This window comes from Capsicum annuum, chromosome 9, assembly GCF_002878395.1.
Source record: "Capsicum annuum cultivar UCD-10X-F1 chromosome 9, UCD10Xv1.1, whole genome shotgun sequence".
Taxonomy (NCBI): Eukaryota; Viridiplantae; Streptophyta; class Magnoliopsida; order Solanales; family Solanaceae; genus Capsicum; species Capsicum annuum.
The window spans coordinates 65,050,077-65,122,165 of record NC_061119.1 but is presented as its reverse complement, the minus strand read 5'-3'; the positions used below and the strand labels follow the sequence as shown (position 1 = coordinate 65,122,165).

Sequence of the window (72,089 nt, the reverse complement as noted above, 5' to 3'; positions counted from 1 at the left end):
AGGACTGCAAAAAATAATCATACCTTTATCAATATTAAAGTATCAATATCCTAGTATTTAGTAATACAGTATCAGTTCCTCACTTATTAGTGATTCAAAGATCAATATCAGTAAACGCAGTCATTTAGTATCTCAGAACCGGTAAACTCATGTTGTCGGTATTCAGACTTAGTAGTCAGTATCACCATGAGTTTAGTAGCAGTTACTTATGTATGTATGTGTTATCACGTTCATATCAGTCGGCATTGTTCATACATGGAAACCCTTTGCATTTAGCCTACCTCACTCGTATACTCAATACTCTTAGTTGTACTGACGCATTCGCGCTATGGTGCTTTCTTTTATGTTACACTATAGGTTCAGATACACGATTTCCAAACTAGCAGTAGCAGTAGTATCTCATCTATCAGAGTTCCAATCATGAGTCCTCATCTCTTAAGGGCATGATCATTACTTATGTTATGGTTTATTTCAGTTCAGTTTTGCTAGTCGGAGTTAGTTGGGGACATGTCCCATCAACTCCCTATTTAGACAGTCATGTTAGAGGCTTTTCAGACTAGTATGCTCAAACTTTAGATAGTATTATAGTTGTTTTAGGTATTCTATACCCCACTCTTATGTTATGATTATTCCGTTTTGAACCTTATGGACTTACAGTATTATGTATTCCGTATTTATGTTCTATATTATGCAGTGTACAGGTACAGATATCAACCATGGGTTAGCTTGTGGTCCCTTGGGGTCATGGGCACCGTGTAGTGTTCCGTTTCAGCAAATCGGGGCATTACAGTTATGCTCCCAGATGGGCTTCAAAATAACCAATCTACCATACAGCTCCCTCATGAACCAATCTATAACGTCGATCATCCTACCCTCAACTCAAGCCTCAGAAGCCTCTAATGTAATCTAGACCCATGGACTGATCTGACAAAAAAGTATGGCCAACTAGGTCTAAGTCTATGTCTAGCAATCAGCCAACTCCTACTATCAATCCACCAACTGGTGTAAGAAATTATAAGGCACACTAACCAAACGTGCAACTGGCGGGTGAGGGGTCAAATTAGAAGCCAAATTTAGAGTTAAAGTACTCACATCCCTCTCACTGCCTCTAGTAGTCGTAGGCTCCACCCTCTGACTACCCGTATCAATGTAACCAACTAGTGTCTAACATGCTTGGCCAACGCAGAAGGCCTCTCAAAGTGGGTCGCACCTAAAGAAGTAGACTATAGTGCTCTATGTAGTGTTATAGGGTTGGCATCATCCTTAATCAAGCCAACGTTAGCCATGTGGTAACCTCCACCCAATGATCAATCTATGGAATACTTGGTACCCCTTCCTTATCACATAACCTCTGTATCAAGCTCGGGAAAAGAATAGCAATGAATTCTCAGAATGCTCGCTCATAAATCTCAGTGCGGATCCAACTCGCAAAATCAATACCATAACAAGCCATGAGGCTGGCAATCTATATGACTTTATGACAAGTGAGCACATTGTATGCAGAATTCGAACTCAAATAGTACCTCACTATAGTCCACCAAAAAATCATTTGAAAGTGTAGAGAAGCCTTCTTAATTTGTCTTTCCCTCTATCCAAGGGGCATCAATATCCAACTCAGCAATCTTTCAGGCTAGACATCTAGCCAAGTCTCTCTGATGCTCAATCTGCTTGGCATTTCTTATAGTACACCAAATTCTCATAAGTTTCAATTGATAGACAAAATCCACAGTGGTATCCTATCCTATAAACTTCATCCTTGACAAGAAATGGAAAATGGTCACCTCTGAAACATCAAAGCAAACACCTCTAAGTAGTGTATGTATCAGTAGATCATGGTACATCCCTCTCCCCTCAGTTTGGGGGTCAAATAGATAGATGCCACAAACAAGGAATAGAACTCCTGGACAATCTCCAAGTAATAAGATCTTGTAGGTTGAGCCATCCAACCAAGTCTATACCGCTCAAAAGCAGCCTACAGGTTTGGAGCACTTACTATATTAGCCAACTCAATATGGGTCTCCTCTATAATATTGCATTATGGTGTACCCTACTTAGTAATAGTATGATCTCTATCATAAATACACTGTATTCCCTCCACACACTATCTTGAAATAACTTGAGAAAGTAGGACTATAGAGATGTGTATGTACTTGGCTCCTAAGCAGTAGAAGCTGAAGTGACGGCAGCCTGAGTACCATAAGCTGAAGAAGAAACCTCCTAAGTACCCTGAACTTCTTCAACACCTTCATCAAACTTAGGTACATTTGAATCAAATGTAGACTCACTATCACCTAAACTGGATGTAGACTTTGACCCCTTCTCAGACTTTAGGCAAGCTGAATCCTCCTCTTGGCTAGAACTAGAACCTGACTCCTCTCCCTCATTAGACTTGGGAGAAATAGAAGTGTGTGGTGGTAAAGTCATAGCTGACTTCATCTGGGTCCCATTCAAGATGACATAAGCTATTAAAGTCTAGGGCTCTGACTATAATGGCTATGGTGATTTTGAGCTAAGATCCCAACTAAGTAGTAGCGGGTGCCAATTGAGAGCCTAGCTGAATAGATGCCCTAGTTGTATCCTGGTCCCTTATCTGCCGTAAAGCCAAGGGTGTACTTTCCGTACTTATAGGGCACTTCTATCTTAACTTAGATCTACTCCGCTCAGGAGACTCATATCTTAACTTGGACTGTACTCCCTCCTTTGGTGTATCCTTGGGTGCCATATTACCTATAAAAAGAGTTGTTAGGGATTGAAACATAATATGGAACAGGAAATAAGAAAAAAGTTGACTTTTTGACCAAGAGGCTACCTACGAACCCTACCTATGAGTTGTAGGTAGTACCTACGGGGTTGTAGATAACCTTGTAGGTAGCAAAAAAAGTCTTGAACTTTTGTGGTTTCAGAACTAACACCTATATGGATGCTTACATACTCGTATGTAAATTTTTTGGGTTCCAACTTAGGGAATATAAAATTTTCCCAAAATTTCCATCTGTGGTGACCCCCAACTGGAGATGAATGACGGGCCTATAGTATACTCATCATCTCAACTTTGGAAATACACCTTTGAATCACACCATTGTACACACCTTAAATAGCTAAGGCTTGTCCAAAAAAGAACTTTTGAACCTTATGTATAAATCATTTTCACTGCTAAAATGTCATGTCTTTTAGGATGAGGTCACTTGCCAAATAATTGGCAAAATTAGAAAACCAAGGGAATAAGTTTTGTGATGTTGCCAAGCTATGCTCATTTGGAAAAGTATCATTAATCTCAAGCTCGTCACCTAGTTTCAGCATTGCCTCTTTTTCTAGGCGAGATAAATGGTCTGCAACCTAATTTTTTGTACCTTTCTGGTCCTTAACCTTAAAATCAAACTCTTACAGTAATAGTACTCATCAAATCAATCTACGCTTAGTATCTTTCTTTGCCATAAGGTACCTTAGAGTTGCATTTTTTGTATGAACAATGACTTTATTACAAATCAAATAGGACCAAAACTTCTCAAAAGTAAATATCACTGTAAGCAACTCTTATTCAGTAACCATATAATTTTTCTGTGCAGGGTTAAGTGTTTTGCTGTCATAATAAATGGGATTAAGTAATCTTTTGGTATCTTTATCCAAGGACAGCTATTAGGGCCACACCACTAGTGTCACACATCACCTCAAATGGAAAGGTCTGATCCAGAGACACAATGATAGGAGTAGAAATCAACCTTTCTTTTAGGCACTCAAAAGCCTTAAAATAAGCATCATCAAAAACAAACTTCACCTTCTTCTCTAATAATTTGCACAATGGATTAGCAATCTTAGAAAATTCCTTAACAAACCACCTATAAAAATATACATGACCCAGGAAACTCTGAGTACCCCTCATAAAAATCAATGGAGGCAATTTTCAATCACCTCAATTTTAACCCTATTGACCTCTATCCCCTTCTTCAAAATTTTGTGCCCCAGAACTATCCCCTTTTTAACCATGAAGTGACACTTCTCTTAATTCAGCATTAAGTTGCACTCTTCATATTTGTAAAGTGCAATAGCTAAGTGATCCAAATAGTTCCATACTTTAGGTATCCTGAAATTCTACAAAACTAATGGCCTATTTAAACCTCTACAAAACTAAAATCAAGTTCTAAACCTGTGAATACAACAAATTTGGTGCAATAATAATTGACAAGATATTATTGGACCCCAGAACGTATAATGCAAATAAGTCAATTCCAAGATCAGTGGCTCCTCAATAGATAGCTAAGCTAGTGGGTTCACTTTATTCTTCAAATCAAAATCCAATTTCATTAGTGCATAAGAATAAGAACCTCTACCAACAAGATAACTCACCATCTAATCATACTCATTAATACTATCACTATCAAAATTCACGATAACTGATGCTAATACCTCAATGGTAAGTCTTTCCTCAATGAGTGTAACCAATGCATCTTCATCTACTATGTCTATCAGAAACACCACCCATTTATCTTTTGACTGCCTCATCATTAACAAATATTGAAAGTGATTTGTTCATCATTAAGCCTAAACTTTATCTGTCCTATATCCATGTCAACCAATGCCTTACTTATGGCTAGGAAAGGTCTTCCCAAGATAATAAAGACAACAAAATCTACCTTATAGACGAGAATCACAAAGTCAACAAAGTTTGAATGAAGCTATATTTACCAACACATCAGACAATATACCAACCAGCTTTCTCACAGTACAACCAGCCATTAATAGTCTCATAGATATCGGTGACCCCAACCCCAACTTCTTGTATACAACAAACAGCAGTAGATTAAGAGTAGCACCCAAATCACATACTGTTCGTGCAAAATTTAGGGACCCAATAGTGCAAGGAATAATGAAAATCTGGGATCCTCTTTCTTCTCAACTAAAGATTAAGAAGTAATAGCACTATAGTGGTGCACATTATCAGCAAGCTCAAAACTTACCATTCGTTTCTTAGTCACTAAATCTTTTATGAACTTTGCATAGCTAGGCATCTGCTCCAAAACTTTCATAAGAGATATATTCACAAACAATTCCTTCAATATTGACAAGAATTTATGATATTTCCCTTTTTTCTTTTTCTTCTACAACCTTTGAGAAAAATGTAGAAGAGGTCGTGGAATAGGCTTCAAGACTAGTTCGACCTCATTTTTCTTCCCTTTATCATTATCAGTTCATTTCTTTACTTTTATCTATTTCTCCAATGTCTCACCATTAGCCACCAAATTCTTAGTTTTACCTTTGGGTGCATCATCAACATCCACAATATTATTCTTCACCTTATTAACTAAAAGCATAGGTAGATCAATTATAGACTTACACCATTGAGTGGTGTTTGATAGGCAGTGACTATCATTCTTTAAATTTTGAATGGTATTTCTTGAAAGAGTGCCTGATTGATGTTGATTTAATATAGATGACATCTCCCTAAACTCTCGCTCAAGCTGTTTGATTGTAGTATCATGCAATTTTACTTTTTGGCTCAATCTTGATATGTCTGCCATAAACTCCTTAAGGCAACTCTTTTGGCTCTTTGAAATTATCCTTATAATATACAGACCACTCTTCTCCTTATAATTATCCTTTCTTCTCTAGTCTCCATCTCTACCTCTCTTCATGTCCCTATACCTATCTCTATAGTAGTTCTAACCTTAATTCTCTAATATCGAGTTCCAAGTGTCCTGATTATACCTTTGGCCCTAGGCTTAGAAATTTGCCATCTCTCTATCCACCTATTCTTCAAAATCATATTCTTTATGGCTTAGATATTTACCTTGAGCACCCAGAGGTTTTACTTTTTCTGCTCCCATGACTGTAAATTGCATAGTAAGTAATCCAATCTCAGTCGATTGTTGTGCTACCTTTTGAGCCACAATCTAATCTATGAATCTCTTCTTACTAGAAGCATAAATAGCATAAGTACCAGCTCCCCTATCTGCCTCCTGAATAAATCATCCTTGGTTGGCCTTAATGATTTGGTCTAATATCTCTACCGCTAACTCCCATCGCAAACTCATGAAAGCTCCACCTATGATAGTGTCTACCACAACCTTAGTATTAGAACTGAAGGCTCTATAGAATATCTCTAGTATATTCCTACCTCAAATTCTATAGTTTGGAATACTCATCAGATTCTTCTTGAATTGTAACCATGTCTCATACAATGCCTCTGAATGTAACTATCTGAATTTATAAATATCATCCTTCAACTGCAGCATAAAAATTAGTCCAAAAGTTGTTGTTTTAACTCATTCCAAGTGGTAATGGACCCATGATATAGTTCTCTTAACCATAAAGTCATCTTTCCTGTAAGAGAGAATGGGAAAAACCTTAGTCATAAGTCTTCTTGACTCACACTTAGTAGATTATACAAAATGCAAATCCCAAAAAAGTTCACAATGTGCACATTTGCATCTTCAATAGGAAAACCAACAAACACACCCTTCAAATTAAGCAACTGAATCATTTCACTCGTAATGTCAAATTTTATTTTTTAGGTCAACACTGGAGGAATGATAGCTTGTGTCTTAATTGGTTCAAAATACCCTAAATCTTTATCTGAATCATCAAAAACTGGCAAATACTGATAAGTAGGTGGAATTTGAACTTTATTCCTTCTATCTCAGTCCCTATCAAGTGTTGCTCAACGATCTTCTTCCTTTTGTTGTATATCCCTTTCCTTAGCATATTGGACTACTCTAATATCACATTTTCTTTAGCTATTAATTGAGTAGTGATTTGGTCAACAATTTCTTAAATACTATATAAAGGTGCCCGATTTAATATGGTTGGTTCATCATGAACCCTTTTATGTAGGGCTCCATGCTTATACTTTTCTTGTCTCTCCATCTTATGATTTTATCGTAAGGTTCGTTCAAGATCAGATCAAATAGAATCAGGGTATTTCCTTGACTCTGAGTACTAGGTATACATTGGTATATACCCTAGAAAAAGGTATAAAACCAAAAATGAACAACCTCAATAAACTCAAGCAATTAATTCGTAATCATATTCTTTGGCAATAGCGCCAAAACTTGATGTCGCCTAAATTACACCTCCTAAAAGGTATAACACAGTTACTTGTCAAATATAGACCTCAATAAAATTGGGGTAGATCCCATAGGGATTAGAATGAAAATCTACCAAAAACTTATTGATGTAGTTGGAATGTACAGAAAGTAAATGGGGGGTTTGTAAGAATAATAGTCATAGTAATAATGCTTAGCAAGTAGGGTTATTATCGATATGTGATGTTCATTAGGATCATTGATCTTGGGCATAGTTATACATCCAAGTGCCAACATTTATCCATATTTATACTTGTTCTAGGAGCTAAAACTTGTCAGTTATATTGTGTTTGAGCTAAAATTACAATCCTGAGCTAATGGATATGATTAATGTTCCAGGGCTTGATTATGATACAATTAGACATTCTTTGATGCATTAATGAGAAGATTTTGGGATATGGAATCACTATGAGTAACATGCAGAGCATGAACATGTTGGAACAAGGTTCGTAAAGCATGGCACAAAGCCCAAAATCAACACAATATATAAAGAGCTAGAAAGAAGGAAAATTTCAAGCCTTTGTACCATGGAGCTTAGACTTCGCGTTAAAATGCATGGCAAGCTGATGAATTAAAGTCCAATGGCAATTTCCAGTGAAGGTCTGTTATAGCCCAGTGCCACGAACCTTAGTGTCCATGATAGCCTTCATGGCATGAAGGCTGAATTATTTCAGAAGGTTCAATCCAGTGAAGGTCTGCGATAGCTCCGTGGCACGGACCTTAGTGTCAGCGATGAGCTCCATGGCATAAAGATGGGTAATTTTCATGTTATTTATCCAAAGTATAAAAAGGACACTTAATCATAATTGTAAACACCTTATTATATGAATATCAAAGGCAACTAAACAATTATAGGAGTTTTATTATGGTTCTTCCATTTTCATCTTCGAACATTGACTTTGGTATGATTAACTTTATTTCTTTGGTATTAATTTCAAACATGAGGGGCTAAACACCCTTGTTCTTAGGTTGAGTCCAAGAATATGATTATATTTCAATATTGTTAGAGTGGTTAACGTTGATTTATCACTTGGGTTGTTCTTATTCTTCTATTTCTACTATTTTAATGAATGGACACCTTTAGAATACATTTATAATCCCTTTGTGAACCAAGAAGGAGAATCATTGGGATGGATTAAAGAGTTTGAGGAGAAAGTTCATATTCTTCTGCATAATGAAGGATATGAAGTAGCAACTAGGATAGGAACATATCTAGAAGCCTTATTTGGTTCAATTGCAGGAAGATAAAGCATCTAATTGGATTATTGCATCCCTGCTCAGCGATATAGTTGCAATGCATATTTAGGTAGAAGATTAGAGGCTTGAAATATCATGATCATAATCTAAACCCTGTGAATCAATAACCCAATAATCAATAATACCATGATAAGGATAAAGATTTATATTATTGTTAAGAGTGCCTCAACCCTAGAATTCTCTCTCATATTGTTTACAACCTAGATTATGTTGGGATTGTCGCACTTTTTTATTTAATTAGTTGTTAAATAATTCATTATATTTTTTAACCCATTTTGAGACTCTGAAGCACTTGAATACATTATTGTCAAAACTAAAGTTTAGTAAATTACTTACCAAGTAGTCCTCATGGGTACGATATCCGATTCTTTGAGTCACTATATTACTTGTATGATCAATTCGGTTCCCCCTAACTTCTTAACTCCGTAGACTTAATGTGCTCATCAAACTATCTTGGTACCTTGCATGTAGAATCTAAACAATTATGTATCACCTAACCATTTCTCAACCTTAGTTTAGTGAATTTCACTCATCTCTTCTCGGTCTTAGAGTATCACATTACTAACCCTTATTTTGTATACTAGATTAACTATCTCCCATGAGTCTAAAGTTAATTAGATGAATATTGGTAGCTTCAAATTACTTTTTTAATATTTTTTCCTAATCTCAACCTCTCTCTAGAGTTAGTATCGAATACAGTCAAGTTCCTAAAATTTGCAACCGCCAAAAATTAATCACTACAAAAGAAATCACAATACTTGCAAGAACACCAATTTAGAATGAGTATGCACTTTGTTTGCTTTGTTAATCCATCAAGGTTATCAAAACCCTAGTTATCATGTTTAGCTACTCATGATTGTAAGAACACACATAGAATTCATAGATGAAACCATACGAAAATTTAAGAATGAAAACTAAAATCTAAAATTAATATCAATTCCTAAATACCAAGAATAATAATTACAAGATCAAGAATGTATCTCAAAACTCACAATAATGTAATAAGTGCATGCAGTGCATAAAATAATAATGGAACATCCAATTGGGTATTTATAGATACATCAAAAATCCTATTCTAAACAAAGTAGGAAATCAGGGTCAGCACGACCCTACGACCCTGCTTACAAGTCGTAGGTAGTACCTATGGGGCATAAGTAGGTTTGTAGGAATCAGAGGAGTCTTTAGGTCTTCAAAACCCTACCTAGAGGGGTACCTATAGGTAAATAGGTACTACCTACGCCTCATAGGTAGCCATCATAGGAATCAAAAGAAGTCTTCAACTTTCAGAATCTTGGGACTACAACCCAACTTATCAGCCCGTAGATACTATCTACGGCCCATAGGTAGGCTTGCAGGTGTCCTCTCTACTTTACTTCATCATTTTTTGCTCCTTCTCTACTCCGAACCTAGTTTTCCTGTAAAACCAACATAAAAGGACATCATATCTAACAAAAAAACCTTAGTACTTGTATAATTTCCTTATTTTAAGTATCAAAATTTCCATGAAACTATGGAACATTAGAAGACTTTTTATCACTAAAAATGTGGGAACCAAATTTTACCCCACAAGACTTCACACTCACCCACATTGCAATTTGGATTCGTCTACCCCAACTTTCAACTGAGTTTTATGATTAAAAAATTCTAGAAAGGGTAAGAATAAAACTTTTATCTCTGCTAAAAATCAATACATGCAAAACAACCACCTTACACGAAAGGTATGCATGAATTAGCATCCAAGTTTCCATGAATTACCTAGTTAAAAAATCAGAAACCATAAGAAATCATAAATAGGAGGTGGTTTATAAAGAGGAAACCTAGTACAGGCTATGGGTAAGTTTCCATGAATTACCTAGTTAAAAAATCAGAAACCATAAGAAATCATAAATAGGAGGTGGTTTATGGAGAGGAAACCTAGTACAGGCTATGGGTAGATTAGCCATACCCTACAAAAATACAACAATACACCAACCAAACATACTATAGAGCTAAAACCACCAACTTCAAAAGATAAAACATCTAGGAAACTGGCTAAGGAGATGTGGACAATAGTGATCTATAAGAGAATAAAGTCACAGAAAAAGGCCAAACCAGGAATTAACACACTACCAGGTAAGTCAAGAAATCAGGCCATCAAGTAGGAAAAACCTTTTACTCACTTTCAACTAAATTTCTCAACCTAAATGCCAATAAGAGCTGCACAAATAGTAAAATATCAAACCCCCTTCCCCAAATATTGATAATAGAAAAGAAAAGAAGAAAATTTCCTATAAAACTTTTTGAACTCTAAACTTGAAATCTATGGCATTTCTAGATCAAAGATTTAACCACTCCCAAGCGAGACAATTGGTTGTGCTACCTTCTCTACAAGGATAAAAACATTTTAACACCTTACTCTGCCATTGAGAGTTTAGATATCATAAAAGTCAATGAGGTAGGACCCTCTACCTGTCCCTCACAAAGATACTAAGGAATTTAAGATTACTTTTCTTTATTCAATGGAAAATACTAACATCGTCCGCCCTTTAACCCCTCCCCCCCCCCCCCCCCCCACATACATAAATATTCCATAATCAATAAGAATAATCATAACTCCCCTTCAGTTGACATAAACATGGAGGCCACATCCATTGACTCCCTGTTATATCTTGTTTAGATGATGATCAGCTGACAATAAGGAACCAAGTCCCTGGGTCTTCAAGAATTCACCACAACTGTCACATTTCTGCATAGTTTTGCCTATTAGTGTAACAAACTGTACAGGTGAGTTGTGTACTAATTTGGACACCTGGCCTAATCAAAATTCAACCCTAATCATTATCCTACTATAAATAGAAGAGAATACTTCTCAATTTAATGGTATTTACTATTTGATTATTGAAAGAAAAAAAATGATAAAAACTTAATATTGCTCATGTTCTAAGTTCTGTGTACTGAGAGAGTAATTGTTCTTGAGTCAAGTCTTGGTCTATAATTGAATTACTCATCTATAAAAGTAATGCTTTATTATGTATTTTAAGTGCTTAGGTAGAGTTACCTGAGTTGATATTGATTAGATTTAATCAATACTGAGTGGAGGTCTTGGTAGAGTTATCAAGGTAAGTTTGTAATAGAGTTATTACAACATAGTGGAGCTTAGACCTAAGCATCAATGGAGTCTATAATTTTAGTTTAATTATAGTGGATTGTTGAATGCTTGTGAGGGCAAACCATGGTTTTTCCTCCCTTGAGAAAGGAGGTTTCTATGTTAAACCATTATGTTCCTTACTTTTCTAAAAAGGTTTATTTCCTTACTGCTTTACTAATTTATTATCCATGTCTGACTGTAAGGGACCTGGTCCCTTATAAGGTGGTGCATCCCCCATGATTCATCAGTTTGTATCAAAGTAAGAACATTTTAAAAGGTTCACACCTAGAATAAGTTATTAATCATAGCTGCTTCACTTAATCTAGAAGAAGGGAAATCTACCACTAGACCACCCCACTTTGTATGAAACTTTTTCTATAAAGAAAGGAGAGATAATTCAAGATAAGCATACTAGATTCACTTCAATCATAAATGAGTTGCACTGCTTAGGAGATGTGATTCATTTGTATAAGCAAGAGAGAAAACTTCTAGGTGTTTTTCCCAAGTCCTGGGAAAACAAAGTGGATATTATTACTAAGGTAAGAAACCTGAGGACTATTTCTATGGATGAACTTATTGGTAATCTAAAGAATCATGAACTCAAGAAGCAACAGGGGAAAGAGAAGAAGGAAGCAAAAAGAGAAAAATCTCTGGCATTAAAGGTTGCAAAGTCTAAATCAAGTGAGAAAGGCACTAATGTTGCCTATTTGGAAAAAAGAATTGTTAGAGCAATGAGGAAAAATGGTTAATTTCAAAGAAGAGAAAGTATAAAAAAAATGATACAGTTAAAGTTTGTCTTAAGAAGCATTTCATCAAGGATTGTCCACTACACAAAATGGACTATCAGGATACCTAAAGTATGGAGCTATGTAACACCCCAATTTTTTGAATCGGAATGTTACACGATGCTTATGACCCTGAAGGACCACAAGCTAACCCATGACTGATATTTGTACCCGTACACTGCAATATATGATGTAATAATGCAGAAAAACATGAACAATAGGCCATAAGGTTCAACTGAATAAAATATCTGATAAACATAATATCCATATGGGTAGAAAATACCCAAAAACAACTAAAGTCTGAATCAAATCTGAACTAAATCTAAAAGCCTCTAAATACTGTCTGAGTAAGGATTTGAAGGAACATGTCTCTAACTAACTCCGTCTAGCAAAATTAAACTAAAATAATAAATGAAATAAAAAATATCATCCTTGAATGGATAAGGACTCACTGCAACTCTGCGACTGGAATGCTACTGTTGATCTGGAACACATGCCTCTGAACCTATGGTGTAATATAATAAAAAGCACCATAGTGCAAATGCGTCAGTACGTCTGAATATACTGAGTATATGAGTGAGGTAGGCTAAATACAAAGGGTTATATGCATGAAGAATGTTGACTAATATGAACGTGAGAATACATAAATGTATAAGCAACTATAACTGAACTCGTAGTGATACTGACTATTGAGTCTGAATACTGATGACATAACTTTACTGATACTGAGATACTGAATAGAAGAATGACTATATTTGATAGTTTGAATTATGAAGGACTGGTCTGATTGACTGTGTCTAATAGTCCTAAAACTAAATACTGATAACATAAGTTATGACTACTGACATAATTGATATAACTGATATAATTATGATGATCGACAAGACTGATGTAACTAATACTGAGCAACTATATTTAACAGTCTAAGTTCTGATGGAACTATCAGGGTTCTGTTCTATATGGAGTAATTGAATTTGAGATTAGTCCTATCTAGTGGGTGATCTTTAAATCTGATAATTCTGATACTGATTAACTATAGTTGAGATCAGTCCTGTCTAATGGGTGATCTTGAAATCTATTTATAATAGTAATGATTAATTGTCTCTAACAGTACTAAATCTGTACTACTGAACTGAGTTGACTGTATCTGACAGTCCTGAATCAGTAACTGAAACAGTGGGATGTATTCATCTAACCGACATGCCCCATGCTAAGCTGACTGGGGTCTAATATCTGCCCTGACTGGAAGGGTTTCCATACCGCACCACCAGTAAAGACAACTGCAGTGGAGTCAGTCCTAATCTAGCGGGTGACTCTTGGGATCAGTCCTATATATATAAATATGCTAACGGGTGACCCCTGAGTACGCCAACCCTATCTAACGAATGATATTTCGTACCTACACTGGCTACGTAGTTCTGGAACTTAGGGATTGCTTCTAAGGATCTTCGTCCCTTCTAGCGATTGAGTCCCCATCCCTAGGCTCACTCGGTGTTGAATCCTACTCCCATCTAAAAGACATTGAACTAGATAACTGAGTTAAACTGAATAACTGAATTAAACTGATTAGTTGAACTGATACTGATTTACTGAACTGCTACTAATGGCATTATTTAGCAGAGCTAAACTAAGTTTACTAAGTTCCCTTGATTGAAGGAATGTACTAAGTTCTGAGGACTGGCTGAGAGTAATAAAATTATTAAGATCACTAGGAATACTACTATTACTGAGATCACTGAGATTACTAAGTACTGAGTTTACTAAACTATTGAGACTGTTGAGATTTCTGAGTTTTCCTGAGTCACATAACTAACTGAATTCTATAGACCATGGCTTAACTGAGAGTATCGTGATAACATGACATGGAACTAGGCATACAGCTATATTATTTCGGGTACAAGTACCCCCAGTACTCGATGGAAGGAAACTGACACACATGACTGACTTGATCATAAGAATAGAGTCCATAATTCACAATATCATAAGTAGAGGATTTCATACTACACTTGGTTCTCAATATCTTATACATGGAAGGGGATGCGCACAATATGTATATACTCGCATTGCTTCAATATTATGCTCATTCCATATCACAATAATAACACACAACAATAACGTGGAGTTCATGTAAAATCATAAAGAATAGAACATGGGCTTGTCATTTAAGCACTATTAAGCCATAAAAACATGGATTCTATCATTCTTGGCATTTTATCAAACACCTTACATGCACAACTTTGGGCATAGGTGTACTTATCAATTTGACAATTTTAATCCATCTAAAATTCATGGGTTTCAACTAACCTACTCACATGCTTTATGAAAAACACATTAAGATACAACCTTGAATCCAAACAACAATCATCAACATGATTATAGCCATAACACAACAAGGAAATCACAATTTATAATTTAAAACATGATTCTTGAGCTCCATGGATGAAAGGGGCCCATAGATGAACACTACACATACCTTAAAGCTTGATCTTGAAAGAGATCTAATGTTTCTTGAAGGTTCTTGAAGAAATCCATAGGCTTGTTCTTGATTTTTCTTTACTAGGGTTTAACCCCTTTGGGAGAGAATGTTCTTGTTCTTGAGGAGATGATCTTGAGAGAAAACCCTAATCTTGTGGTTGAGAGTGTATGAGAGAGCTTATTGAGATGTTTAACTGAAGAAAATGAAAGATAATACTCTCCTTGAGGGTTATAAGTCGTGGGAAGTGAAGGAAAATTCCAAAATACCCTTGTAAAAATGTCCCTCAATTGCTAGAAAAATTAGCTGACGACATTCGTGACAAGCAGTCATACTGGTGATAGGTTGTCACAAATTGTCATCACAAAAAGGTAAAATCTTGGTTTTCTGGTTAAGGTTGACGACATTGGTGATAGGCCATCACGGGCGTGACGGCTTGTCATAAAATGTCTTTACAAGGGGTGAAAATCTGCCCAGGGCTGACGACATTGGTGATAGGCCATCATGGGCATGACATCTTATCACGAATGTCGTCACTCAGTTTCCCAGCCTAACATGCCGGAGTAAAATGGGCATAACTCCTTGCTCCGATATCAGATTTAGGCAAAATTGGTATAGTTGGAAAGATAATTCAACTATACATCTTTTGGTAGGTAATGAGCTCATAAATTCATAGTATAATAAGATATATGCTTATTCGAAGTTGACTATAGCAATATCCTTCCCAAGAGTTCAATCGGTAAGGAATATTTTGATTCGTCTGATAGCTGGGAGTTATTTGAAGACTTAATATACATATGACTTGCTCATAAAACTATAAAAGAACCATGATGTACTATAAATGAGCTTGAAATGTGGCACTAATATTGGTTTTGATTTTTTGGGGTATTACAATATCTTTCCCTTGGGAACATTCGTCCTCGAATAAGAATGACTGAGATGGAAGAAAAGATCAACTGAAGTACGTACAATACATACACTACTGAAACATGGTTTTAGGACTGACATGACAGATAAGTTGAATACATCATACTGAACATGCATATCTGATGCATGAGTAACTAATTCATGAATGCACGACTGAGTGTTTTGATAAACTGAGTTTCTCATAATAAGAATGCATATCTGATGCCTAATTGATAAGCTGAATTCATGCATATCTAATGCATGATTATAAGACTGACATGATACATGAATACATGACAAAAAGTACTGGTAAGCTGATCACATATATCTGACGCGTGAATATATGACTGAACAGACTCAGGAACATGCGGTTGAACATGCAATGGTAAAGGTACTAAGTTTGAACTAAAAACTAAGCATGGAACTGAATACAAGGTTTGGTACTAAAATCTAAACAAGGGAATGAGTAATATCAAAGAAGGCTATCACCTTGAACTGAAAATATCGATGAGTATGAGATTAATCACTTAATATGCATGCGAGGAAACAAAAGAACATAACTGAGTTTCAAACGTGATACATGAACTGAACTAAATCTGCAATGCATGACATGGATTGAGTATCGTATCATGGACTAAACTGAGCCATTGAGTACATGGCTTACTGCTGATTTTTGGAGCTAGAGGGTCGGCTTATAAGTAACACTTCCTCCAAGATAGATTCATCAAAGAAAATGACATGTTTAAATCATGAAAGTTTGGGGGCTATAGTGTATCTCCCCCCTTGGGACACTATGTCCCTTAAAGGATACTGGAGTGACGTTGCTGAGATATTAAAGAAGTTGAGGAAATGCATAAGGCATCTACAAACTAGATTATAATTCAACCTCGAGAGTCTAAGACTAATAGATGATGCATGAACTAAACTGAACTTGCAACTACTAGGAGGTTCTACTTGGAATAGTTACATTCCCTGAGGTCTTGGATAGCATAATAGATGCAAGGATGAGGAAACAAACTATACAAATTTGACTGCTCGATTGCCAAACTGACTTGATGGGTTTACTAACTAAATCATGCTGAAACATCTGTCCAAATCAGAGAAAGAGATCTAATAATACAACCATGAACATGAAAGACTTGTAAATTACTCGAATCTAGGTCAGGAAAACTTTCCAGATCATGACGGGTTTGGAGTGCATAAAGTTTATTCTGACGCTGACCACTCTTGGTGTCTTGCTGACGCAACTCTTTACCTCTCTGTGCTAGAACTCTACACTCTCACATACTGTGGCCTGGCTTGCCACACCCAAAGAATACATCACTACCTGCCCTACATGCACCTGGTTGATTTTTACCACACTCTTCGCAAAGCGGATAAGTGAGACTTCTATTCTCATTACCCTGGGCCTCAGAGCCTGGCACTCCATCATGATGGTCATATCTGGACTTAGGTGCTGGTGCACTAGCTGAGGATGAAGCTGGGGTTGAAAATTTCTGACTATGCTGAGAACGGTTACCACCCTGTGGCTTAGGCTGAGCAAAGCTGAAACTACCTGTCCTTGCTCTCTTACTATATCTCTCCCTCATTCTAATATTCTGCTCCTCTATCTACTGAGCATGAGTCATAAGTCTGGCTAAAGTCATATCACTATTCAATATGGAAGATCTGCACTCATTTACTACGTTATCGTTCACCCTTGACACAAACTTACTCATCTTAGCTCTACTGTCTATAACCACATAAGGGGCATATCTGGATAATTGAGTAACCCTAAGAGAATACTCTTTCACTGTCATACTTCCCTGCCTAAGGTTGATGAACTCTAGCACCTTAGCTTCTCTAAGCTCCAACGAGAAAAATCTATCAAGGAAAGTAGAGGCAAACTCCTCCCACTCTATAGAACCTGCATCATCTAACCTTCCCAACCTCCACTATTTGTAGCAGTATATGCCACATCCTACAATTGATATACAACTAACTCAACACTTTCCACAGTAGTCACCCTCATAATATCTGTCATTTTTTGAATCTAATCCAAGAATTCCTGCAGGTCCTCATCTAACTTAGACCCCATAAAAGAAGAAGGATTCATTCAGATAAAGTCCCGAATTCTAGCTACATCTGAATTGGCCACTGGATTGGCTAGAATGACAGCTGGTCATTTATTTTGGGCAGCAACTGACTAAGCAAGAGTGGTGAATGCAGTCCTGAACTCTACATAAGAAACATGATCACCCAAAGGGTCATTGGGCTGAGGGGCTGACTGATTCCCATTTCTTTTTTTAAGAGGCATGTTTTATAGAAGAAAGGGAGATAGATTAGACTGAGAGTGACTTGAAATTATGCTCACCTACATGACATAAATACTGAAAGAAGGGAAACTATTCCTAAAACATCGCATAGCCTCCTGCACCTAAGTGTGGTGCACAACACACGCATGTACAAGACTCTACTAGATGCGTCTTTCAGACTTCCTAGGACTCTATTGAACCTTAGGCTCTGATACCAAGATTGTAATACCCTGATTTTTTAAACCAAAATGTTACACGATGCTTATGACCCTGAAGGACCACAACCTAACCCATGACTGATATTTGTACCTGTACACTACAATATATGACATAATAATACAGAAAAACATGAATAATAGTCCATAAGGTTCAATTGAATAAAATAACTGACAAACATAATATCCATATGGGTGGAAAATACCCAAAAACAACTGAAGTCTGAATCAAATCTGAACTAAATCTGAAAGCCTTTAAATACTAAGTAAGGAGTTGAAGGAACATGTCTCTAACTAACTCTATCTAGCAAAATTGAACTCAAATAATAAATAAAATAAAATAATATCATCCTCAAATGGATGAGGACTCACTGAAACTATGCAACTGGAATGCTACTGCTGATCTAGAACACGTACCTCTGAACCTATGGTATAACATAAGAGAAAGCACCATAGCATAAATACGTCAGTACATTTGAATGTACTGAGTATACGAGTAAGGTAGGATAAATGCAAAGGGTTATATGCATGAACAATGCTGACTAATATAAACTTGAGAATACATACATGAACAAGCAACTATAACTAAACTCGTGGTGATACTGACTACTGAGTCTGAATGCTGACGATATGACTTTACTGATACTGAGATACTGAATAGATGAATGACTATTTCTGACAGTTCAAATTATGAAGAACTGGTATGATTGATTGTGTCTAACAGTTCTAAAACTACATACTAATAATATAAGCTATGACAACTAACATAACTAATATAACTGTGTTGATCGACAAGACTGATGTAACTGATACTGGGAAACTGTATTTACCAGTCTGAGTTCTGATGGAACTATCTGAGTTCTATGCTATATAGAGTAACTTAATTTGAGATTAGTCCTACCTAGTGGGTGATCTCTAAATCTGATGATTCTGATACTGATTAACTATAGTTGAGATCAGTTCTGTCTAATGAATGATCTTGAAGTCTATTTATAAATGATAAGGATTAACAGTCTCTAACAGTACTGAATCTTTACTACTGAACAGAGTTGACTGTATCTAACAGTCCTAAATCTGTAACTAAAACTGTGGGATGTATTCACCTAACTGACATGCCCCATGCTAAGCTGACTGGGGTCCAATCTCTGCTCTGCTGGAAGGGTTTCTGTACCGCACCACCAGTAAAGACAACTACTGTGGAGTCAGTTCTAATCTAACAGGTGACTCTTGGGATCAGTCCTATATATATAAATGTTCTAACGGGTGACCCCTGAGTATGCCAGTCCTATCTAATAGGTGACATCTCGTACCTACGCTGGCTACGTAGTTTTGGAACTTAGGGATTGCTTTTAAGGATCTCCGTCCTTTCTAGAGGTTAAGTCCCCATCCCTAGGCTCACTCGGTGCTGAATCCTACTCCCATCTAAAATACACTGAACTGGATAACTGAGTTAAACTAAATAACTGAACTAAACTAATTAGCTGAACTGATACTGATTAACTGAACTGATACTAGTGGTATTGTTTAGCGGAGCTAAACTAAGTTTACTGAGTTCCCTTGACTGAAGAAACGTACTGAGTTATGAGGACTAACTGAGAGTACTGAAATTACTAAGATCGCTAGGAATACTGCTATTACTAAGATCACTGAGATTATTGAGTACTAAGGTTACTGAACTACTGAGACTGTTGAGATTTTTGAGTTTTCCTGAGTCATATGACTAACCGAATTCTATAGACCATGGCTTGACTGAGAGTATCATGATAACATGACATAGAACTAAGCACATAGCTATATTATTTTGGGCACAAGTACCCCCAGGAATCGTTGGAAGGAAACTGACACACATGACTGACTTGATCATAAGAATAGAGTTTATAATTCACAATATCATAAGTAGAGGATTTCATACTACACTTGGTTCTCAACATCTTATACATGGAAGGGGATGCGCACATCATGTATATACTTGCGTTGCTTCAATATCATGCTCATTCTATATCACAGTAATAACATACAAAAATAACATGGAGTTCATACGGAATCATAAAGAATAGAACATGGGCTTGTCATTTAAGCACTATTAAGTCATAAAAACAAGGATTCTATCATTCTTGGCATTTTATCAAACACCTTACATGTAAAACTTTGGGCATAGGTGTACTTATCAATTTGACAATCTTTATCCATCCAAAATTCATGGGTTTCAACTAACATACTCACATGTTTCATGAAAAACACATCAAGATACAACCTTGAATCCAAACAACAATCATCCACATGATTATAGCCATAACACAACAAGGAAATCACAATTTATAATTTAAAACATGATTCTTGAGCTCCATGGATGAAAGGATCCCATGGATGAACACTGCGCATACCTTAAAGCTTGATCTTGAAAGAGATCTAATGTTTCTTGAAGGTTCTTGAAGAAATCCTTAGGCTTGTTCTTGATGTTTCTTGACTAGGGTTTAACCCCTTTGAGAGAGAATGTTCTTGTTCTTGAGGAGATGATCTTGAGAGAAAACCTTAATCTTGTGGTTGAGAGTGTATGAGAGAGCCTTTTGAGATGTTTAACTAAATAGAATAAAATATAATACGCTCCTTGAGGGTTATAAGTCATGGGAAGTAAAGGAAAAGACCTAAATACCCTTGAAAAAATATCCCTCAATTGTTGGAAAAAATTAGTTGATGACATTCATGTCAAGCCGTCATACTGGTGATAAGTCGTCATGAATTATCGTCACAAAAAGGTAAAATCTTGGTTTTCTGGTTAAGGTTGACGACATTGGTGATAGACCGTCACGAGCATGAAGGCTTGTCAACAAATGTCATCACTGGTGGTGAAATCTACCTAGGGCTGACAACATTGGTGATAGGCCGTCATGGGCGTGACAGCTTATCACGAATGTCGCCACTCACTTTCCTAGCCTGATATGCCAGAGTAAAATGGGTATAAATCCTTAATCCGATATCGAATTTAGGCAAAATTGGTATTGTTGGAAATTTAATTCAATTATCTATATTTTGGTAGGTTATTAGCTCAAAAATTCAAAGTATAACAAGAGATATTCTTATTCGAAGTAGACTATAGCAATATCCTTCCCAAGAATTCAATCGGTAAGGAATGTTTTGATTCGTCTGATGGCTGGGAGTTATTTGAAGACTTAATATACATGTAACTTGATCATAAAACTATAAAATAACCATGATGTACTATGCATGATCTTGAAATATGGCGCTAATATTGTCTTGGATTTTTTGAGGTATTACCAGCTATCAAAGTAAATAAGTAGGACTAGGTCCCTAAGAAGTCAAGAAGAAAAGTTGCAGCTAATTATGTAGTGAAACAATATTAGGTTATCTAGGGAGATTCCTCTAGTGAATCTAATAAACCTGAAAAGCCTTAAGATTTGTCTGTGCTGATTCTAGAGGAGTGTGAAGTTATCTATGATTCTTTTTTTGCTCCTATGGAAAACATTAAAATAAATAAAATGAGGTAACTATTTCTGACATTAAGGAAAATTTAGATAACTACTCTTCTAGAAAGATAAAAAATCTTGCAAATGTGTTGATTGATTCTCTTTGAACTGGCTCCTAAGAAAAATGCTCTAAAAGAGAAAGTAGAAAACTAAGAGCTTGAATTGATTTCCTTAACTCTCTAGATCTCTTAAATAGAATAGTTGTTCACAAAATTGCAATCTAAAAATCTAAGCTTATTGAGTCAACTAGAGAAAGTAAATAATTCTGATGATAAGGGGAAGAAAGAAGCTTCCTTGCTTCAATTTGAGCTTGAAGAAAAAACAAGGGATTATCAAAAGCACCTCATGACTACACTCCATAAGAATGAATAATTAAAAAGGGACCTAGTTTGTATAACAGAAAAACTTAACAAATTACTAATACGGACCACATCCTTACAAATCCTTTCTAATTTAACTGGTTAGGGTCTCAATAGTAGAAAAGGCCTTCGATATTAGTAGAAAATCCAATCACTTGGGTCTCATGGGAAAGTTGTTCATGGTGTTAGAAACAAGGTGCACAAACCTATATGTACTCATTGTGGGAGAGATTCACACATAAAGGAAAACTATCAAAGTTGGCTTAGTGCTAGAATGAACAGTGCTAGACACATCAAGTAAGAGAATTCCTACCCTAAGGGTTCCAAACCTTTGAAAATATGAAAAATAACTCACTACCTAGACGGTCCTAGAAATATTTGATCACACCCTTGTCTTCCTTCTGGGAACTCAAACTCTAGTAGGTTCCCAAATCTAACAAATAACTATGTTTGTAGGTAGGAGAAAAGGATTGTAGTCAGAATTGGTTCATGGATAGTGGATGTTTAAAGTATATGACTGAAATGACTACTGTTTTCTCTCTCTCTCTCTCTCAAGACACTTCAAGGTAGAGGTTTCTCAATTGGAAATGGTAAAAAGATTATATCCATAGTGTTGGAAAGATTGGAAAATCACCCCGATCAAGTAATAAAAGATGTGTAGTATGTGAATGGCCTCAAGTATAGTCTTATTAGTGTTTCTCAAATCTATGATAAAGGTAATAAAGTTAAATTCACATCTGATGGATGCAATGTGTCAAGCTTGAAGTTTGGGAGAGTTATTCTCAAAGACAAAAGGTTCAAGAATATGTATGTGGTTAATTTAGATTTTGTAGCTTATGGGGAATTATCTTGCTTAAGAGTTCAAAGTGAAGATGTTGATCTATGGAACTGAAGGTTGGGATATGTAAGTTCATCTTTGCAAAACAAGTTGATTTCAAAGGACCTCGTTTGTGGAATTCCAAAGCTGAAATTTATATACAACAAAGTTGGTGATGCTGATGTTAAAGGCAAACGAACTAGGTATTTCTTTAAGTTGAAGAAGCAGGTGAGTACTTGTAGACCTCTTGAGTTTCTGCGCATGGACCTATGTGGACCTGTTAAAGTCCAAAGTTGAGGAGGAAAGAAGTATGTATTTGTCATTATAGATGACTACTACAGATTAACATGGACAACATTCTTAAGAATCAAAGATGAAACCTATGAGGTTCTAGTAACTTTTACCAAGCAAATTCAAATGAAACTGAATTGTAAGATTGTTGAATTCAGATCTAATCATGGAATTGAATTTGAGAAATCCCAAGTTGTAGGATTTTATGCTGAATATGAAATCAGTCACAACTTCTTTTCCCCTGGAACTTCTCAGCAAAATAGAGTTGTTGAAAAAAAAAAGAACAGAACCCTCATAGAGATTTCCAGGACCTTATTGATTGATAGTGGGGTTCCAATGAGCTTTTGGGATAAATATGTTAATACTTCCTATTATGTGACAAATAGGTATTTGATTAGATCTCTTCTAAACAAGACCCCATATGAGCTTGTGCTTAATAGAAAGCCTAAGCTTAATTACTTCAGACCTTTGGGTGCAAGTGCTTTATTCTAGATAATGGGAATAATAAAATATGAAAGTTTGACTCCAAAAGTGATGAAGCAACATTAGTGGACACTCCTTAACAAGAAAAGCATACAGAGTTATCAATAAAAAACTTTGTGTGAGAAAGAAAGTATACATGTGGTCTTTGATAAGACAGGAAAGCTAATGAATCCAGGTGATGATGAATATTCTGATATTGAAGAACTCATTTCTATTCAAAGGGATGTTATTGCTGAAGATAATACTCAAGGACTAAACGAAGCAATTGGAATGATGAAGATGATGGTGATCCAGGATCTCATAAACCCTTTTTCTAGATGAAGAACATCAAGAAGGGTCCAGTCAAAATCCTAAGGGACCTGGTCCTAGTGGAAATCATCTCAGATGGTCAAACTAGAGGCACAAATCTTCTCTCCCACTTGAGAATCTAACTTCACCTTTGGCATCTGGAGTCCAAATAAGAGATCAAGTCAGAAATGTCATGGCATTCTCAGTATTCATACCAAATTGAGCCTAAAAATAAGAAAAAAGCTCTAAAATATGCTAACTGGATCAATGCAATACAGGAGGAGCTTCAGTAATTTTAAAGAAGTAAAGTCTGGCACCAGGTCCCCAGACCTATCTGCAGAATAATTATTGGGACCAGATGGGTGTATAAAAACAAGTAGGATGAGCATAGATCTATCAATAGAAATAAATCAAGGTTGGTTTTTCAAGGTTATGACTAGGGGGAAGGAATTGACTATGATGAGACATTTTCCTCTATAGCAATGATAGAGCCTATTAGAATTCTTATTGCATTTGTTGCCTGCATGGGGTTCAAACTATTCCAAATAGCTATGAAAAGTTCTTTTCTGAATGGAAACTTGAAGGAAAAAGTCTATGTCAAGAAATATCTAGGTTTTGAAAATGCAGATTTTCCTCATCATGTGCTTAAATTAGACAAATATCTTTATAGTTTGAAGTAAGCACCAAGGGCTTGGTATGAGAGACTTTCAAAGATTCATCAAGAAAATGCATTTAAAAGAGATAAAACTGACAATACTCTCTTTTTAAAGTCCAATGGTAGCAACTTACTAATTGTTCAGATATATGTTGATGACATAATATTTGGAGCTACTTCTAAATCACTATGTGAAGAGTTTGTAAAGCTAATGGGGAATGAGCTTGATGGGTGAATTGAGTATCTTTTTAGGCCTGCAGATCAAGGAAACCTCTCAAGGAACAATGATTTAGCAAAATAAGTATATCAAGGAGCTATTGAAGAAATACAATATGGAAGATGCTAAGACAATTAAAACTCCAACTGGAACTAGTTCAAAGATGGATAGTGACAGTGCCCAAGCACACACGCAAGTGTACGTGGTCTTATTAAGTAGTAAAATGGCCTTCAAGAATCCAATTATCAATCCCACAGGGACTTGATTCAACAATGATTCTATTTTAGTTCACAATTTAGATTAACTTAGTGCAAGAGTAACCAAAAAGAGAGTTTAGAAATTGCAATTGCAAGTAAAGTAAAAAATATGTAAAGTAAATATATTTAAACAATCAATAGAATGAAACCCAGGCTTCAAGCACTATGAACTATCATACTATGTTATTGAACTTCATTCATTCACTTGCTTATCTTGGTTGTTGATGCGTAGGGTTAATTGCATGATCATGGTCTCCTGACCTCTAATGTTTTACCTAAGTTGGATCTTAAAAATACATCATTGAGCGGGGATGTAATAATCTAATTAAGTTCTTTAATCTATCATCCTACATGTGAATCAAGTAAGGCATCTAAGTACATCCCTGTCCTAGACACTAATTTGAATTCCTTATTTCATAAAAGAATTCAAACCATACTTTGTTTATTCCTTTATTCTATCACCCCTATTCCATCTCTCGAGATCAAAAGGTAGACAATTGATGCATTCTAAGGGTAGATAATCCTTAAAATAGTTAATTCAAGAATAAACAAACAACCAATAATGATAAGCAAATCGAACGAACTTAGTACAAAACAATAGTACTCATGTTCTTGGATTCAACCTCAGAAAGAGGGTGTTTAGCCATGCATAGTCATAATCATTCTCACATTGTAATTAATGACAAAAACATGAATGAACTAAATTAAAATAATAAAAACCTAATGTTGAAGTTGTAGCAGCCTCTCAATCTTAAAATATGTCCAAAGATAATTAAAAATATGTATAATGATATATTTATAGCAAAAGGGTAAGCCAAATCTATGTTGGAGAAGGATTCAACATGCAAGTCAGTCCTCAAATAGAGCACACATCGTGGGCTCCATTGCACTATTCTGGGGGGAACGAGCTCTATTGTGCTGGAATAGAGCCTATGTTGTTGGAAAATCGAGGGAACACACTGGAATTTTCTCTCAAAAATTGTTCTAAGGCAAGGGAGAACTATAATGGAGGGGACGATGTGCCCAAATCATAGGCTCACACTGGAAATTGCATCCCAAATTTTGGTTAAGTCTTCATCGTCCCATTTTTTATCCCTTTTTTGTGGTGTGTATCCCATAGATTTTCAGCCTTTATCTCTTCAAAATATCATAATATTCAGATCACAAATAATCCTACATAATAAAACCACACTAATTAGATACAATCACAACACAATATCCATGATGACAAATCAAAAACACAAGCTAAGACTAGGTTAGTTCGCATTGTTCTTTAACTTTATGTTCCGACTCTTAACTTAATCAAATTGAACCTTTCACATTATCAACAAGTTATTCCACTCATAATCACACCTTTAAACCATTTATAACCCTTTAAACACAATATAATCCATCAAGATAGACTAGACAAGCACCTAGCTCAAGCTAGTAACGCTAGTTTCCTCGATTGAACTCTAAATAACTTATTTGACTACAAACTTGTTTGGAATTCACTTTGACCATTGTAAACATATGCTTTAAAACTTATATGCTCATTTATCTCATTATCAACCCATATATAATATGAATCATCCTTAAAATAATGCTAAAAAGACTAGAATAGTGACACTAGAATGCATAAATACACCCAACATCAGATAGTGATGAACCTGGTCATTCAATTAATAATAAAATATATAAAGGGATTATTGGATCATTGTTATATCTTACTACAAGATGGCCAGATATTGTGTTTATTGTAGAATGTGTGCAAGATTTTAGGCTTTCCCAAAGGAGTCTCATTTGAAAGCTGCAAAAAAAATTCCTAAGTATCTAAAAGGGACAGTGGACCTGGACCTGTACTATCTATCTAGAGATAATTTGAATCTGATGGGTTATGCTGGTGTTGATTATGCTAGATACTTGGTGGATAGAAAAAGCACCTTAGGAATAACTCATTTTCTTAGTTCTTCCTTAATTTCCTGGGGTTCTAGGAAGCAAAAATCAGTTGTTTTATCTACTGCTAAAGCTAAGGATATGTCTACAGCTTTTTATTGTGCTCAATTGCTAAGGAGCAAATAGCAATTGAAGGATTTTAGGATTATCTCAGACACTATCCCTCTAATTTGTGACATTACAAGTGGTCTCAACATGGCTAAGAATCTAGTACAGCATAAGAGGACAAAGCATATAGATGTAAGGCATTATTTTCTGAGAGATAATATTGAAGAGGAGTTATATGCATGAAGTTTTGCAAGACAGAGAATTAGATAGCAAACATCTTTACAAAAGCTCTACATAAGGAGTAATTTGTAAAGAACAAGCTAAAATTGGGGATGATCAAAATGAATTAACCTATTCAATGGTTCAGTTTTTCTCCATAAAATTAGCTATGATTAGGAGACAGGTATCCTTGATAAAGTATGTACTTGTTGGTCTAACTCAATACCATACTTTTGCAGGTATACACGTATGGGAATAAATTTGTAAGAGAACAGTTGAGATAGACTTAAATTTAAGGATTCACTCAATAAAGAGAGAGACTTGGTCCCATCTCTCAGGCTAGTACCATCAATGTGCATTTTTTTATTCTGTCAAAAAAAGTCATGCCTTTTCTATCTATGTCATAAAATTGTCTTATCCTAAAAGGAAAGATGAGTCTTCCCAAAATTTAAATTAATCTCATCTCATTCTTTAAAAAATCCCATCCTTATGCTTATTCATTCCCTTAAATCTTGCAGTACCTAAACCCTCTCTTGTCAAAAGAAAAACTTGGTCTTAAATAGCCCTTCCAAATGGCTACAAATTCCTCATTCTCATGCCCCTTAAAGGACTTTGGAACTTAGTATAGTTAAAAATCCTCGCTCAAACCTTCTTCAAAGCACAACATTTATTTCATCCTTTATATCCCTATCAAAATAACCTTTGACTGACCTGCTCTTAACAAATACATAGCTGGATAAACCTCTAATAAATAAAATCCCAAAGAAAATAGAACCATTATCTGAACCTATTTTTATAATAAAGGGTAGTAATAAGGTTGATGTCCCATTTAAAGTCATCCCCTGCTTAAAAGCACCTTTTCTCACCTATCTTTTCAAAGCCAATCTTCTTCTTCACTCAACTCGTTGATGCAGATTCATCCCTAAAACCTCATAACCCTTACGGTAGTTTATGATGCATAATGCTTGGGATGCTGAAAATCTAAGTTTGATATCAAATAACCCAAGAAAAAGTTTGTTTGGTACTAAAGAACAAGATGTCAATAAGAAACAAGAATTTTTAAAGAGAAGTCTAGAAATTCTATTGAGAAGTAGCAGACTTCTAAAGGACCTAGTCCTAAGAAGAGGAAAATGACTGAAGGAGAACCTATCAGTATTTCTAAAAAAGGAAAGCTGGAGAAAGAAGAAAAGTATGTGTCTGATGAAGTGTGAAACAGGTCTTTGAGAAATCAAAAGGTGCTAACGGGAAGGATCTTTTACTTAAGTATATTAATAAAACCTGGTATAATAGAATTAATTGAGCTTGTTAAATGTCAAGTATGTCTCCATCTTATGGAAGGACCCATTCCCACTGTCTTTGATGGGGTTCTTAGCTTGAATGCAGAGATAAAGTGAAATACCCTGGGTTTTGATCCTTAGAAATTTACTGCGTTTTAAAATCTCTGTACATTATACGACTAGGGGTACTAGTCGTATATTAGGGAATAGTTTAGGGTTCATCACTCATATATTGATCAGAGTGGTTGGGTTGGCTACAGCCAAGGTACGACTTCTCTATAAGAGTCATATGATAAGGTACGAGTTATATGATGCAACTCATATGATGTCCTATGTCTTAACCTAGGTGATTTTATTTTGCCTAAGGTACAATTTATGGGTACCAATAGTATAATTAGGTATGAGTGGGACTTACAAGTCATATATGGGTCAGTATGGGGTTGAGATTCTACTTGGGTTATGAGTGGTACCAAATGGGGGGTAGTTGTACCCTCTTGCGAGAAATAATTATAGTTTAATTGGGGGTAAACTAGATATTTCCCCTTAAAACTCCTTGGGGCCCTATGATTTAAAATACCTTTTTGAGGCTTTATTAACCTATTTGCAATCAATCAGACTTTCTAAACTCTCTTAAAATCTCTCAAGGCTCTTGGGTTAAGCAAAATCTAAGGTTTTCTCCAAGGTGGTCAATTGAGGCTCTTAGGGTTAATTTCTTCTCATTTTCTTCATAATCTAGCCATATTACTCCTCTCTCATTGTTAGTTCAAATTAAAGGCATATTTTATGTATTATTTTCATGGCATAATTATTGTATAGTTTGGGGTTTTCAACTATATATTGGAGGTTTTAGTTATAAATTCTTGATTATTGTTTTCCTATGTGGATTTGTATGTTTTAATGGTGGTTTGGACATTTGGTTGCATGTGAATGGCTAATTGGTACTTGGTTTGGGTTTTGGAAACACTATGCCCCTAATGAGTTTGATAAAATAACTATGAGAATGATTTTACTATATTGTTGGACTTCTAATGGAACTACTATGGGTTTGAATGGGCGGTGTCAGTATTGGTTTCATCCTTAGTATTGGCATTAGTATTGGGGCTAATACCATTAGACTGTATTTATGATTGTTCTATCCTCTTATGTTATGGACACATACTTGGTTATTGTTTTGATTTTGGTATTGGTTATTGGTTGGGTGTTGGATGGTTAGACTCTTTTGGGTTGTTATGGTTATGGACCTATCCCAGAGTTTGTATTGGTACAAATATGATATCTTGTTATATGTTTGGGATTCATCTGACTCAGGGTATGTGTTTGGCAGTTGGGTTGGGTAACGGGGGTGGTCCCCGGTCCTAGTTGGACTTAGGATGCCCATAGCGATAATGCCCCAGTTTTGATTGTGTCAAGTTGGTATCAGAGCTTTAGATTCATGGTCATTTGGGATTCACTAAAGTTGTGTTGAGTAGAGTCTATATTAAGAGTGTGTAGCATGCCACACTTATATAAGAGAGTCTACAAGGCATTTAGAAATATTTCTCTTCTTTGTGTTCTATTTTTAAGATTGGAGTCTAAGGTCTTGGATTCATCTAATTTTCTTTTACTTGTCTTTCAGATCTTGCCTCAAGGATCTGAATCTCATAGAAATCCTCTGTCCTAACTGGGCACAATATTGATAGAACATACTATACACAGGGGATCCATACTTAGTCTAGGGTTCTACTCTTGAATATTTCTAGAGTTCCACCGATACTTTTTAGTCTTTTTTTAGGAAGACATGATGAATGTGGAGTTTCATTAGTCGATTCATATGATTGCTCAGTTTGTGGCTTCTTAGGATGAGTGTGGTGCATCTGGTATTCTATCTTCTAAGGCTATAAGGGTTGGCCAGTTTATGAAGTTGAGTCCTCCAACATTTATTGGTGTTAAGGTTGAGGAGGATCCTCATGGTTTTCTACATAAGATGAAAAAGATATTCTGGATTATGCATATCACACATATGGAAGGGGTGGATTTTGCAGCTTGTTAGCTTAAGGGTATGGTAGACCAATGGTACGAGGAATAAGATCAGGCAAGGTATGATGTTAAGGAGTAATCTCTATGGGAGACTTTCTCCAATGCTTTTTTAGACCATTTCTTTCCTCGAGAATCAAGGGAAGTGAAAGCAGAGGAATTTGTTAATCTAAAATAGGGGAAGATGTTTGTCAAGGAATATGCCTTAAAATTTCACAAATTCTCTAGGTATGCTCCAAAATTAGTATCTGATATAAGGTCCAGAATGAGAAAGTTCACTTTAGGACTATCTCAAGATTTGATCCTTGAAAGCAAGACTGTATTGCTGATTAAGGACATGATATTTCCAAATTGATTATTCATATGTAACAGGTGGAGGAGGAAAAGAAAAAGTAGGTTGAGATTGGGGAAAGGCAGGGTAAGAAGTTTAGGTTCTCTGAGTAGAGTGGTCAACAACAAAGTGGTCGAGATGGTGATAAGTGGTCAAAGAAAAAGTGGGGAAGTTTTGGTCCTTTTTTCACAGCTAGTACTCCTTACCCAAAGCATTCAGGTGATAGGCATCAATAGGATAGCAACAACTTTAGGGAATAAGGTGCCTAGTATCAGGATAGTGAGGCTCATTCAACCTTATTATGTCCTCCTTACAGGTTCTATGGTTGGTTACATAAGAGTTTTTATGATGATGGGAGAGGGAGGTGCTTCAAATATGGTCAGCTAGGCCATATGCTCAGAAATTATCTGGTTGGTAAGGTTGCTTCCAGAGCGAATAAGGTTTTAATTGCCTCTTCATCTTTTTCTGCACCAAAGGGTGTTGCTTCTATATTTGTTTCTGCTTTTGGCACTAGCATAAGTCGAAATAGGTTATATGCTCTTGCATCCCAACTAGGGTCTGAGGCATTGTCCTAATGTCATGACTGGTACATTACATCTCTTTTCTTATAACGTGTATTATTTACTTGGTCTGGGGTCTACTCTCTCATATGTGACCCCATTTGTGGCTATATTTTTTAGTTTTAATCCTGAGGTTATTTCAGATCTTTTATCTATTTTTACCCTAATAGGTAACTCTGTGGTTGCTAAAAGAGTTTGTAGGGGGTGTGGAATCTGATGGTAGTAAGGAGATTTTGGTGGGTTTTTTTGAATTAGATATGGTGGATTTTGATGTTATTCTGCGGATGGATTAGTTAAACTCGTGCTACTCGTCCTTAGATTGTCGAACCTGTAAGGGTATATTTAGGTTCCTTGGTGATCCTATTATTGAATGAGAGGGTGCTTCCCTAGCCCCTAAGGGAAATTTTATATCATATCTTAGAGCTCGGAGATTAATCTCTAAAGGGTGTCTCTATCATTTGATCCAGGTTAAAGACTCTAACTCGGAATGTCCTTTTTTACATTCGGTTCCAGTGGTGAATGAGTTTCTTGAGGTTTTTTTGGATGATCTTCCTGGTGTTCCACTGTATTGAGAGATTGAGTTTGGGATTGATTTGGTTCGGAACACTTATACAATATCTATTCCTCCTCATAAAATGGCTCCGACTGAGTTGAGGGAACTCAAGGAGCAACTTAAGGATCTCTTGGGTAAGAGTTTCATACATCTTAGTGTGTCTTCAGGGGGCACACCGGTGTTATTTATGTGTAACGAAGATGGTTCCCTTCAGATGTGAATTAACTATTAATAGTTGAATAAGGTGACAGTTAAGAACAAGTATCCTCTTCCAAGGATAGATGACTTATTTGATCAGTTGCAGGGTGCTAAATTTTTTTCTAAGATAGATCTTCATTCTGGGTATCATCATCATAAGATTAGGAAGGTGGATATCCCTAAGACAGCTTTCCAAACCAAGTATGGGCACTTTGAGTTTTTGGTTATGTCATTTAGTTTGACGAATGCCCTGGTGGCATTCATAGATTTGATGAACAAGGTCTTTCATCAGTTTCTGGTTCTTTTTGTTATTGTGTTCATTGATGACATTTTGGTGTATTATAAGAGTAAGTTGGATCATGTCAATCACCTTTGTGTGGTGTTGCTGACCTTAAAAGAGCAGTAGTTGTATGCCAAATTCTCAAAATATTAATTCTGGTTGAACGTTGTCACTTTTTTGGTTATATTATTTCTAGTGAGCGGATCATGATGGATCCATAAAAGGTGGTGGTGGTTAAGAAGTGGCCTAGACCCATGACTCCAACTGATATTCAAAGCTTCTTAGGTTTTGCTGGGTATTATAGAAGGTTTGTAGAGAGCTTATCGATGATAGCTACCCCATTAACTAAGTTGACTCAGAAGAAGGTAAAGTTCCCTATGTCGGATGCTTGTGAGTATAGTTTTGAGAAGCTGAAGGATAAGTTTACTTTGGCTCCGATTTTGACATTGCCTGAAGGCAATGAGGGGTTTGTGGTTTATTGTGGTGCATCCAGGGTGGGGCTTAGTTGTGTTTTAATGCAACATGGTAAGGTTATTGCCTATTCTTCTCTGTAGTTGAAGGTACATGAGAGGAACTATCCTACTCATAATTTGGAGCCTTTAGGGGTGGTGTCTGCTTTGAAAATGTAAAGGCACTCTTTGTATGTAGTGCACGTAGACATCTTTTCTGATCATAAGAGTCTACAGTATGTGTTTACTCAGAAGGAACTTAACCTAAGGCAGAGAAGATGGCTTGAGCTTCTCAAATACGATGACATGAGTCTTCACTACCATCCAGGTAAGGCTAATATTATTGTTAATGCTCTTAAAAGGTTATCCATGGGGAGTTTAGCTCATGTAGATAAGAAGAGACAAGCGTTGGTAAAGGATATTCACCGCATGGCTAATCTTAGAGTTCGCCTTTTAGACTCTGAGAATGGTGGTGTGTTGGTACAGGAAGTAGTTTGGTCATCTCTTGGTGCAGAGATCAAGCAGAAAAAAATACTAGATCCTATCTTGATGAAAATCAAGGGTAGTATAGGTGGGCAAAAGTTAATGGTATTTGAGATCAATGGTAATGGTACCATGCGGTACCAAGGGAGGTTATGTGTTCCTGACGTGGATGGTTTGTGAGAAAGGGTATTGGCTGAGGTGCATGAATCGTGCTATGTTGTTCATCCCGATTCAATGAAAATGTATCTTGATCTTAAGGAGATGTAATGTAGGAATGGTATGAAAAAGGATGTGGTTGATTTTCTGGCCAAATGCATTGTGGGTCAACAAGTGAAAGTTGAGCACATGAGGCCTAGAGGTTTGTATCAGGAGATTAAATTGCCTGAATAAAAATGGTAAGCGATCAATATGGATTTCATTACTGGTCTTCCTCGGTCTTGGAACTAATTTGATTTGGTCTAGATCATCGTAAATAGGATGACAAAGTCGGCTCACTTCTTACCAGTGAAGACTAACTTTTCGGCTGAGGATTATGAGAGGTTGTATCTTCATAAGATTGTAAAGCTGCATAGGGTACCTATTTAGATTATCTCAGATCGTGGTATGCAATTTTCATCTCATTTTTTATGGTTATTTCAAAAAAAGTTAGGGATTGAGGTTAGTTTAAATATTGCTTTTCACCTAAGGACAATTCAAATGTTGCAGGATATGTTTAGTGCATGTGTGATTGATTATGGTGGTAGTTGTGTTGAGCATCTACCTCTTGTAGAGTTTGCTTACAACAATAGTTATCATTCTAGTATTAGTATGGTCCATTTTAAGGCATTGTATGGTAGGGGGTGTAGAACTCCTATTTGTTAGTTCAAGCTTGGTGAGGCAGATATGTTTGGTCTAAACTTGGTATATCAGGCTATGGAAAAGGTAAAGGTAATTTGGGATAGGCTTAAAGATGCCCAAAGTTGCCAAAAGTCTTATGAGGATGTAAGGCGTAGGTACTTGGAGTTTGAGTTTGGGGATAGGGTGTTCCTAAAGGTGTCTCCTATGAAGGGAGTAATGCAGTTTAGGAAGAAAGGAAAGCTCAGTCCCCGGTATATTGGTCCTTATATAGTTTTAAAATGGGTTGGTAATGTTGCGTATGAATTGGAGTTGCCTTCTAGTATGAACTCCATTCATTTGGTATTTCATGCCTCTATGTTGAGAAAGTCTTTAGGTGTTCTTTCATCGGTTGTTCCTTTGGAAAGATTGGGTATCACAGATTCTTTGTCTTATGAAGAAATCTCAGTTGAGATCATGGATCGATGGGTTCGTTGTTTGTAGACCAAGGATGTGGCTTTGGTTAAGGTTCTATGGCATAACCATAAGGTGGAAAAAGTTACTTGGGAAGCAGAAGAGAACACGAAGACCAAGTATCCGCATTTCCTTTTTACTCTGGATATTCGTGCAGAAGGTATGTGTTCTTGATCACCTCTTTGTTTTCTAACTTAGTTAAAGTTTGGAATGGTTATGATTGGGTGTGGTTAATGTTTGCACTACCTTGTCCGTCATTCGAGGATGAATGATCCAAGTAGGGGAGACTTAAACACACTAGGTTTTAATCCTTAGAAATTTCCTAAGTTTTGAACTCTCTGAACATCATACGACTAGGGGTACTAGTCATATGTTAGGGTACAGTTAGGGGTCATCACTCAGATATTGACTAGTATAGTTAGGTTGGCTACTGTCCAAGGTATGACTTTTCTATAAAGGTAGTATGATGGGGTACGATTCGTGTGATGTAACTCGTATGATGTCCTTTGTATTAACCTAGGTGATTCTTTTCTACCTAAGGTACGATTTATGGGTACCAATCGTATGATTAGGTACGAGTGAGACTTAGAAGTCATAGGTTGGTCAGTATAGGGGTTGAGATTCTGCTTGGGGTACGAGTGGTGGGTACCACTCGTACCCTAGGGTATAGATAAAGAGTGATCGTACCCTCCTGTGGGAAATTAATACAGTTTAAATAGGGGTAATCTGGACATTGCCCCTTTTAACTCTTTGGGACCCCACGACTTAAAACACCTTTTTGAGGCTTCATTAACCTATTTGCAATCAATCAAACACTCTAAACGCAACTAAAATTTCTCAAGTCTCTTGGGTTAAAAAAAACCCAGGGTTTTCTCTAAGGTGGTCAATTGAGGCTCTTAGGGTTGATTTCTTCTGATCTTCTTCGTAATCTAAGGCATGTTAATCCTCCCTCATTGTTAGTTACAACTAAAGGCATGTTTTATGTATTGTTTTCATGTCATAATTATTATACTTGTATGGTTTTGGATTTTCAAATATATGTTATGGTTTTTGGTTATAAATGCTTGGTTATGGTATTCCCATGTTTTATTCATGGATTTGCATATTTTAATGGTGGTTTGGACATTTGGTTGCATGGGAATGGTTAATTGGTACTTGGTTTTGGTTTTGGAAACATTATGCCCTAAATGTGTTTGATAAAATGCCAATGAGAATGCTTTTACTATATTGTTGGACTTTTAATGGAACTACTATGGGTTGGAATGGACGGTGTCGATATTGGTGTCAGCCTTAGTATTGGCAATGGTATTGGGGCTGATACTGTTGGACTGTATTTATGATTGTTCCATCCCTTTATGTTATAGACACATAGTTGGTTATTGTTTTAGTTTTGGTATTGGTTATTGGTTGGGTGTTGTATGGTTGGACTCGCTTGAGTTGGTCAAGGTTATGGACTTAACCTAGAGTCTAGATTGGTACAAATACGCTATCTTGTTATATATTTGAGATTCATCCGACTCAGGATATGCGTTTGGAAGTTGGGTTGGGTAACGAAGGTGGTCCTCGGTCCTAGTTGGACTTAAGATGCCCATTAAGAATAGGCCCCAGTTCGGGTCGTTTCATAAAGCTACTTACCAAGGAATTGTTACTCTATCATGTTATCTTATTAGTTTCACAGTCCATGAGAGACTTGAAATGCATTTGATGGATGTGGTAACAGCCTATCTATATGGATCACTTGATAATAAGATATACATGAAAATTCTCGAAGGATTTAAAATACCGAAAACATATTGTTCAAAGCCTCGGGAAATGTATTCCATTAGATTGCAAAGATCAATGTATGGTTTAAAGCAATCTGGACGCATGTGGTATAACCGTCTTAGTGAATATTTACTAAGGAAGATTATACGAATGATGAAATTTGCCCATGTGTTTTCATAAAGAAAACAACGTCGGAGTTTGTTATACTTGTTGTCTATGTCGATGACATAAACCTTATTAGAACTCCAATAGAGCTTTAAATGAAAATTGATTACCGAAAGAAAGAATTTGAGATCACAGATCTCAGAAAGACAAAGTTATGCCTTGGTTTACAAATTGAGCATTTGACAAACGGTATCTTTGTCCATCAATCTGCCTACATAAAAAATGTGTTGAAACGATGCAATATGAATGGAGCACATCCATTAAGTACTCTGATGGTTGTTCGATCACTTGATGTGAATAAGGAGCCATTCCGACCTCAAGAAAAGAATGAGGAACTCCTTGGTCCTAAAATACCGTATCTTAGTGCAATTGGTGCACTAATATATCTTGCAAATACTACAAGGCCTGATATAGCCTTTTCAATTAATTTGTTAGCATGGTATAGTTCTGCTCCTACTAGGAGACATTGAAATGAGATCAAACACATATTACAGTATCTAAAAGGGACTACCGATATGGGATTATTTTATTCTAAATATTGCAGTTTCGATCTTGTTTGCTATGATGATGCTGGGTACTTATCTGACCCGCATAAAGCTTAGTCTCAAACAGGCTACGTTTTTATATGTGGGGGTACTGCCATATCTCAGAGATCAACAAAATATTCTATTGTAGCCATTTCATCAAACCATGCTGAGATTATAGCTATTCATGAAGCAAGCCGAGATTGTGTGTGGTTGACGTCCACAATACATCTCATTCGAGAAAAATGTGGCTTGAAATGTGACAAAGTACCTATGATTTTATATGAAGATAATGCAACATGCATATCACAACTTAAAGGAGGATTCATAAAAGGAGATAGAACGAAACACATTCCGCCAAAGCTGTTCTATACACATGAGCTCCAAAAGAATGGTGATATTAATGTACGACAGATTCGTTCAAGTAACAATGTGACTAATTTATTCACCAAGTCTCTTCCAACTGCAACTTTCAAGAAGATAGTGCACAAGATCGGAACGCAAAAATTCAAGGATGTTCTTATTAGGGGGGGTTAATACGCGTTGTACTCTTTTTTTCTTACAAGGTTTTATTCCACTGTTTTTTTTGTAAGATTTTTAATGAGACAACCTATATGCGTATTTCTAGACATTCGGGGGAGTGTTATGATATTAATGTATATCAATTATAGTGAATATCTATCAAAATCTATCAAGATATACTTGATTTCTATTAGTATTTGAAGTATCTATCTTTTATTCACTAAAAGTAAATTTTACGAATACTTCCTTCATTGTAAATCATACTCAAAAAAATAAAAATTACTTTTTATTTTCTCTATATTTTCTTCTTTGTTCTTTATTATTTTATAACAAAATAATATTTATCTTCATAGTTTTAATATATTATAGATTGTAAATATAAATATAAATTATAGATTAAAACTTATTAATTTTTTGGATCAATTTGATTTGATGACGTCTTTCAATTTGGTGTGACTATGAGCACGAGGGCGCTTGCGGTTGATTCGTTGGCAGTTGCTGGGCAACCCATGAGCCGACAAGCGGGAATACGTGTCAAAATACTAGTGGTTGGTAGTTTCTAGAAGACCATGGAACACCGTATGTCCGGGTCATTGTAGAAGATCTCACAGCCTTTGACTACCAATATAAGAAGTCCCAGTTTCTCTGGAATTTTAACCCTTTTCGCACGCCAAATGAGAACATAATTTCCCTTTCTCTCTGCACGTTTCCTTCGATTTCCCCTCTTTCTCAGGTAATTAATCAATTTTTATTTTTGTTTGATCTACGGTCCATTAATATGTATGATTGTTATGTGAAAAAAAATGTTCTCTCTCACATAGCTTAACGAAATTTGAGAATTGACAGCGGATTAGGGCTTTGTTTTTCCGTTTGTAAAGCAGGTAATCCGTCGCAAATCGTTTTTCCAACATTGATTTGTCAATTTAAGCAAGCTGTATCCGTCTCCTCCTGCTGCTTTCTAATTGAGTTTTCTAAAAATAGTAGGATTGTTGATAAAGTCAACTAATCTTGAGCAGCAGGGGGGGGGGGGGAGTTAGTTTCAATTTTCTGTTTTCTGATATTTCTGGATTTGCAACTTTGTGAGATTGACTTCTTGTGTTTCTAATAATCGCGGAAGAAATATGCATCTCAGTGCTTAGCATTATGCTGAAGCTGTTGAATTAGTGATGGTTGATCAGGATACTAATCCGGTATTGATGTGTGTGTTTGATTTGTTGTCTTATCTCTATTTATATATCTTTCAAGTTATTAAACCACTTCTCTTTTTCTGCTTCAAGCTGGCTAGTTGCTCTTTTCCTTTTAACACTAACTTGATTTTAATATTTCAGGTCATCCTTCCAGCTCCACTTGGTTGTATTAGAAAGCATTTTTATTGGAGATGGCTGAGGTACTGTAACCTTCTCTCATATGCTGGTTATTTCGTTCTTTATCAATTTCACATTGAATCTACCCAAATCGTGTTGGAGGAACATGTATTTATGATCGTAACAATCTTTCATTGTGGCAGGATGGTCACAAGGTTACCTTGAACGTCTATGACTTGAGCCAAGGTCTAGCTCGACAGTTGTCTACTACCTTTTTGGGAAAAGCTATTGGAGGAATATGGTAAGTTGCATATTATTTGAAGGGAATTCTTTTCCCTTGAGTGGTGGTCTGATTGAGTATGACTGTATTTCATAATGGAGACCGAGAATTTCAATTGGGTCTCTGGGTTTGCTGCATAACTTAGGCCCGGTTGATTCTTTAAGAGCATATCTTAAAAATGTATGCGAGGTTACATTAACATGTTTTCTTATGGATTTTATTCCCACTAGTTTTTAAGAGTTACATTTCCGTATGAGTTGAAACTTCCTGCTTTAGTGCGTCAAAGCAAGCAGAATTCTCTTGCCTAGATTGCATATCTGAATGTAGTAGGAGCATTGATTTGGTTGATATTCTAATCATCTTCCATATCCTTATAATGGTGTCTTAACGTACTGGTGCAGAAAAATTTGATTTTTTTTTTTTTTTAAAAATGTTTTTTCTCTCCCATTTCATGGAGCTCTTTTCTCTCCTTTTCTGGTGTAGGCGTGTAGCCTGTTCTTGTCCGTCACAAACTATTATGAATTGCTTTCCTGATCTCCCTATTCAAGTTAGATTCTTGTGGATCATTTCTGTAGGCACACAGGAGTAGTGGCTTATGGTCATGAATATTATTTTGGAGGTGGTATACAACATGCTCCAGCTGGGACTACCCCTTATGGAACTCCTGTTCAAGTTGTAGACCTTGGTGTCACACACGTACCCAAGGATGTCTTTGAAATGTATTTACAAGAGATAAGCCCTCGGTATACTGCAGAGACGTACAGTTTGCTTACCCACAACTGCAACAATTTCAGCAATGAGATTGCTCAATTTTTGGTCGGTGCAACCATTCCAGATTATATTTTGAATCTTCCTAATGAGGTTATGAACAGCCCGATGGGTGCCCTTATAAGTAAGTCTTTCTTTGCACTTCCTGTGTTGAACCCCTCCATACAACATGTGTGATTGACATAAATACTGATGTTAGTGAAACATGATGTTTCTGTGTGATTCTGTTTTTGTCTTTTTATCATCTTATGATTTTGGTGTTCTATGTTGGTTCCTCGTCCTTTTTGTCTGTCACATCTATACTTTTTAGGATTATGATGCTGCTTCTTCTGTGTAAATTTATTTTGCTTTGTTAGTTCTGTGGTGAAGTGTAGGACTTGCAGACTAATCATATGATGCTTTATTGAACGACTAATATGTTTTGGTGGCTTACATAATTTGGGATAAGAGCTCTTAGATATTCAAAATAGTGCAAACCTTCTCCTCTTTGGCAGTAATAGCTATATGCGTGAAAGCTCATTTGAACTATATCTATGGTGCTTTGGCCTCACCTTTCCGGTTATAACTTTTCCCAGCGTTAGCTTTATGTTGGTTTATTTTATATATGTAAAGCTATTCATTACTAATCAAAAAAGCATGTATGGTGCTCCTCCTTTGAATTGAAAGTTATCTCAGGAGAAAATTTAGTTAAAGATGTCCAGTACTTAAAAACTTACTCCACATGTCATTATCTTGATGTAGTGCCTATGATACAACAACTGGAATCAACGTTGAGGGCTAACGCGGTTCCACAAGCACCCCAGTTCAGACCACATACTGATGATCCTGCTTCCCAGCCGACACTTTCTGGTGGGAAGTCCTCTAGTAGCCATGTTGAGCAATCTAAATCCGCCAAGAGCCAAGATGGAGAAAAGAATGCTATTGTGCCACCTGTGGTCAAATCTGTGGGAGAGCATGAGAAGACACCTGCTAATTCTTCTAAGAAAGATCCTCTTGGGGATGCTCGGAGCAAGGTACAAGAGGAAATCACCCGTGAATTTGCTGCAATCATGGCCACTGGGACATTGCGTGCAAGTGAGGCTGCTGCTTTAGCAACTAAGAAAGTTATGCAAAGATATGGAGACACAACTGCTGCTATGAACTAATGGCAACCAAGTTTTATAAATTCATCTGTGTTGGAAAATTAATACTCAACTTGAATGATGTAATGTAGACTTACTGGGTTCCAAGTAGGAGATGACGATGGATTCTTCCTTTTGTACTCTTTTTTGGACTTTATTCATTGAATAAGAACTTTTTTGCAACTGCGACATGAGTTGATGAATGCGTATAAATATGAACTCCTTGGTAGATATAGAATGTGAAGGAGAACCCGAAAAGCAGCAAGAGGAACAATAGATGTGATAATTTGAGTTGTCCCGAAGAGGAATATATCAAAATAGATTGAGATATTCATTCAAGGTATCTCTAAATTGAGAATTGAAGCTAAACCTGGATAAATTCTGTTTGTTTTCGGTCTTGGGGTTATCTTAGCCTCTAAAATGGTAAAATTGAGTACATTTCAATTGTCTTCACCTAAGTTGACGGTTCCTCCTCAATGTAAAGCTCCTTTCGTGTCTCTTGTTAGTGTTCAACTTGCCTTTCCAGTTTTGAATGATGTTTTTTTAAACAGTTTATTGGGTGAAGACAATTATGGAATCAAGAAGGGAACTTGGGCAGGGGGGTAGGGTAGGTAGTTTGTCTTCCCTCGTCACGCAAATAGTTTAGTTTGTCTTATATTCTCTCATTTACAAACTATGTTGAAAATTAGAGAACTAAAAAATGGAAAGATGTTATAAATGTATTATTATATAATGTGAATATCTATTTTTAGAAAAGTTATTGGCAACAAAATTAGTTTTCCCCCAATAAATAAAGACACTCCTCAGGTACCTTTAAGAGAAATAAGAATACTCTCCCTCCTCTCTCTCCATTCTTCTTCTTTTTTATTTTATATTTCATAATACGTTATCAACACAAGTCTTTAATCAATTGAGATTATCTGCTTTCAAACTTAGGTACGTTAGGTAATACCATGATAAGTTTGTCGAAAAGAAAATAGAAAATTGAATTGGTCAAATCATATGTTTGTTCTTCTTTTTTATTTTATATTTCATAATACGTTATCAACACAAGTCTTTAATCAATTGAGATTATCTGCTTTCAAACTTAGGTACGTTAGGTAATACCATGATAAGTTTGTCGAAAAGAAAATAGAAAATTGAATTGGTCAAATCATATGTTTGTTTTGACTAGGGCTGTGCAAAAATTGAATCGATCGATAAATCTAACCGATAAAAATATTATTGGGTTATTGGTATTGGGTTATTGGGTTAATGGTTTTTTATTATAAAAAAATTTATTGGGTAAATAATTCGATATCGATTTTAGCTTATTGAGTTATCAATTAAACCGATAACCTAATAAAAATACACTAAGTTATTATTTTATCCCTATTTATGTTATATATTTAAATCTCTCTCTTTATCTATCTATCTATCTATCTAGATAGATAGATAGATAGATATGTGTATGTATATAAATTATATGCACTATTAATTCATAATTCAGTCATTTACAAAGTATTAACCTATATAATGCAACAAAAGCACAATATAAAGTCGGCTATTATCGTAATAAAAAATTTGAAATATTTATAGTTTTCAACAATTAGGATTCAATTTTTTCCCTAATTAACATTCAGTTCAAGTTTGAAGATTCTTGTAAACTAAAATGCATTGTGTAGGTTTTGACGGTAATTAAGATTTCATTTTTTTACGTTAGTTGTTACTATTTCTATTTTATAAATATTTTTTTATTGGTTAAATAAAAAATCTAACCGTTAAGAACCAAAAATCGATAAATCGAACTCGATAAGAAAATATCTTATTAGTTGATTATTGATTTTACATATTTAAAAATCAAAAATCGGATCAATAACATGTAAAATCGAATCAAATCGATCGATGCACACCCCTAACAGTATGCAATATTTGCTTAGTTTAAAATTGATCCTATTAGCTACTATAAATATGATAGCATCGGTACTTTTGATTGCTTTATCTTTTTGTGGGGAATAAATATTTTATTTTCTCCTATATAATAAGTCAGTATGGCTGCTCAAGCAGACATGACACCGTCAACATGTCTGCTTGAGAAAAAGGGTATTTTCGTAATTTTAATAAATTTTAACTCTCACCGTCTCAACTTCTCTTCTTTAATCCAATTATAGAACCGCCTCACTGTGTTCCTTATCCATTTCCATCGCTAAATTTTTTTTTCTTCCCTCTTTGGCTTTTCTCCTTATAATTCCATCGAGCAAAGATTGATGTTTCTGCCGGTTTGAAGTTTGTTTCTTGTCTGTGTTTCGCTGCTATCAAAGGTAATTGCATCATGATTTTATCTGTCGCTCTAATTTTGCCTGGTTCTTACAATATATAGCCGCTTGGCTATCTTCCTTATCCAATTCTGCTGCTCATTGTTTCCTGTTCGGCTTTTCGATCGATCAAAGATTGGTGTTTCTGCGGATTTGAAGTTCTTTCCTTCTTTGTGTTTTGCTGCTATCACGGTAATTGCATCGTAATTTTATTTCATCTTTCGTTGTTCCTTGTTCGGCTTTTCGATCGAGCAAAGATTGGTGCCGCTAACTCTTTCGTTGTTTGTTCTTCGATTTTTCGATCGAGTAAAGATTGGTGCTTCTGCGGATTTGAAGTTGTTTCCTTGTTTGTGTTTTGCTGCTATCGAGGTAATTGCATCGTAAGTTTATTTGAAAATTTGCGAAATTGCCTTTGTTGCTCTTTTCTTGCTCTGAATTTGCCTTTCTTCTGCTAGAGAACAAAACCCACAAAGCTAAACTCTGTAGAATCAACCAGATCTGATTATAATTCTTCCCGGAACAACCAATTCAATTACACACACAAAAAAAGGGTTTCGCAAAAAGGAATGAGTGAATATGCAATCTACTTACCTTGTGTTGAATAAATAAAGCCAAAAAAGGATGAATTTGTAGTGTTGGGGACCAAATTTCAGCACTATTATATTTTTAAGTAAGGACCAATTTAGCGATACCTTATTTAGTGCTTCCTATTCTGTTTTGTTTAGGTGCTCATTCACAGTGCGATTTTGTACATATTTTTATAATGAAAATACAAACACACCACACACTCCTCCAAAGTGTTTTGTGCTGTTTGTTTTTGCAGCTTTGGCAATGGGTACCACACAAGCTGAGTTGACCAGAACTGCTGGAAAGCCAATTCATTGCAAAATAAACATGCTGGAAAGCCAATTCATTGCAAAATTAACAATCTTTTTTGGTTTATGTGGAAGTAGTTTTAGTTAGTGCAAAAAATCACTTAGTTGTGAGTGACATTACAGCTGCGGTGGCAAGAAAACCAGAACCTCTGGTGATAGAGGAAGTGATTGTGGCTCCCCCTCAAGTCCATGAAGTTCGCCTAAAAATCATTTGTACTTCTCTCTTTCACAGGGACGTTACCTTCTGCAAGTTGAAAGTATGTAATTTTATTCGAATCAAAGTTGCAAAAATTTAATCTTTTTACTGTAGAAAGTGTTTGTTTAACTACCATTTGAATTATCTGAATCTTAGTTTTCCTTTAGGACTTTCCTAGATGCTTTGCAAGAATATTGGAACACGAGGTTTTTGGGTACTTTCAGTTTATTCACCTGTCAAGCTCTTTTGTCGGTTGTAAAGGGTTATTTTAGTAAATGTTACTCCCTCCATTTGGATTTAAACTGTCAAGCTCTTTTGTCGGTTGTAAAGGGTTATTTTAGTAAATGTTACTCCCTCCATTTGGATTTAAGTATCTTATTTTCCTTTTAAGCCTGCTAAAAAAAGAATGTATCTTTTTATATTTGCTAACTTTATCATTCCAACATTCTACATGGCACATTTAAGACTATAAGATTCAAAACCATTTTAGTACATTACACAAATCTTTACTTCAAGTTCACAAGATTCGAAAGTTTTCCTTATTTTTCTTAAAATACGTACTCAACAGAGATCCATGGGTTATCCGATGAGTCTTGTCTTTACGTTTGAATTGATTTTTTCCCTTGTACCTGTAATTTGTGCACCAATGCATGAAAACACACTTTCTTTGTCTCGTGTTATTAATTGAAGAGTCGTGGAGAGTGTTGGAGAAGATGCCCACGATTTAAAAGGAGGAGATTCAGTTGTCCTGATATTTCTGTCCGACTGTGCAGTGTATACACTGCACATCCAAGAAGTGCAACACTTGTTCAACATTTGAATTTAAGGTATCTCCATGGATGCTTAGAGGTGGCACAAGTAGATTCACTACTGTTGATGGAGAAACTTTATACCATTTCCTGTCTGTATCAAGTTTCGTGGATACTCTTCTGATTTTGTTTGCTGAAGAGTGTAAATTACTGGGGTGTCTGACATTTGCTGGTTGTTAGTGAATGTATAATGTGCAACATGATTAGATGTTCAGTTTTCTGCTTCATATTCTTCATTTGGACTTGATATATGCTATGCTAAGTTGGCATGGAGATAATTCAACCCAATGAGTTTATACATTTCAGTTGTTCCTAGGATCAAATCTTGATTGCTGTTTTAGTATTTTTTTTTTTTGACAATTGAGGCCATAGTGATGCGGAATTTGATCCAGAGCATGCAAGAAGATTTCGAGGACAAATTGTGGAATAGATATAGTCAGTTTTGTGACGCTCGGGTTGTCCTGCTTATGTAGCTGAGCATTTTCAATTGCTATTACAGAAGAGAAACAAACAAGTTCCTACAGTGAATAGTGATAACTCATTTGGGGAGTTGCAGCTCTGTACGTATAAATGCTTTGAGGTTAGCAATCCGCCTTCTCTGAATCGTGCATTGAGCAGTTAAGATCAAAGTCCTCCATCACCTCAGCGCCTATCATAAATTCTGTTGTTTAGACTCTTGAAATATGCCAACAGATGCATGCTGAGTCCAGAAAAATACATTTTTGGGAGGATTTGGGAGGATCCAACACCAACTACAGTGGGCAATACTTTACTCCTTGGAAAAATGTTAGGCAAAACTCTTATGTTGTTCATAGGATTGCTCAAGAACATAGAATATCTCTACTCCCAACATTTAAAAGTGTAGTATTACCGTGATTTCGTATTAGCTTTCCCTACACTGCATACAAAAAAGGCCCCTTGCTTTCCATTATATAATCAATATACGTATGTAATGAATGTTACAACAAAAATTACTGTCACTGAATGTTACGGAAAAAATACTACTAACCTGTCAGTATTTGTGTTTCCACATTGCTTATTTCACAACTCTTCAAAATCTTCTATCACGGGCTACCTCCCCTATTTATATATAGAAGAGCCATGGGAAGCTGGTGAAGGTTGTCCTGTCAGCTTCTTTACAGAGCTATTTTCGTCATTTTAATGGAGGGTTAAATTAGTCCTTTTAATTGCTCATATCTGACTAATCACGTACGTGGCTATCACCTATTTCACCGAAGTTCAATGTGTCAACTGGATGGAGAATATTTATATCTCCGTATATCAATCTCAAAACTTTTACTGCAACAATTTTCTACTTGGAATTCTGTTTTTATTGTCTGTGTGATTTCTCTGGATTCTTCTGACTGATTTTTCCACTGGATTATCCTTCTCTCAGTCGTTTTGTTGATCTGGTATATGTCTTTGAGATCATATAGTTTCAGCAGCAAAATTTAGTCGTTTATGTTCTTATGATTGTGAAATTTGTGGGTTTGTCCTATTTTTTCCGGCTGCGTTAAACATTTTCCTCAAAAAGTTGAAATGGTTATCATAGTTGTGTTACATATTTCCACCAATCCTTCTCCAAGGTGAACTTTGTTTCTTTATACGATTACCGCTGTGAAATCTCTGGGTCAGTATTAGAATTTTTTCTAAGTACATGCATGTCCTAAATCAGTTAAAGAATAGACAAACTATAGGATAAATGCGTACTTAGCTGCGTGTTCAAAAGTATTTAGGTTCATCAATTATTGTTTGTTGATTGTTTGCTTTTACTCTTGTTGTTCCAGGCAATTTCATCTGGTGGAGTGAGTCCATAATTTGGAAATTAAATCAGTGGGGAGGTACTAACTGTTGCTCTCATATTCACCCTTTAATCCCTCTGTGTCAATTTGTTTGTCTGATTTTGATTTGATATGGAATTTAAGAAAGTAAAGGAAGTTCTAAATTTTAAAGGAAGTTCTAAACTTGAAAGTGTTAAACTAAAGATACATGAATGTACCAAAAATGTCCTTTAATTTTGTAGTCATAAATCTGTTATGTGGAAAGTTAAAATTAAAGATCTTGACAGATTTTTAGGAGTTGTTCTTGAGTATGGTGGTGAGATATGTGAATTCTACTGAACTTTGGTTATATATATTTAGAAACACTCGTTAACATATTTGGTCATTAAAATATGTGAGCACCCACCGTGAACTGATCTGGCCTACGTTTTCCAGAGGCAAGAAAATGCAGTCTCATTATTGATATTGTCTTGTCTTCTTTGTACGAAATATAGGTGGTCCAAAATATGTATGCATAAGCCATCAACACGTGCTCAAAACTTGAAAGAACATCAACCTTTCCAAACATTGCTTATAATCTTCCTTTGGAAACTATACCTGATAGGTTATCAACGTTAGATATGGATATGGAAGGAGAGATTACAAATAAAGGCAAATGTAGTCCCTCGATCTACCAAGGATACTTAATGAAGTGCTATTTTGGATACACTTTCTGTTTTGTGTAAAGAATTGAAGAAAAATAATAAAGGTACCAATTTTGTGCTATGAATACATATTAGTATATTCACAGACATAAAAAGATTATATTGATAGATTTTTGAACCTCTCGGTATACCAACTTATGAGTTTTTACAAACATGTTAATAATTTATGACGTGCATTTAAGTCCACCACCTTAGTTTTATAGCCCCCATTTACGGTCATGAATTATTTACGATAAACACTTAAATCTCAAAATTTAGTCCCTATACTTTATGCCATGTACTAGCGTATGGACCGTTATTGTCTTCTTTGTCTACTCCTCACTTATCTATGCATAATAACATTCTTGTGAAGTAATGCTCGTACTGCTATAAGCTCAACTTCTCCTTCGATGTGTAAGTTCAAGTGTGTTGATTGATGTCAACTTAGTTGCACGTCTACTAATAGTTATGGGGTATTACACCGTGACAGTATGTTGTATGCACCTAAGTGGAGATCATCACAAATGTTGCTGACACATTTGATATATTCCCATAATTGGAATTGTGCTGATACATTTGACCCACTGCTTGTGGTAGTTCTTGATTAAGATAAAGGTATGTGAGGCTGGATGTTTATAATGTGCACTGTAGGAATGATAGAAAATTGAGGTTCGAGAAATTGTTCCAGTTAAAGGCTTTTGTTTGAACATGTTAACCGCTAACTATTTAATGTTTTTACTTAGTATGGTTTATTATTACTTGTATTTCAAAAGTTAAGTACTTAGTATGGTTTATTATTACTTGTATTTCAAAAGTTAAGCTCTAAATCCTATAAAAATTCAGCCAAGTTATAGAATTTAAAATGAAAAGACTACACTTACGGAGGATCTCCAATAGAATCATCCGACTTTTGTCCAGAAATTTTCTGCAAAAGAAGATTCATGTCAATACAATAGGAAAAAAAGAATTTGGGGCAACCAAACACAAACAGAAACTTCAATCATACAGTAGAGTGGATAAATTGAAGAAAAGGGTCGGGCAATGGAAAAAATTGTAAGTTGAATAGAATACATTGAAATCAGAATTAAGGTTGTTTAACAGTCCTAAGTAGAGATTGAAGAGATAGAGGATGGCAGGTCGAGAGGGATGAAACTGGTGATGGGTTCTTGAAGGAGACTTAGCTGTGGCTGAGCATGCTGTGTGTTATGCTGCAGATTCTCGCACATAACTTGTGGGATTATAGTGGGTATCTTCTTCTTGTTGTACTACTTTTTTATATATGTTATCTCTGTGAAACAATTTTTTGTGTTTGGTAGCTTAGTCGTGTACATTGGTTTGATTCTGTATCAAAGCGTGCCTAATTGGTATAATATATCTATGAGAAAGTCCAAGTTCTTATAAAATCTCTTTTAGTAATTTGATTAGCATAAAGATAATGACCATCAAATCTTGCTCATTGATTCATCTAAATTGGCTTGAATATTGGTATCTGATTATAGAGTTTACTTGTGGCCTATTTATTGATTGTTTTGTAAAAATCTGTGATTTGAGTAAACTTTGTCTCCTCTATTAGTCCAACATCATCTCTACATTGATTGGAGAAATTGTTGTTTCAGTTAAAGGCTTTTGTTTGGACATATTAACCACTAACTATTTAATGTTATTACTTAGTATGGTTTATTATTACTTGTATTTCAACCTGTGATGATACCAGGGGCTGTTATACAAAAACTTTCATTGAAAATTACATTGTTTATGCATGATTAAAATTCCAAATATATAGTAGATGTTTCATTAGCAGCCAATAGCTATGTCCTCATAAACGATTGTCTTGAATGTTCTTAAACGAAAATTTTACAAAAAGTGGATCTCTCTCTACTTGTACACTCGACATGAGTGTTAGAATATTCTGTTAAATATCATTTGATTTTTGAAGTACCTCGATTTTCCGTGCTACTGATATAGTCAAACCTCTTTAAATTAACTGATACATGATTCTCACCCATCTGACAAATCAATTACATCTATAGGAGACACACTATTAAGTGCCTGAAATTTATTTAAAGCAAAGGTACTATGGCAATTTGCAGGAAACCTTTATATGTGAATTTATATGAAAATCTAACGTATACTACGATAATTTTAATGGTACGAAAGCAGTTTTATGATACCAGTACAGCATGCAAAATTTGATTAAACAAATCATGTATAAAATTTAACCCTCCAAATCCTCTCCAGATTTTATGGCTTTGAATCTTTCAAGCTCTCTCTACTTGGTTTTAATTGCAAATGTTTGATTGTTTGTTCACCAATTTACTGTTATCATACGCTGCTATTCATGTGCACCTTCTGCTTCCATAATTAAGCAGGAACCACCATAATGGATCAGACGCTTCTCGTGGACAAAATCACGATAGAAACTACAGTCTGGACTTGTAAAGTTCAGGTAGTAGATAAGTTCCAACCTCGCAAAAGCAAAGACTCATCTGTGCATTTTCAGACTATACTTTGTGCAGGATGAAACATAAGCTTGAAACATAACTGAAAATTCCATAAACTTTCTTTAGAAATTGCATTCGCATTCCTAATATATGTTCTCCTTTTCTTGACTACAAGAACAACAGTACTATACTGTGATGACATTCCGTAGTACGACAAATTGTTTGTCCTTTTTGAGACATTTGATTTTTTGTGAGTAAGTTACAGAGCCCTTCGATCATTCAATACGAGCCGGAATGTAAGAATGGGTGGTCGATAATACACAATTGTTGAGGCTATTACCAATAACGATGAATTGGAAGCACCCCTTCTTGCTCCAGGACAATTGAATGCACTTTCTTTCTCACCTACTGAACACCAACATCAAGGTTTTGAATTTGGTTAGCATCCACTTTACCTTTTCTCCTCATTTTCCCATTAACTAAGTAGCCTCTGTTCATAAAATTAATTGCTAACATGTTGTTTTTCATTACCCCAGACTTAATGGCAGTAGTAGCTAATTGTAGTGCCATACAACATACAAATGACCAAAGTAAGCACTTTCGAGAAGCGATCGTGATGGACCAGAGGTGAGTTACTCACCCCTCTACATAAGGTTCAGCAAATCTTCTGTTTCCTTGTTAGAATATGCTTGCCCCATAATAATTTCTACATCTATTATATCAATCTACAAAAAACCTTTCTTATTTACTATATGGGACGAACTAGTTGACAATGAAGGAGCTACATATTACATTACTTGCATGAGTATCGCATCATTCTTGCTAAGCGTATAGGCGTCACTAAATTTCGCGGTGGTATGTTGTTTACACCATCCTCTACAATTCTTTATTTTGCTTCTTCCTTTTATGTATTTAATTAAAACTACTCTCCCACCATTCATGTACACAGCTCTGAGATTGGTAACAAGATATCAATCAACGATCTTAACAAATCCTCAATACGTGCAGGCTACTACACTGATGAACTAGTATACATTAACTAACGCTGCCTTACTAAAAATATTTCACTATGTAACCTAGATTGGTAACAAGATATCGAACAACGGTCTTAGCAAATCCTCAATACGTGCAGGCTACTACACTGATGAACTAGTATACATTAACTGACGCTGCCTTACTAAAAATATTTTCACTATGTAACCTAACTTTTTCCTAGGTGTAGCAGAACGAATAGATGTTACTATCTTATACTTTAAGAAGTTCATCGTCGTCGTTCTCCTCATTGAATCTTGCGCCCACTGAAGATCAAGTACTATCTATATCCAGCATCCAGAGTTGATATCTATGGTCAGTTTATTTCATAATATATATACCAACTATTTTCATAGCCGAGAAAAAATGAGTAGCTTTACTTGTACAACAGTCTCAGGGAAAAATCTGTGTCTGTGGCAACATATTGCGTGAAAACTAACAACAAAGTATCAATCAACCAACCAAATTTACGGTTTTACCATCTCTTTTGAAAAAAATACAAACCAAACATGAACACATCAACAATTCAAAGTTGTAATTCAAAGTCGTATCACGAATATCATCTAACATGTTTTTAATGTTATTGTACATTTGTGTTGTACATTTGTACATCAGTTATACAACTATCAGTATCTTATGTTATCAGTACTCAAGACTCAGTAATCATGTTATCACGAACTTAGTTGCAGTTACTATATATTTATGCATGTATTTTCACGTTCATGTTATCCAGACAGTTAGTATAGTTCATGCATGTGAACCTTTTGCATTCAGCCTACCTCATATGCATACAGTATATTCAAACGTACTGACGCATTTGTGCTATAGTGTTTTATGATTCAGAAGCACGAGCTCCAGAGCATCAGTAGCATTCCAGTCTCGATAGTCAGATTCAGTGAGTCCTCATCCTTCGAGGACTTGACTATTACTTTATTATTTTATTAATTTATTTCAGTAGTTGGAGTTAGTTGGGAACATATTCTATCAACTCCCTATTCAGACAGTTTAAAGGCTTTTAGGCTATAGTTTGATATACCGTAATTTTAGATGTTTGTGTTTTATCAGATATTTGAACTTTATGGACTTTCAGCCTTTATTTCTGCATTTATACAGTATTTTATGCAGTGTTCAGGCACATATATCAGTCATGGGTTAGCTTGTGGTAGCACCGTGTAGCATTTCGGGTACCAGATTCGGGGTGTTAACAGACTTGGTATTAGAGTAGGGTTCAATAGTGTCTTAGGAAGTCTGAAAAGCTGCATTTAGTAGTTTTGTGCATGAGTGTGTTGTGCCTTAGGGCCAAGAGGGTATGAGATGTTTTAGGCATAGCTCTCCTTCTTTCAGTATTCATGTTGTGTCGGTGAGCGTAAGCTCAAATGTAGTCTCCCAGCTTAAATCCATTTTTTCATTTCATTTACTGAATGTCTCCCAAAAAGGCTAACGAAAGAAGAATCAAAAATCAATCAGTACCTTCGCCCGTTCAGGCAGATTCCCTGGATGAGTATGCCTTTTATGGTGAATTTAGAGCCTACTCCCTCATTTTATCTTACTTAGTAGTAGCTCGGAGAAATTAGCAGGCTATTGTCCCAGCCCCTTCTTTAGCCAGTGCTCCCAGTGATAAAATTTAGAGACGGCAACAGGGATAGGGCGCTAGGCCCTAAACCTCAAGGCATTATTAGTAGTGCCCGAATCCATCCTTTTTGTCAGACTTGTGATAAGAACTAATATAGTTCATGCATGTGAATCCTTTGCATTTAGCCTACCTCACATGCATATCAGTATATTCAAATGTACTGACGCATTTGCGCTATAGTGTTTTATACCATAGGTTCAGAAGCACGAGCTCCAGAGCATCAATAACATTCCAGTCTCAGTAGTCAGAGTTAGTGAGTCCTCATCCTCCGAGGACATGACCATTACTTTATTATCTCATTAATTAATTTATTTCAGTAGTTGGAGTTAGTTGGGGACATGTCCCATCAACTCCTTATTCAGACAGTTTAGAGGCTTTAAGACTATAGTTTGATATACCGTAATTTCAGGTGTTGTGTTTTATCAGATATTTGAACCTTATGGACTTTCAGCCTTTATTTTCGCATTTATAAAGTATTTTATGCAGTGTTCAGGTACATATATTAGTCATGGGTTAGCTTGTGGTCCTTCGGGGTCATGAGCACCGTGTAGCATTTTGTATATCAAATTCGGGGCGTTACAGACCTTGTATCAGAGTCTAAGGTTCAACAGTGTCTTAGGAAGTCTGAAAAGCCGCATCTAGTAGAGTCTTGTGTGTTGTGCATTACACTTATGGACAAGAGGCTATGAGATGTTTTAGGAACAACTCCCCTTATGCCAGTGAGCATAAGCTCAAATGTAGACTCCCAGTTTAATCCATTTTTCCATTTCATTTACTGAATATGTCTCCCAAAAAGGCTAATAAAAGGAGAACCGAAAATCAGTCAGTACCTTCGCCCGTTCAGGTAGATTCCCTGGACGAGTATACCTTTCATGGTGAATTTAAAATCGACTCCCTCACTTTATCTTACTTAGTAGTAGCTCAGAGAAATTAGCAGGCTGTTGTCCCAGCCCCTTCTTCAGCCAGTGCTCCAGTGCTGAAATTCAGAGACGTCAACAGGGATAGGGCGCTAGGCTCTAAATCTCAGGGCAGTGTTAGTAGTGCCCGAACCCATCCCCTTTGTCAGACTTGTGGTAAGAACCATCAGGGTATTTACAGAGATGACAACGATGTCTGTTTCAGATGTGGCAAGCTAGGCTACAGAGTCAGGGATTGTCCCCAGTCAGATTTTCAGGGTCAGCGTAACCGTTCCTCTGCTCAGTCCGGTCACCCGAATCAGCCACCTCCAGTGCTACCAGTGGGCAATGCCTAAACAGAATCTATGCTCTCCAGTCCTGACAAGATCAGGAAAATTCTCCTGATGTGGTTACCGGTACGTTATAGATCTTTCATGTACATGTTTACGTCTTGCTAGATCGAAGAACTTCTTTGTCTTTTGTTGCTCCCTATATAGCAGTTGATTTGGGAGCCAGTCCCTAAATTCTAGCAGAGCCCTTCTCAGTCTCCACCTCAGTGGGTAAAACTATCATAGCCCAATGGGTATACAGAACTGTCCGATTATGGTATCTCAGAAAGTTACTTCAGCAGACTTAGTTGAATTAGAGATGATTGATTTTGATATCATTCTCGGCATAGATTGGCTTCATTCCTGCTATGACACATTCTACTGCAGAAACAGAGTTGTCCAGTTTTAGTTCCCGACTGAACTTGTCCTAGAGTATAGGGTAGTATTTCAGCTTTCAGAGGTCAGCTTTTTTCCTACCTACGTGTTAGGAAAATGATATCTAAGGGATGTGTCTTGTTTCCTACCTACGTGCTAGGAAAATGATATTTAAGGGATGTGTCTATCATCTTGTTTGAGTTAAGGAGTCTCAGTAGTGAATGAATATTCAGATGTGTTTCCCAAAGATTTTCTTGGAGTTCTTCCCGAAAGGAAAATAGACTTCGGCATTGATCTTCTTTCAGATACTCAGCCTTTATTTATTCCGCCATGCAGAATGGCACCAGCGGAACTCAGAGAACTAAAAGAACAGTTGAAGGAATAAAGTCACGGTTACAAACAAGTATCCACTTCCCAGAATCAATGACTTGTTTGGCCAACTTTAGGGTGCCAGCTATTTCTCTAAGATAGACCTCAGATCAGGCTATCATCAACCCAGAGTTAGAGAATGTGACATTCCGAGGATAGATTTTTGAACTCGATACGTCACTTCGAATTATTAGTCATGTCCTTTGGTCTTACCAATGCCCTAGAAGCCTTCATGGACTTAATGAACCATGTGTTCAAGCAGTACTTGGACATGTTCGTCATAGTCTTCATAGATGACATCCCCGTCTATTCCCACAGTGAACATAATCATGCAGACCATCTCAGAATAGTATTACAGATCCTTAAAACCCATCAAGTATCATGATATCTATTCATGTCCTAACTGTCAGCTCCATGATCATCGCACATATTTGTGCACATTAGTGAAAATTATGTACGATTTCAGTTCCCAGGAGTTCCAGTTTACTCAATAGTACGGATTATGTCCCATGAATACATAACTTTCAGACTCAGGTCATGCAGCTCACGACTTATGTACTCATGTCGTGCTTTACAGTATGCTCATCCCATATGACTCATGTTCCACTCTTACTGATCAGCCAAACTTATGTTATGTCACATATAACCTCAGTTTAGATCCCTCGGTGAATTCGTGGTGTCGATGTTTCATCTCTCAAGCCTCAGTTACAGCGTCAGTTCAGTAATCTGTATTCAGTAAAGGACTCAGATAGTCCTACAGGACTATGGCTTTCAGTTATCAATTACTTAGCCATCAGAATTCAATACTTTAGTACCAGTCTAAGCCTCAATTATCAGAAACCAGCATTCAGTCCCAGTATGAGTCTCAATTATAGATTTAGTTGCAGTCTCTGCTACAGTCTTCGATATAGTTTCAGCCTCAACCTCAGTTCAAAAATTAGATCAGTACCACAGTCCAATTTCAGGTTTGTTTGACCATAGCATGTAGTTATCAGTTACGCATGTTGTTAGTGTTTCAGTACCTCGGCTTATAGAATGTTTTCGAATCATGTTATACGCCTGGTCTTGCATTCTCAGATTCTCAGATAATACAAGTATTTCATGAATTCATGCTCAGTTATCTCATGTTACTTAGTTAGTCCCTTTCTCATATTCATAAAAACCTCCATATTCTCAGTCATACATGCCCAATACTCAGCTATCAGTCAATTCATAAAAACCTCCATATTCTCAGTCATACATGCCCAGTACTCAGCCATTAATCAGTCAGCAAATCAGATGAGTCAGTTAGTAGGAATTAGTTTGAACAACCAGTACTTCAGTCCGACAGTCAGACAGACAAGTTCACATATTTTCCCATTCTGTCCACCTAATTATACTATTTAGAGTCTCATGGATGTAACCATTCTAAGATGGACCAATCAAACATTTGTGAGTTCATCTCAGTTCATGTTTCATGACACAGTTAGTCACGATTTCGTTCGTGGGTGCCCTGTGCATCATTACAATCTCTCCTCAGTTTCTCGGTCAAGTCAACATTCTTCCAGGGACGTAGTGTCCCAAGGGGGATATACATTATAATCCCCTGAACTTTCATTACCTAAACATGTCATTCCCTCTTCATGTAAGGAACCTAACTTAGAGTAGTGGGTACTCATAGGTGGACCCTCAAGCTCCAATATCAGCCGTAAGCCATGTACGCAATGGCTCAGTTCAGTTCACGATACTCAGTCCATGTCACACGTTACAGACTCAGTCATGTTTTTATGTTCCCATTCATATGTGTTCAGTAAAGGATCTGGAGTTTGAGATTAATGACTTTATCTATCTAAAGATCTCTCCCATGAAGGAAATGAAGAGATTCGGCAAGAAGGAAAAGCTCAGTCCCCGATATGTCGGTCCCTTCAAGATTCTCAGTCGATTCAGCAAGGTAGCTTATGAGCTCGAATTCCCTTCAGATCTAGCATCAGTTCATCCAGTATTCCATGTCTCTTTGCTCATAAAGTGCATAGGTGACCAACAGTTGTAGTCCCTATTTATAGCATAGATGTTCAGGACAACCTCTCTTATGAAGAGATTTCAATCAAAGTCTTGACTATCAGACTCGCAGACTGAGGAATAAAGAAGTCCCTTTAGTCAAAGTTCTTTGGTGGAATTAGTCCATTGAGGGAGCTACTTAGGAAGCAGAAGCAGACATGCAGACCAAGAATCCTCACCTCTTCTCCGCAAACTCAGATCTAGCTCAAGGTAACAGTTTTTCTTAAGCTTTTCAGTTTTATGTTCAGATTTCAGTGACAAGCTTGGTATCCATTTCATGTTCAGAATTTCATAATAACCTTGGTATTAAGTACCATTGCATGGTCAGTCATGCATTCATGTATCAGTTCAGTTATATAATCATGCATCAGACATGCATTCTCATTGTGAGAACCTTGGTTCATCAGAACACTCAGTCATGTATTCATGAATCAGTTATACCTAAATCAAATAAGCATGTTCAGTATGATATATCCAGTTATCAGTCATGTCAGTCATAAAATTATGTTCTAGTTTTTCATGTTCAGCATGTACATCAGTTTATCCCTCTCCCCTCTCGCTTAGTTTCATTGGAGGACAAATGTTCCCAAGGGGGAGATATTGTAATACCCCGTACTTCTACCTAGCTTAAAATCATTCCAAGAATGTTAGAAACTTACTTTGAAAGATGAATCCACTTTTATACATGTGGAATTTCTAAGATTTTCACTTTTTGTTAAGTGGAAAATTAAATGGCTTTCCATCGATACCTATTTTGTCAAAATTCGGTATCGGGGTAGAAAGTTATGACCGAAATACAAAAAGCAGTCAAAACTACCCAGGTGCGACGGTGAGAGCCGACGAACCTTCGCCTAAGCCATCGCAGTGGAGACAGTGAGACCTCATTCTGCCTAAGAGCAACGGCTCAGGCCGACGGATCGTCGAGCTAGTGATGGACCGTTGCCCAAGCCATCGTAAAAGAGGCAGTGAACCCCTATTCTACCCAGGTACGATGGTTAGGACAAATGGACCGTTGCCCAAGCTGTTGTAGAAGAGGCAGTGAACCCCTATTCTGCCCAGGTGCGACGGTCAGGACCAACGGACTATCGACCCAGCGATGGACCATCGCACCCACTGTCGCATAGTTTATTCAGTTATTTTAAAGTCATTTTTAAAAGGGTATTTGGGTCTTTTCCATCTGTTTTAACCCTTAATTATATCAAATCAAGGCTCATAAGTTCATTATCCATCTACAACATCAAATTAGGGTTTTCTCTTAAAGATAATCCCCAAGAACAAGATCCAAATCCTTCTTCAATAAACCAAGAGATTCCAAGTTTTTCAAGTCCAAGAACTTCAAGAAACTCACAACCCAGGTATGTTATGTGTTAATTCATGGGCTCCTTTCACTCATGAAGCTCTTTTTAAAATCTAAGATTTGTGTATTTATGAATGTTCATAATTTAAATTGAATTAAAATTCATGTTCATGATGTTGTGGGGTTTTGATTCATGTTTGAAATTACATATTCCAATGATTGAGCCTAGGATGTGGTGAATTACATATTCCAATGATTGAGCCTAGGATGTGGTGATTTGCATAATAGTCATGATAAACCCTTAAATTTACACGTTGATTGATGTATCCATGATTATTAGATGTGTTGATGATTGTATAACCAAAGCATGCTCCCCATGTGTTTGGTTAAATGCCTATGTGAAGGAAAAGTGTCATACTAGTATGATAATATGAAATCCCCATTTGTGTACAAGTTTATGCAGTCCAGTGTTTGATGAAATGCCTTAGTCAATGAATTATGGATATATGCGTAGCCATTGTGGTACTTTAGAACTTGTACTTCATGAAATCTCCAACTTATTGTATTATAGATTGTGATGTTGGTCATGTATTCAAGAAATTCATGTCTTGTTAGTTTCATGCTATCAAGTCCTAGGGATACTTGTACCCAACAATTTAGCTATTTGCCTAGAGCCAGTATCAGTTTCATGATAATCTCAGTCAAGCCATGATCAGTAGAATTCAGTCAGTTACATGACTCAAGAAAACTCAGTAAATTCAGTATCAGTCCAGTAATCTCAAAATCTCAGTAAGCTCAGCCAGTTATCAGATCTCAGTAATATTCTGTCAGTCAATGAAATTTAGTGAACTCAATGCAGTTCAGTATAGTATATTCAGTTAAGTGTCTATTCAGATGGGAGTAGGATTCAACACCGAGTGAGCCCAAGGATGGGAACTCACCTGCGAGTAGAGGGTGTGATTCTTAGAAACAATTCTTGTGCTCCAGAACTACGTCGCCAGCATAGATTAAGACATCAAACCTGCTAGATGAGGGTAGATGAGGTGGCTTAACCTATTAGATGAGGGTCCCACCATTCTCATTAGAGTACTTGTTAGATGAGGCTCACTTATAGCTTGTCCTTACCAGTGGTGTGGTATTGACACCCTTCCAATCGGGGTTACAGATTGGACCCCAACTTAGCTATAATGGCTTATTAGGGGCATGTCGATTAGAGGACTACTTCCCATAGTTTCAGTTACAGATCAGAACTGTCAGATACGATCATTCATTCTTAGTAAAAAAGCTTAGATAGTTCTTTAGATTTCAGGACTGTCAGATATAGTCAACTCAGAACAGTTTAAAACTCAGCTAGTTCCATCAGAACCTAGACTGTCAGATACAGTCGCTCAATATCAGTTATTTCAGTTATACAACTATCAGTATCTCATGTTATCACTACTCAGACTCAGTAATTATGTTATCACAAACTTTGTTACAGTTACTATGTATTCATGCATGTATTCTCACGTTTATGTTATCCAGTCAGTTAGTATAGTTAATGTATGTGAACCCTTTGCATTCAGTCTACCTCACATGCATACTAGTACATTCAAATGTACTGACGCATTTGCACTATGGTGTTTTATACCATAGGTTCAGAAGCACAAGCTCCAGAGCATCAGTAGCATTCCAGTCTCAGCAGTCAGAGTTAGCAGTGAGTTCTAATTCTTTGAGGACATGACCATTACTTTATTATCTCATTAATTAATTTTTTCAGTAGTTGGAGTTAGTTGGTGACATGTCCTATCAATTCCTTATTCAGATAATTTAGAGGCTTTCCGACTATAGTATGTTCATACAGTTATTTAAGTTGTTTTGGTATTGATATACCGTAATTTCAGGTGTTGTGTTTTATCAGATATTTGAACCTTATGGCCTTTCAGCCTTTATTTTTGCATTTATACAGTATTTTATACAATGTTCAGGTACAAATATCAGTCATGGGTTAGCTTGTGATTCTTCGGGGTCATGAATACCGTGTAGCATTTCGAGTACAGATTCGGGGTATTACATAACATTTCAATATTTTGGCTTAAATCTTTTCAATTGATTCAACTGTAAAAGTGTTTGCTAAAAAGTTACCATGAGAACTTTAGTTTCATGAAGGATGAAATTGTCCCTATTTTGATGTAAAATGTCCACAAAGGAGGCACTGATTGAAAATCTCTATATGTTATAAAGTCTACCTTGTCCAGTTTCCCTGCTTAGGAATTTCTCTGGCAGTTAATTTTCTTACTTCCATGCAATTTTTTTCCTTATCCACAGTCTAGTATCAAGTGGTATATAATTTTTTCCTCCTCTTTATTCCTGTTCAACTTTTTTTTTTCGTTATAGTTCAACAGAACAAGTTACAATCATATTCTGATCAGATAAGATAGTGCAGTCTTAGAGTAAACTAAAAAACATAGAGAAATACTTAAAAGTTGAACTATTCTACTAATTCAAAACCCCATTATTAAATCTTAATTTTGCAAGCTACTTTTACATGCTATTAGTTCTACTAATTCAAAACCCCAATATTAAATCTTAATTTTGCAAGCTACTTTTACATGCTATTTTTCAAAAATTGATTTGGAAGAGAAAAATCCATGCTAAATTTAGTTGTTTCAGTTGGACAAAAGTATCAAATCCAACCCCACACAAGATAACCTCTGTAAGAGAGGTTTCACATTAGGTAACAAATGTTTTATGTATCTATAATACCCGTACTTTTCCTAGCTTGAAATTTTTCTCCAAGAATGTTAGAAGCTTTCTTTGAAAGATGAATCCACTTTTATAGATGTGGTATTCTCAAGATTTTCACTTTTTGTCATGAGGGAAATTCTATAAGCTTTCCATCGATACTAAATTCCATAAGAGTTAGAGCCTTTTTAGTGAGACAGTGTATCACCTGAGCTATCAGCGTGTCGTGGAGCCAGCTTAAATGGCAATTGTCAATTTCCAGTGTTGCTCCGCGATAGTAGCGCATCGCGCCAAACTTCCAGTTCTCAAAAAAGGTGGCAAAGCGATAGCTCCGCGTCGCGCCACCATGCAGATTCCCAATTGTCCAGTTCCAGTGACTTGGCGCGTCGCGCCAAGGATGAAAATCGGGAAATTTTTACAAGAATTAAAATACGTGTCCTAGGGTTAAAAGTTTCAATTTCCCTACCCTATATAAGCTCAAAAACACGGATTTGAGCCTCCATTACACCAAAATATACTCTATTATCTCAATATCCTCTCAAGAACACATAGGGTTTTCATAGAGATTCAAGTTCAAGAATTTCATCCATCAATCTTTGTATATTTACGAACCAAAGGTATGCGTAGTGTTTATTCATGGACTCTTTCCGTCCATGAAGTCCAAGAATCACTTTTCTAACTTCAAGTTTATGGATTTCTTTATGAGTTTCATGTTGGGTTTGTTTTGTTCATGTTAAGAATGATTAATTGAATTCTAATCCATGTTGGATGATCAATTTTATGTGGAATTGATTAGTATAGATGTATATGCATGTGCACTTATGATTAAACCCTATAATAATGAAATTAGAATTGAACCATGATGTCTAATTGTTGTACAATGTTGTTCACATATACTATGCCTACCATGTGTTTGATTGATTGCCTATATGAAGGAAAAGTGCCCAACTAGCATGATATTATGAAATCCCCATTTATGTACAAGTTTATGCAATCATATGTTTGATGAAATGCTTCAATATATGAATTATGAATTGTGTTGTTGGTCATATGTTTGAGTAAGTCATGTTATGTCAGTTTCTTTCCATCGAGTCTTAGAGGCACTTGTAACCAACAACTTAGCTGTGTCTCTAGTGCCATGTCATATTTTCACGATACTCTTAGACAAGTCACGATCCATAGAACTCAGTCAGTCATGTGGCTCAGGAAATCTCAGTAGTTTAGTAACCTTTGTGACCTCAGTATTCCTAGTAAGTCTCAGTAAATTCAGTACTCTCAGTCAGTCCTCAGATCTCAGTAGCATTCCGTCGGTTAATGAAGCTCAATAAATTCAGTTTTAGCTCCGCTAAATGATACCATCAGTTAATCAGTTTAGTTCAGTTAAATCAGTTTAGTTTAGTTAATCAGTTCAGTTTCTATTCAGTTGGGAGTAGGATTCAGAACCGAGTGAACCCAAGGATGGGGACTCACCTGTTATACAGTGAAATGTGTGATCCTTAGAAGCAATTCTTGTGTTCCAAAACTACATAGCCACCATAGGTCGAGATACACCTTACGCATTTAGGGATATATATATATATATACATCTCATTTGGGTTACTACTAGGAGGGGTTGACGAAAGAGCTCCCTGTCAGCAAGGATATACTCACAGCAGGTCTTTACTCGTGGCATAGTATTGATACCCTTCCAGCTGGGGTTACAGGTTGGAACCCACCAGTTCAGTTTCAGGGAATGTCGATTAGATGATTACCTCCTACAGTCTCAGTCATAGTCATAGTTTCAGCTATAGTCTCAGTCACAGTCACAGTATCAGTCACAGTCTCAGTCACAGACTCTGTTTCAGTCTTAGTCTCAGTGTCAGTCTATCTCAGTCTCAGTCTCAATCTCAGTCTCAATAAAAGAACTCAGCTATTTCCATCAGATTCAGGACTGTCATATATAGTTACTCATGTTATCAGTTATATCAGTTCTCAGAACTTATGTTATCAGTATTCAGCTTTAGGACTGTCAGATACAGTCAACCAGACCAGTTCTTCATAATCAGAACTGTCAAAAATAGTTATTCATGTATTAGTAACATAGTATCAGTCCCTCATTATTCAGTAATACAGTATCAGTCTTTCTCACTTATCAATGAATCAGGGGTCAATATTAGTAGACTCAGTATTCATTCCTATCACGATCTCAGTTACAGTTACGTAGTCATGTATGTATTCTCACATACATGTTAGTCAGTCAGTTAGTATTGTTCATGCATATGAATCATTTGTATTCAGGCTACCTCACTTACATACCAGTACATTCGAAGTACTGACGCATTTGCGCTATGGTGTCTTATACCATAGGTTTAGAAGCAAGAGCTCTAAAGAACCAGTAGCATCCCAGCTCGGCAGTCAGAGTCAGTTATGAGTCCTCATCCTTCGAGGACATGATGATTACATTACTATTCAGCTTTCAATTTAATTCCGTTGTCGGAGTTAGTTGGGGACATGTCCCATCAACTCCTTATTCAGTAAGTTTAGAGGCTTTCAGACTATAGCACACCAGACAATTACTTCAGATTTGTTTTGGCATTTATGGTACTATTTTTAGACATTATTTTATCATATGGTTATGTAGTTTTGAACCTTATGGCCTTACAATATTTATGTATTCTGTATAATTTCAGTATATTATTCAGTGCTTAGTTACAAATATTAGTCATGGGTTAGCTTGTGGTCCTTCGAGGTCATATGCACCATGTAGCATTCCAGGTACCATATTTAGGGCATTATAAACTTAGTATCAGAGACAGGTTCAATAGTGTTCTAGAAAGTCTAAAAAGTCGCATCTAGTAGAGTCTTGTACATGTGTGTTTCATGCACCACACTTATGCGCAAGAGGCTATGAGATGTTTTAGGAACAGTTTTCCTTCTTTCAGTATTCATGTCATACCAGTGAGCGTGAGCTCCAGTTAAACTCTCAATCTAATCCGCTTCTTCCTTAGTTTACAGATCATGCCTCCCAAAAAATCTGACGAAGGGGGAAATTGATGTCAGTCAGCACCTCAGCTAGTCCAGGCAGATCCCCTAGATAAGCATGTCTCCCATGCGGAATTAAGGACTGTATTCACTACTCTAGCCAATTTAGTCGCAGCTCAGAATGAATGACCGACTTTTGTTCCATCCAACTTAGTGGCCAATGTTACTGCATCCAGGATTTGGGACTTCACCCACATGAATCCTCTTTTATTCATCGATTCCAAGTTCGAAGAGGATCCATAGGAGTTCGTCGATCAAGTTTAAAAAGTCACAGACATCATGGGAGTGACTTCCAGTGAGAGCGTAGAGTTAGCCACCTATCAGCTATAAGATGTAGCCTATATGTGGTATAAACAGTGAAAGGTAATAGAGGTACAGATACAGAGCCCATAGAGTAGGAAGTGTTTGCTACAACTTTCTTAGATAGGTTCTTTCCATAAAGCAGAAGGAGGCTAAAGTGTTAGAGTTCATCAATCTGAGACAAGGTGCAATGAGCGTAAAAGAATACTCTCTCAAGTTTATTCAGTTAGCCAGGTACGCTTCCCATGTAGTAGTAGATAGCAGATCTAGAATAAGTAAGTTTGTGTCAGGGGTATTAGGTAGAGTGGTTAAGGAGTGCAGGACTGCAATGTTGATTAGTGACATGGACATATCTAGGCTTATGATATATGCCCAACAGATGGAGGAGAAGAAGCTTAAGAAGAAGGAGAGAGAAAATAAGAGAGCCAGAATACGTGGTTATAGGTTTGCACAGCATGGGTCACAGGGTGGTAACCATTCTCAGTGGTGTCAAAAATATCCAGCCCTAGTTCACTCTTCAGCTAGTACCTCAGTACCAAAGTTTAGAAATGACCATAGAAATAGGGCATCAGGCTCAAAGGCTCAGAATAGTGAGAGTAGGATTCTTACTCATCCGTTTTGTGCAGAGTGTGGTAAGCATCATAAGGGTGTGTGTAGAGCCGGCAGTAGTGTGTGTTCGGATATGGTGAGTTAGGTCACAAGGTTAGAGACTACCCTCAGTCAGGTTATCAGAGTCATCTCTGCTTATTATTTTTGTCCGGTCGACCGAATCAGCAGGGTGCCAATTCCAGCGCTATCAGTGGGCAACGCCTAAGCAGACTCTATGCACTTCGATCCCAGTAGAATTAGGAAAATCCCCCTGATGCATTCATATGTATGTTATAGATCTCTCATTTATATGTTCACACTTCTTCATATTCATGAGTTCTTTTTTCTTTTGAAACCTTGCTTAGCAGTTAAACCATGGGGTCAGAAAGTCAAGCCTTCAGATTTTAGTTATAGTTCCAGTATGTGTAGGTAATCACTAAGGGAAGATGATTCCCGACCTACTCTTATCTAAGTGCAATTGTTTTGTACCACAGTCATCACCTTACCTATGCATGTTTCATATACTTCCCATAGGATCGTGTGCATGTCGAATTCCTAGCAGGACGGGTTCTAACACCCTCAGTAGTATGAGCCATGTTCCATGAACACAGAAATTTCAGACTTAAGTCATGCAGCTCATGACTCAGGCACTCATGTCATGTTTTACCATATATTCAGTCCACATGACTCATGCTCTACTTCTAGTGATTAGTCAAGCTCAGATTACATCATATATACCTCCAATTTAAATCTCTTGATAAATCCATAATGTTGGTACTCTGTTCCTCAATCTTTAGTCGATTGTTCAGGTAGGTTGATATAGTATTTATTTGAGCATCGGATCCTTGCCTATGCCAATATTTCCCTAAGTAGTTATCAGTATGAAGTCTCAGTACTTCAATACCAGTCTAAACCTCAATTATTAGAACCCAACATTCAGTTCCAGTTAGAATCTCAATTACAGTTTTAGTTATACTACCAACTTCAGTTCAGTAATCAGATCAGAAACTTAGTTCAGTTCCAGACTTGCTTGATAGTTGCTATAACTATCAGTCACTCAGTTAGTAGTGTTTTAGTACCCCAAACTAAAGAATATTTCCAAACCATGATATACGTCTAGCCTTGCATTCTTGAGGTGATTTAGTTTTGCTAATTCATTCTCAGTTACCTCACGTTATCCAGTCAATCATTATCTCTTATGCATAATGTTTTAAAACCTTTGTCCTATTATTCAGACTGGGTACAAACCAGGCTCTCATACCCAGTATTCAGCTATCAGTTATCCAATTAATCAGATAAGTCAGTATGTTCATGCTCAGCACCTCATAAATCTTTCAGTACTCTCAATTGCAGTGCATGAAGCTTAGTTGCTTTATCTTAGATAACGTATCAGGCCTCAAGTTTCAGATCTCAGATAATCAATCACAATTAAGATACTAGGTTCCTTGTGCATTGCCTCAGTTTTCCCTCAATAGCTCAGCCAAGATAGTATTCCTAGAGGGATCTAGTGTCCCAAGAGGGAGATATGCTATGATCCCCCGAATCTTTACAACAGAAGCATCCCATTCTCTTCTCATGAAATGAATCCATTTTGAAGTAGGGTATACTCATAAGTTAACCCTCAATTTTGAATCTCAGTCGTGATCCATGTGTTTAAGGGCTCAGATCAGTTTACGAAATTTAGTTTATATGCCAAATTTCAGCCTCAGTCATGTTCTCAAGTCCCCGTTCATGCATACTTCTAGCATAATAATGGGTTCATCAGTGCCTTTCAGTCACGTAATAGTTTTCTTAAACTTACTCAGTTCCATGTTCAAACTACCATTACAAACTTGGTATTCAGTTCATGCTCAGATCTCCATTACAAACTTGGTACTACGTACTCTTGCATATTCAGTCATGCATTCATATACCAGTTTAATTATGTAATCATGCATCATACATGTATTCTCACTGCTAGAAATTCAGTTCATCAGAACATTCAGTCATGTATGATAAGTCAATTATCCATGCATGAATTCAACATATTAGTTATGCATTAGACATGCATGTTCAGTATGTTATATTCAGCTCTTCAGTCATGTCAGTCATGAGATCATGTTTCAGTTATTCATGTTCAGTATGTATATCAGCTCATCTTCTCTTCTCTCACTCAATCTCATTTGAGGATGAATTTTCTCAAGGGGGAGATATTATAATAACCGTACTTTTCCTAGCTTGAAATTTTTCCCCAAGAATGTTAGAAACTTTCTTTGAAAGATGAATCCACTTTTATAGATGTGTTATTCTAAATATTTTCACTTTTTGTCATGTGGAAAATTCCATAAGCTTTCCATCGATATCAAATTCCATAAGAGTTAGAGCCTTTTTAGTGAGACAGTGTATCACCTGAGCCATCAGTGCATCGCGGAGCCAGCTTAAATGGAAATTGTCAATTTCCAGTGTTGCTCTGCAATTGTACATCGCTCCAAACTTCCAGGTCTCAAACAAGGTGGCAACGCGATAGCTCCGCATCACACCACCATGCAGATTCCCAATTGTCCAGCTCCAGTGACTTGGCGTAATAGTGGCGTGTCGCGCCAAGGATGAGAATTGAAAAATTTTCACAAGAATTAAAATACGTGTCCTAGGGTTAAAAGTGTCAATTTCCCTACCCTATATAAGCTCAAAAACACGGATTTGAGCCTCTATTACACCAAAATATACTTTATTCTCTCAAAATCCTCTCAAAAACACATTAGGGTTTTTCATAGAAGATTCAAGTTCAAGAATTTCCTCCGTTAATATTCATATATTTATGAACCAAGGTATGCGTAGTGTTCAGTCATGGACTCTTTCCATCCATGAAGCCCAAGAATCTCTTTTCCAACTTCAAGTTTATGGATTTTTTTATGAGTTTCATGTTGGGTTTGTTTTGTTCATGTGGAGAATGATTAATTGAATTCTAATCCATGTTGAGTGATCAATTTTATGTGGAATTGATTAGTATAGATGTATATTCATGTGAACTTACAATTAAACCCTATAATGATGAAATTATAATTGATCCATGATATCTAATTGTTGTACAATGTTGTTTACATTTACTATGCCTACCATGTATTTGATTGAATGCCTATATGAAGGAAAAGTGTCCAACTAGCATGATATTATGAAATCCTCATTTATGTACAAGTTTATGCATATCACATGTTTGATGAAGTGCTTCAATATATGAATTATGAATTATGTTATTGGTCATGTGTTCGAGTAAGTTATGTTATGTCAGTTTCTTTCCATCGAGCCTTGGGGGTACTTCTACCCGACAACTTAGCTGTGTGCCTAGCGCCATGTCATGTTTTCACGATACTCTCAGACAAGTCACGATCCATAGAACTCAGTCAGTCATGTGGCTCAAGAAATCTCAGTAATCTCAGTAGTTCAGTAACCTCTGTGATCTCAGTATTCCTAGTAAGTCTCAGTAACTTTAGTACTCTCAGTCAGTCCTCAGATCTCAGTAGCATTCCATCGGTCAACGAAACTCAGTAAATTCAGTTTTAGCTCCGCTAAATGATACCATCAGTATCAGTTCAGTTCAATTAAATCAATTCAGTTTAGTTAATTGGTTCAGTGTCTATTTAGTTGGAAGTAGGATTCAGCACCGAGTGAACCCAAGGATGGGGACTCACCTATTATTTAGTGGAGGGTGTGATCCTTAAAAGCAATTCTTGTATTCCAGAACTACGTACCCAGCGTAGGTTGAGATGCACCCTACGCGTTTAGGGATATATATATACATCTCATTTGGGTTACTACTAGGAGGGGTTGACGGAAGAGCTCCCTGTCAGTGAGGGTATACTTACAGTAGGTCTTTACCCGTGGCACGGTATTGACATCCTTCCAACTAGGGTTACAGGTTGGACCCCACTATTTCAGTTTTGAGGCATGTCAGTTAGATGATTACCTTCCACAGTCTCAGTCATAGTCACAGTCTCAGCCACAGTCTCAATCACAGTCACAGTCTTAGTCACAGTTTCAGTTATAGTCTCAGTTTCAGTCTTAGTCTTAGTCTCAGTCTCAGTCTCAGTAAAAGAACTCAGCTAGTTTCATCAGATTTAGGGCTGTCAGATACAGTCACTTATGTTATTAATTATATCAGTTCTCAGAACTCATGTTATCAGTATTAAGCTTCAGGACTGTCAGATACAGTCAATCATACCAGTTCTTCATAATCAGAATTGTTAAAAATAGTTATTCATGTATCAGTAATATAGTATCAGTCCCTCAGTATTCAGTAATACAATATCAGTCTTTCTCACTTATTAGCGACTCAGGGGTCAATATCAGTAGACTCAGTATTCAGTTCTATCATAATCTCAGTTATAGTTACGTAGTCATACATGTATTCTCACGTTCATGTTAGTCAGTCAGTTAGTATTGTTCATGCATATGAACTATTTGCGTTCAGCCTACCTCACTTGCATAACAGTACATTCAAAGTACTGATGCATTTGCACTATGGTGCTTATACTATAGGTTTAGAACCACAAGCTCCAGAGAACCAGTAGCTTCCTCGTTCAGTAGTCAGAGTCAGCTGTGAGTCCTCATCCTTTGAGGAGATGATGATTACATTACTATTTTAGCTTTCAGTTTAATTCAATTGTCGAAGTTAGTTGGGGACATGTCCTATCAACTCCTTATTCAGGCAGTTTAGAGTCTTTCAGACTATAGCATGCCAGACAGTTACTTTAGATTTGTTTTGGTATTTGTGGTACCATTTTCAGAAATTATTTTATTAGATGGTTATGCAGTTTTGAAACTTATGGCTTTACAAATTTTACGTATTTTGCATAATTTCAGTATATTATTCAGTGCTTAGTTATAGATATCATTCATAGATTAGCTTGTGGTCCTTCATGGTCATAGGCACAGTTTAGCGTTTTGGATACCATATTTGAGGCATTACAGTGTTGGAATGAATTTAAAGCCATCTTTCATCTTTTCTTTCCCTGCAGCAAAAGACATTTGAGGCTTTCTTTTATCTTTTTTTAGGATTTACTAATAATGACATTCAACAGAAAAGATGCCTAGGCAAGTTTGTGATGTCAAAAATTATGATAATTGGTGCCTGCATGCATTTTGTGGTCTATCTCGACACAGAGTAAACATAAATGTTTTGATGAAATCTCAACTGCCTAGATAGCTCACACTTTGGAAAAATAATGTGTCTACATGACTGAAAGTTTTCTTTTGTTGCTTTTTATCTTTTTGTTCTAAATACTTGCTACCATTTCAGTTATGGTTATATTTTAATCAAAGGTGCCACTTTGAACTCGACATCATGGATGCCAGGGACATAATTACAACAACAATCTCAGAAACACTGGCTGAAGAATGTTGTCCTTAACTGTCGAACAATATATGAAAGGGTTGTTGTGCAGGTACACAAATACATACCACTAACAACAGGAAAAACTCATTTTCTTGTAATTTTATTCTATCAGTAAATAAAAATTCTGCATTAGGCATACTTCTACTTAATGCGCTCTCTTTTTCCTTTTCCAATTAGCAACAACCGTTGTTTGTTGCTCGTATAAATCACTAGCTTGCTCATAAACTATTTAAGCTCTAGCTACAAAAGCTAGTCTCTAGATTTTCCAATCAAAATCATGCTATGCTAGCTGTCACATCCTTCGCTGAAGCAGAAACCCCTATTTTGTTAATATCACCATTATCCACAACTCCTGTGGAGGTAGGTAAGAGGCAAAAAATCAAACCATCCACGCTAGAGAAAAAATATTAAAGGTAACAATACTTCCAAAATAGAATTTGCTATTGTACTCTACATCTCCTTTAACTGAACTCAGTTAAATATTGTAGTCATCAAACCTATTCATGTAAGTTGATTGTCTTGCTATCATTTCACATCTTAACAGATCTAACATATGATTATAAGAAATTTCATGTTCTTGGAAATGTGTATACTTGCAGAAAAATGACATTTTGTTTTCGACCCAAAAGGTAAATATAATACTCATGCTCCTCTTTATTGCAGCTTCTTAAGGGAAAAGGCATTGTTTCCTCCCTAAACTATACCCGAAAAGTCTAAGCCACACCTAAACTATACTAGTGACCTATTACACACCTTAACTATAAAAAAGTGATATTATTACCTCCTCGCAACCCCCATTCTACGGCGCGTGTGTTACACTTATTTTAGGCGCGTCCAGCCTATTAAATAACAAAAGTAAACGGCTAAAAACATTAAGGAAAAAGTCATCGTTTCCACCCCAAACTATAGTCGAAAATTCGAATCCACACCTAAACTATATAAGTGACCTATTACACACCTTAACTATAAAAAAGTGATACTTTTTACTGACGTGGCAGCGCGTGTAAAACACTACACCACATGCAAGTGGTGGTAGCCTGACAGGGTGTAAATAGTTTCACTTTTTTATAGTTTAGGTGTGTAATAGGTCACTAGTATAGTTTAGGTGTGGCTTCGACTTTTCGAGTATAGTTTGGGGTGGAAATGATACCTTTTCCCGTTTCTTAATTCTCTTATATTTTTGTCACAAGTGATGACTACTCTCTTAGGTGATATCCTATGAACAACTACATTTTGGTTGCCTCTATCAGCTTCATCACATGGTATAGATGGATTTTGCTTGGATATACCAACATCAAACAGTCAATTGCATGAACAAAGTTTTTGTGTTTTGATGTAACAATCACAATTTAGCATACCAGACATGCATGTTAATAGTTTTTGTATGTAAATAAATCTTAAATAAAAAGTAGCTATGTTTCTTCTATAAAATATTTATATGTTATTATGAAGCGTCTTCCTTTCGATGACAAAAATAACAAAGTTCACACTTATTATTGGGCCTGTGCTTGCACCCGCGATCTAAGGACGATCATGGGATGTGCTTGTTTGATACAAATCATAGCCAGGTCACTATTATTGGACCCGTGCTAGTATGGGCTTCTCCATCTAGTAATACCTTTATATGATGATGTGAATTGTGATCTTATTTTGTTAATTATTGATTTAGTATTATATATTATGTTTAGGGGGAACAAGTCATTAAATATTTGACTACTTGCCCGGTGAATACAATTAGTTAACTTGATTTTAAAGTTGTCATAAGCTTTAACAACTCACGGCGTGTATTCATTAATCTTCAAGAGATGATAACTTATGTTTACTTTGGCCATGGAAAGTTTTGTTTCTTTTGTGTTCTGATATTTGTTAATTCGAGGATACTAATTGCTAATTAAAATAAGATGATGAAGCATGTTGATTGATGTAATCACTAAAAGTGATCATAATATTTTTAAAAGGGCATGAGGCT

At 36.3% G+C, this 72,089-nt stretch overlaps 1 protein-coding gene and 1 long non-coding RNA gene across 3 annotated transcripts; both read left to right on the top strand.

The window, feature by feature from the left end:
• The first annotated feature begins 38,035 nt into the window (after positions 1 to 38,035).
• LOC107842528 (desumoylating isopeptidase 1) lies at positions 38,036 to 41,258 on the top strand. Of its 2 annotated transcripts, none has more exons than XM_016686424.2 (5): positions 38,036 to 38,329; positions 38,925 to 38,983; positions 39,104 to 39,201; positions 39,756 to 40,072; positions 40,690 to 41,258. In XM_016686424.2, exons 2-5 carry the CDS (start codon positions 38,975 to 38,977, stop codon positions 41,091 to 41,093), a joined length of 828 nt encoding a protein of 275 aa, XP_016541910.2. In that variant the 5' UTR covers positions 38,036 to 38,329; positions 38,925 to 38,974; the 3' UTR covers positions 41,094 to 41,258. The 2 variants fall into 2 exon arrangements, with proteins under 2 accessions (XP_016541910.2, XP_047252773.1); XM_047396817.1 differs by having other exon boundaries at positions 38,178 to 38,329; positions 38,925 to 39,009.
• Positions 41,259 to 43,063: 1,805 nt separating this feature from the next.
• Positions 43,064 to 44,805, top strand: LOC107842526. Its single transcript, XR_007044843.1, has 2 exons — positions 43,064 to 44,495; positions 44,602 to 44,805. It is a non-coding gene; the product is annotated as an uncharacterized LOC107842526 (long non-coding RNA).
• Positions 44,806 to 72,089: the final 27,284 nt, after the last annotated feature.

What these genes read in the sequence shown, in the direction of transcription:
- LOC107842528 (XM_016686424.2), top strand. An exon ending in AAAGCTATTGGAGGAATATG is followed by an intron (nt 39,202 to 39,755) that starts GTAAGTTGCATA and finishes TCATTTCTGTAG; the next exon opens with GCACACAGGAGTAGTGGCTT. An exon ending in CCCGATGGGTGCCCTTATAA is followed by an intron (nt 40,073 to 40,689) that starts GTAAGTCTTTCT and finishes ATCTTGATGTAG; the next exon opens with TGCCTATGATACAACAACTG.